Here is a 64843-nt window from a genome sequence, read left to right as displayed (position 1 = left end):
CAGCAGGAAGACATTTGTAGAATCTGTTATATTCTTCTCTTGATATTTGCCTTTTAGCAGGTCATCACATTGCAGATTAATCACTCCCAGCTGGAGATTAGGTGGAAACTCCTGGGTCGCACAGTTAAATGGATTTTGAAATAATGGAAATTTCCTTTGCATTTGCATCAGAGTCTGAAAAATTATGCTGGAACTGCAGTTTGAGCTTGGAAAATATACCTGCTGCAAATCTGTGTGGGAACAGAGATCTGGATTCTTGTTTTAACATTTGACAGCATGGGAAGCATATAAGCAACTTGGCTTTACTTGTGACTCAAACATTGTTAACTGTCATCGAATTGATTTCACTGTATCATAAATTTTGCATGTAAGTGCTGTTTCAGTTTGTAATTTTAAGTTGAAATCATTAAGAAACATTATCAAGTCTATAGCAAGTATTATTTCTCAAAAGTGGCAGAGGTCAGAAGGTTGTCATCTCGTATAGAGGACAAATTGGGTGAAGTAATGGCAATGGCAAAGCATAAGACTCTCAGAAAGAGTACGACCTCCAGGTCCACGACTTAAGGCCCCACGCACTTCCCTCGTACCCCTAGGGGACTCGCAGTGCACGCTGGGACTTGTAGTTCCGGCATGCGAGGTCTTGCGCACGCAGCCCCCACCGCGGGCGACTTCCTCTCTACGCCGCGCGCCGCCGTTCCCGGAAGTTGTGCGGGTTAAAGTTTCAAAGCTTCCTTTCCCCGCCTCTTAGTCCCGCAGATTGCCAATCCAAGTAGCCAATAGATGGCCGGACTGGTGCTTCCTTTTACTTGATTGGCTTAGGTTTTTGCAGCCGCACAGACAAACTTGCCGGGGATTGGTCGAGCCTTCAGTTTTGAAAATCGTAGGTTTGGCCCGCGCTGCACCGCCCCGTTGCTTCCTTGCAGCCGCGAGCTTTGGAGGCCGGGAGCGGTGAGACTTGGGCGGGCTGAGGTTTGTGCTGGGAAGGTCGTCGGACTTGGATCGGAGCAGCACTTAGGAGACGCGGTGCAGTCGAGTGAGTGCGCGCGGGCGGCCGGCGGGGGTGGGGGGTAGTTAGCGATTTGTTACCCCTTCCTCCAGCCCCGGACCGGGGGCGTGACCCTCTACCCTCCGTTGCGGCCTGGCAGTGGATGGGTCACCTCTTCCAAGTGACGAGGTGACCTGCCTTGGTCCTGTGGCCAGAGATGACCCCCACCCTCCATCCTAGAGAATAACCCCGTCCCTTCCCCCTCCCGGTGCCTGGCACCTTCTTTTGTGCCTAGGAGGCCCTTTGTTGATCTGGACGCGCAGGAAGCGCACACCGACCGGGTTGTGTGACGGAATTATGCCAGATGGCATTTCTGTACAGTTAACTGTCGCTCAACACCTCCCCCATCGGCCGAGCAACATTTTAAAGTGACCATTTCTGGAGTCCACTGCTACCCCTGATCTTGTCATTCCCCAAGCACGTTCACTGACAGTGGCCTTCTCTGGGGCGCCCAGAGCCAGAACTTAGCGCCTGCCTTCCCGAGGTTGAAATGGAGTAGGCGGCAAAGCTTGTGGTTAAGAGCACAATTTACATCGAGGCCTTGCTCTTGACTTAACTTCTCTTTGCCTCAATTTGCTCACCTGCACAAGGGTCTCCTTGAGGTTGTGGCGAGAATTAAATGAGATGATGCTCCATCCAAGCACGGAGTAGGAGTCTTTAAAGAAAGCAACTGTTGTGACCCTTCTTTGCTGAGGCGAGGTCACAGTTAGGCGGCCGTCTTCCTGCACCCTCAAAAGAACAGGCATTGTGAAGGAGGGCCGTGGGGCTCTAGGCTGGTGTATGATGTGAGAGAAGTATTGGGAGAGGAAAATGAACAAGCACCCTTCGCCCTTGGTGGGATGTAGGGTGCTCTGGGTTTGTGCCCAGATTCTTGCAGGGGCTGAAGAGATTTTTGCTGCTTTTCCCAGGATGCTCATTCTTACACTGATCCCTCCTTTCACAGGGTCACCTCTGATCTAATGACAGTGACCCTTTTTAAATACCCAGGCTGAGGCTGCTGAAAACAGACTTCCTTATGGAAGAAGCCCAAACACCTTTTTGCACTTTGTGAAAGAAGCTTTCGCCCATTTTGCCATTCTGAACGAATACTTTAAAAAAAAAAAAAGAGCAAGTTGTTGCTTTCCATAGCAACAAAGTGTTTTGTCTTCCTTTAACATTTTTCTCTTTCCTAGCCTCATACTGGGTTCCTGCCCTTAGCCAGGGCTGAGCTCTGGGACAGAGGGACTGGGGGGATCCAGAAGGATGGCAGCCGAGAGGCTGTGTCGGTGACCGGCTGGCTGCAGAGCTGTCTCTGCCCAAAGCCTCTGCAATCCTGCCCAATTGGCCCTGCCCCGATGAATGCTGCCTTTGGCATCTAGGAGTAGGCCTTTGGATGAGTAAGGCATGCCCTAACCTGTGTAGAATGACCTCATTTGGTGTCCCTGCACATGTGTATGTGCTGGGGTGGGAGTTCCTGTAGAATGTTTATTTCTAGGTATAGAGTTGATAGATGGATGAATTCATTTAACAGGTATCCCTTTTGTGCCAGGCACTGTGCCATACTCTGGGCTTTCAAAGCTGCGAGCAAGACAGGCAAAGGGAACAAATGCTTAGTGGTCAGAGACAGGCAGCAAGCAAACAGATACAGTCACCCAAGTGCCATGCGGAGAATTGAAATTGATGGATAGGATGGTAGCTGGTGGTCAGGTCCTCCCTGAGTTGCTGAGAGCCAAGTGCTGAGGAATGAGCTGCACAAAATAGGAGACAGAAGGTTCCAGACAGAGGGCAGAGCTTGCTCAAGGAACAAAGGCTCGTGTGCCCTGGGAATCAGCCCCCAGGAAGTCCTGTGAGGCTGCAACAGGACCTGGCATTAAGCTCTGTAAGGGGTCAGTGACTTAGCCCCTCCTTCCAGGAGTTCCCATCTTAGGTGGGAGGCTGAGCTATGCGTGGTTCTTGGTTTTGAAGCTGTAGGTCAGGGTGGTGGGTTACTGCCGCGGCATGAGACATGCAGTCTGTTATTGTGGCTAACGACTGTCACGCATTCATTTGTTCTCTCATTCGTTCTACCAGTCGGGACATTCTTTGAGCCCCTGCTATGGCCGGAATAGAACGCTTCTTCCTTGCCTGGGGCTTTGGTGATGATTTTATAACTGAGTTTTGAGGAGAATATCTGAGTTGCCAGTTGTTCTTTTGCTTTTGTTTGTTTATTTGTTTGCTTTTTTGAGTCCCTAGCTTTTTAAGAAATTAAGTGAAGACATAGAACAAATATAGTTACCAAGGGGGAAGAGGGAGAAGGGATAAATTAGGAGTTTGGGATTAAGATATACACACTGCTACATATAAAATAGATAACCTACTGTATAGCACAGGGAATTGTGCTCGATATCTTGTAATAACCTATAATAAAAAAGAATCTTAAAAACAATAAATATATATATATATGTGTGTGTGTATAACTGAATCACTGTGCTGTATACCTGAAACTAACACAACGTGGTAAATCAGCCATACTTCAATAAAAATTTTTTAAAGGAAATTAAAACTAATTTTGTATTTCCCACTGCCTGATATTTCTAGACAAGTTTTCTTAAAAACAAGACATTGCTTATCCGCTCCCCTCGTGCTCCCTCATGCGTTTCAAGGGCATTTCAGCTCAAGGAAGAGGGTTGTAGGGGCCCCTTAGAGAAGAGCCTGTCTGTAGATCCCCGCTTTCTTACCCACTCCTTTGGGACGCAGAGCCCCTTCCATCCACCGGCCTCCCAAAGAGGCAGTTGGATTTGATGTTCTTTGGCCTGTTGCCTGGGGTCAGCTCGTGGGTCACTCACCCTCCGACAGTAGGAGAGGAGCCCTTAGGAGGGTGAGAGCAGGCCTTTGGGCAGGTCAAGGGGTCCTACCTGGTGGGACCACAGTTTCTCCTGATCCAGGAAGGCAGTTGGCCGTGCCCTGTCATTTTAAGCCCCAGAGAAGGCCGTTTGTAAGGAGGTCCATTGACACCACAATTGGCTGGTCATTGTGGGCTTCTGGGGACAACGTGCTGTGTGAGGTGGAGATGGGGCGGCGTTGAAGAGTGTGACGATTCCAGCCCAGGGCCCTCATGCCTCTTATCTCTGCTTTCTCCAGACAGAGCCATCATGGGGACGACAGCCGCAGGGCCCATTCACCTGCTGGAGCTCTGTGACCAGAAGCTCATGGAGTTTGTCTGCAACGTGGACAATAAGGACATGGTGTGGCTGGAGGAGATTGAGGACGAGGCCGAGCGCATGTTCACCAGGTGCGGGAGGGACGCACCCGGGGCTGCCTGAGGCCCCAGCGGGGGCCACTTCCCCACCTGACAGGCAGGACAGACAGGCTGCCAGCGGTCCCTGCTGAGTGCGCAGGATGCTCAGGCCTAGGGTGATGGGAAGCCGGTGGGGGGGGAGAGGTGTGGGGCTGCCTGGCAACCTTGCTCCCCTGCCATGTCTCGGGGGTGGGGGGCGGAGCCCTGAGTGCCTGCGGTGACTCACTTGCAGCCTTAGAGAGCTCGCTTGGTGCTGGTCACCCCAGCTTGACCAGGCACTGCCAGGAAGGGGACAGGGGTCGGGCTGGGTGGGGAAGGGGGACCCATGGTTTCCAAGCAGCCTCGAACATCACCCTCTTTGTACCAAACAGAGAATTCAGCAAGGAGCCCGAGCTGATGCCCAAAACACCTTCTCAGAAGAACCGACGGAAAAAGAGACGGATTTCTTATGTTCAGGATGAAAACAGAGACCCCATCCGGAGAAGGTAGGAGGGGCCAGAGGCTTGGGGCCCACGTGGAGAGCTTGTTTCGCAGGTGTTAACTGACATGAGGAGCCGCCGAGGGGAAACGAAGCGTGACCTGAGGCCGTGGAGTCCAGAGCTTGTGTGTGTTGGAGGTGGGGATGGTGTTTGATCTGGGCCTCTCCTTCCAGAGGTAGGAGAAGCAAGAGAACCTGACCTTCTGCTTGTGGGAGAGTGACCAGAGGTGTAGACCGGGCGCTGTTCCTAACCCCCTGTCGCTGTGCTGGTTATAACTGCCCTGGTAACAACCATGGGCTGCAAAGTACCAGGGGAAAGAGGCTGGGTCTTGAGGGTCAGGTGGTCTTGGGTGTACACCCCAGCTCTGCCCCTTAGCAACTGTATGTCCTTGGGTTAATTTTCCACGTCTCTAAGCCTCAAGTTTCTGGAATCTAAAGTGAGGATAATGGTCCCTGCCTCTCAGGGCTGTCTGGTGGTTTAGGTGACAGCATGAGTAATGCCTCCAGCAGGGTGTTTGGCCCAGTGTGACCCCGGTCAGTGGGAGGTTTAGGGGAATTTAATCTTCCCAGTGGTTCTGAGAGGACAGGCATTATTCCAATTTACAAATAGGGAGACTGAGGCCCAGAGAGGGGCAGCCAGGGTGTCATGGCTGGAGGCAGCAGAGCCTGGACCAGAGCCCCAGTCTTCTGCCTCCTAGCCCTCCGCTTCAGACTCCACTCGGGCTGGCGGCTCCTGGGGAGGCCGGTGCCTGCAGCTGGAATTTTGGGGAGCCTCCCCGCCCTGCTGGGTCATCTCAGCTTCTGCTCCACCTCCTCCAGCAGGTTGTCCCGCAGAAAGACGCGGAGCAGCCATCAGAGCTCCCGGCACCTCCGCAGCAAGGACAAGGTGGAGAGGCTGGCCACAGTGGTGGGGGAGAACGGCTCCGTCCTGCGGCGGGTGACCCGTGCTGCGGCCGCAGCTGCAGCGACCTCCGCAGCGGCCACGCCTTCGCCCACCCCTGAGTCTCCCACGGTGCTGACCGAGAAGCCCAAGGAGAGCCTGGCCCAGTGCCAGCTGGTACCCATGGTGGAGATTGGCATCAGCGAGCGCCGGAGCGCTGAACAGCACCTCAGCCAGCTCCAGTCTGCCCAGGCTCCACCCCCCACCCTGGCTCCGGCCGCTGCTCTGGCCTCCCAGATCACCTTGACCTCGGAGGAGGACTCTACACCCCAGAAGCCAGAGGCCGGGAGACTGGAGTCTGTCACCGTGAGCTCCCTGATGACTACACCCCAGGACCCCAAGGGCCGAGGGGTTGGAGCAGGAAGGTCCGCCTCCAAGCTCAGAATTGCTGCGACCTCCCCAGGCCTGCAGGACTCGCCCAGCTCTCCGGCCTCCCCGTGGCGGGAGCGGGTGCTGGCTCCCATCCTGCCGGATAACTTCTCCACGCCCACGGGCTCCCGTGTGGACCGCAGGTCGGTGCGGCGCAGCCTGATCGCCCCGTCCTTCCCGGGTCCCCAGGTCTCGCTGGCCCAGAATTACTCCCTGGTTTCCAAAGAGGAGAGCACCGTCCGAAGATCAAGCAGAAGGATTGCCAGGAAGGCCACCAAAGAGCCGGCCGCCTCCGCCCGCATCATCTGTGAGTCTGGGGCTCAGCTCTGGGCAAGGCTGCGGAGGGTGGTCCTTCATGCCTGGCTCAGCCAAAGGGGCTCTGGGGACCATTTAGCAAGGAGCTGTCCACAGAACTTTCTGCAGTGGTGCAAGTGTTCCAGATCTGTGCCGTCCCATCCTGTAGCCACTAGCTAGCCACGAATGGCTGTTGAGCCTCAGAACGTGGCTCGTTTGACCGAGGAGCTGAATCTCTAGTTTTATTACATTTTACATAGTTCAGATTTAAGTTGCCACACGTACCCAGTGGCTACCACGTTGGACAGGGCAGATCTGGTCCAACGCTCTTGTTTTACAAATGAGGAAACTGAGGTCCGGGGCCGTTGGCCACAGTGTCCCTGTGGTTAATGCCATGCTGAGCTTGAACCTGGGCCTCTTCCCCAGGGCCCGCGTGTTCCCCTTCCTTCCTGCGGAGGCTCACTTAGATTCACCATGTTTGTGGGCCACCTCCTGTTAACGTAACTGTTTGGTCTGAGCCCAGCAGTACATTTAAACTGAGGCTTAAGGAGGCTACCAAGTCTGTAAATTGGGAAGAGCCCCACATGTTTCGTCCCTTCTGGGATGGTGGCCGCTTGCTGAGGAGGCCAGGTGGAAAGCCACAGGGTGGGCTTGTCAGGCAGGTGAGGGCACCTCCCTGGGCCCAGTTTCTTCCCTGCCTGGGGAAGGGTTTGCTCCAGGGCCTGGGGCTCAGGGACACACAATCGGGGGCCTGTGCAGACATGTGATCTGGCACACTGTCCATTTTTGGATTCTCAGAAGGGCCCAAGTGATTCTGACCTGCCTTGGAGATTTCTTCAGGTGTGAATCTGATCCTGGGCAGGGGCCCAAGGGGGCAGGCAAGCCTGGAACTCTAGAGGGAGGTTTGGGGAGAGACCCTAGAGGCCCTCCCCATGCTTCTGGATCAGACATCCAGAAGCTCTTAAGCCAGTCTGTTTGCTCGGCCCCCTGCCCTGCACATGGGTGGGCTTCTGATTTGATTTGCCTTTGACCCAGTCCTGTGGAAGGAAGACAGTCAAACACAGTGGTTAAGCCTTGGAGTCACACAGAGCCTGGGGGGCCTGGGGCACACCCTTCTCCGAACCTCAGTTTCCCCATGTAAGAACACCTGCCTTGAATGTGGGTAGAGGACCCATCTTAGTGCTTGGATATGGTACAGCTCAGTCCATCTAAATCAAAACAAAACTGGATGGTAAAACTGCAGACAGCCTGGGTCCCTGAAGCTCAGTGGAGGTGTGGCCTGGGTGACCCTCCGGGGCGCTCAAGGGTGTGGAGCAGGGAGGGGAGAGGGGGCTTCCTAGAGGCCTTCCTGATGCCCAGGCCCTGGGGCTTGGCTGGGCGGGCAACTCAGAGGTTGGATTTTAGTTTGGGTTACCCCAGAAGCAGCCCTTGCTATCAGGATTTGAATGTAACTTGTTACTGTGGGAGGGGAAGGACGCACCTGGAGCAGGGGAGCGGGGAGGCGAGCCGGGGAGAGAGGACCGCCAGTAACTCCCATAACAGGCCTGGGGCCTCGGGGGAGCCTCTGGAGCCAGCGTGGTGCCCCTCGACCCCCTTCCAGGCCTTCTCCCTGCCCCCAGACCTGTTCTGAAGCCTGAATGGCATGCAGGTGGCACTTAACATTCCAGAGCAGTCTTTGCGCTGGTGGAATAGTTGTGCGGTCACATGGGTGTCTTCTTACCCTTCTGCCCCCTCATCAGCGAGCCCTGAGCTGGGATGGGAGGCAGTGGATGTGAGCTGTCTCCTGGCCACAGACCCCTCAGGTGGGAGCTGGCCCTGTTCTGCTCCCTCCCACACCTCCAGGCCTACCTGCCTCACCCCAGGAAGGTCCCTGCTTCCGGCCTCGGCTCCCTCAGCCTTAACCTCTGGCCACGCACCTGTGGCCCAGATGCTCCAGCCAAGCCAGGCTTCTTCTGTGCCCAGCAAAGCCTGCTCTTTCCTGCCTCATGGCCTTTGCAGATGCTGTTCCATCTGCCTAGACTGGCACTGCTCAACTTTTGGCCTCAGCCTCTGCTTCCAGACTTCAAAATTATTGAGGACCCCAAAGAGCTTTTGATTATGAGGGTGCTATCTATTGACAGTTACTGTATTAGAAATTAACTTGAAGGATTAAAAAATTCTTAATATTCATTAATATTTTATTTTTTATATTAATATTACTTACTGTTTTGATATTAAAAGTATTTTATACTTTAATATAAAAGTAACAAGCCAATACCTGTTAAGGTTAGTTGGATTTATCTTTGTTTTTTTTTTTTAAGAAAAAATAACTGTTTTCCAAACAAAAATGTGATGAGGAGACTGGTGTTATTCTGCAGTTTGCATATCCCATTCATGTGTGGCTTAAAAGAAGACAGCTGGGTTCTGCATTTACTCTGTTGCATTGTGTTGTTTGGGTTCAGGTATATGAAGAAAATCTGGCCTTACACAGATACGTAGTTGGAAAAGGGAAGAGTACTTTAAAAGCCTTTTCAGATAATGGTGCATATTCTTTTTTTTTTTTCCAGATAATTTGTGCATACTCACAAATATGTGGCGTCATGTACATCATCCAGATGTCGACACACTTCATTATGTATTTTTTTAAAGGAGCACATTTGCTTTCTGGTCTCATCAGAAACATCTTTAGGTATTGGGAAGCTATGAAGTTCATGGTGGTGGATACAAGTTCCAAAATTCTATTTTTGGCTTTTTTGTGGGCTCAGTTTTGTATTCTTGGCAACAAATACTGTTCGTTTTATTTGAAGGGACAGACTCCCTTTGTTATTTTTTATTCTTATTTTTTTGTGGTACGCGGGCCTCTCACTGTTGTGGCCTCTCCCGTTGTGGAGCACAGGCTCCGGATGCTGCAGGCTCAGCGGCCATGGCTCATGGGCCCGGCCGCTCCTCAGCATGTGGGATCTTCCCGGACCGGGGCACGAACCCGTGTCCCCTGCATCGGCAGGCGGACTCTCAACCACTGCACCACCAGGGAAGCCCCCTTTGTTCATTTTTAAGAAAATGTTTCCCAAATACCCAAGCTTGATTAGCCGTAGTTTTTCAGTTGTTCTTTGACTTAAAAACAGCATTCCATTAAAAAAGGGGCCAGTTCAGCTAAGACCTCAGACCCCCGTGCTTTTCAGAGACTTGGCTATGCAGCCCAAGGGCGTTTTTGCATACTACCTTACTTTATCACATAGTGTATTAGAAAGATATGTACTTAAGTTTAGATTTAATAAAATTAATAGTTTTCATTCCTTCACCAAGGACATTCTTAAGTGAAACCAGACGTTTCCGTCCCGAGTGTGGGGTGCAGTTTGGTACCCAGGCTTCGTACTTTACCTCCATTGCTTTCACTCTCTCAGGGCAAATCTCAACACATGAAAAGGGAAGATAACATTTTGGTGTTATGGTGGAAATAGTTAGGACCTCGTGGGTCCCCCAAAAGGGTCCCCTTGGGCACTCGACTTCCAGAACCCCAGAGTACACTTTGAGAACCCGCTGTCCAGGACATCCTCCTCCCTCCCCTTCCTCCTTTGCGACCTTCTTACCTTCTTATCCTTTGCGTCCCAGCCTCCAGACCAGCTCGGCTTCCCATCATAGGCTTTTCAAGTCCTCTGCTCGTTTCTGTCACGGCACATGTCACATGTCGGTTACAGGATTATCTGATGATTATCTAGACCAGGTCGTGGCCCAGTCTGGTTTGCTCTCCATTGGGTGCCCAGGGCCTGTGCATGGTATAGACCCTCGACGTATGTCTGATGAATGAATCAGCTGCTTTGTGTTGGCCTGTGCCGGGAGTTCGGAGGCTCAGAGCTGGACATCGTCCCTCTTCCCGGGATACTCCCAACCCAGTGAAGGAGACAAGACGTGCCCTCAGATGGGCATGTTACCCTCTAGGGGGTAGCAGGAGACATCAAGCCAGCCGCTCTCTTGAGGGTGTTAGGAGTCGAGGGAGTGCTGACGGCAGGGATCTGCACCCAGGGAAGGGGGAGAGGTCTCCGGGGTCGGGAGGGTCTACGTCTAGTGAAAGGAGGGGTCTGCAGGTGGAGAGGGTCTGGCTGCAGATGAGAAGTGGTGGAGCCCCCATCAGAGCCTGGTTCCCTGGACCTCTTGGAGGGGCACCTGGCTGATTCTGAGGGCATCTCTTGTTCCTTTGTTTTCCTGTCAGGCCACAGTTACCTGGAGAGGCTCCTGAATGTCGAGGTGCCTCAGAAAGTGAGGTGAGTTCAGTTCCAGGGCTTGGGGACCTTCCCAGGGCTGGGCAGGGCACACGGGGGTGCCTTTCTAGGTGAGCCCCACAGGTGGAGGCGTTTCCTGTGCTCAAGCCTTCCCTCATCACAGGGACTGCCCCTGGGCTGCCCACCGCTGCCCCCTGCCCCTGCCCCAGTCTTACTAGGCAGTGCCACCCGGGTGTCAGGTCTTCCCGAATTGCTTGTCAACATCGCTTGTCAGTCCTGGCCTGGCCTTGACCCCTCCAAGCCTTACCCTGGGGCCTGGGCTCCATTGATTTGTCAAATCCAGAGGCCTGTGGATGAGCCAGTGCAGCCGTGAGGAGCCAGTTCAGACTGGGGTGGGTGGCATGGGGGTTGGTGGGGTGCTTCCTGCTCCAGGCTTACACCCCAGCACTGCTTTGAGCCAGCGCTCCTTTTCCTGGAGGCCATGTCCCGCCATCACTAAAACTATTCCACCACCACCACGACTCCCTGCTCTGGAGCAGAGGGGCAGCTCTTGGGACGGGGAGACCGGTGACTTTGCCGGCCCCACGGTGAATGGAGAACGGGCCTCAAAAGAGACGTGGATTCAGGCCAAAAGGGTCAAGACGGAGCTGGGAAAGGGCCGACCTCCCGAATCAAGGCCCTGATGGAATATAAGTGAAGCCAAATTCAGAAGCTGGCACCCCTTGTCTGCCCAGGCCGCAGACTTAAACCATGGAGCCACTGGCTCTGGCTGCCCATCCTCCCGTCCCTCCTAGGTCGCTACCCCAGGGCATAGGGGAGGGGCTCCTGCAGGGAGGCTTGGGCTGGGCGGGTCCCACAGTGCCCCCTGCTCTGCTTCCAGCCCCACGCCGGAGGAGCACAGCCAGGAAGCTGAGCCAGAGGAGGCAGCTGAGCCGGAGGTGAGACGGGCAGGCCAGGGAGGGGCAGGCCTGCAAGTCCCATGTGCAGACCCCTAAAGCCATGGCTCTTCCCTTAGGTCCCCAAGCTTTGCGCAGTGGCAATATCGTAGCCAATGAGGTTTATCCGAGGCGCGATTATTGCTAATTGAAAACTTTTCCCTTAGGTCCCCAAGAACAGTGGCAGCGCCTTGCGGCTCCGCAGTGCCACCAAGATCGCCATTAGCACGCCTGGCTCGCAGCCTGCAGCCAGTGGCCAGGCAACGCCCTCTGAAGGGCGGCCGGGTGAGTCTCCTGACCTACAGACCCTCAGGGCCATGCAGGCCGTGGTAGCCTCGGCCTGACTTTCTCTTGGAGGAGAGGCAAGCCCGGTTTTCTGGGCTGATAGGCCGAGGGAAAATGAGACCCAGGGTGCAGCGATCTGCTTCGAGTCTGCACGTTTCGTCTCCCACCTTTTGGCTGGAGCCGCTGCCGAGTGCCACTGGGTGGCCATGGCTGGTTGGTGCAGGAAGCTGGGGGTAGGACCTGAATTGGGGTGTTAACTGTGAACGTGCCAGGTCACGGCCTGGAGCCTCACTCCTGGGGGGGCAGGAGGAACTGTGTCCTGGGGTGTGAGCACCTTGCCTCGTGTTCTGTCTCTGTCGCTGGCTCACTTCTCTCCTCTGTGGGTCTCCTGGCTAAATGGCGTGAGAGCTGTGGGCTTTGGGGCCTGGCCTGCATCTCCCTGGTGGGAGGAGCACCGTAGTCGTGAGATCTTGAACACGGCTCCCCCAGCTGCTGGACGGGGTTAGGACAATGGCCATGCCAGCCCCATAGGCCCCAGGGGGCTGCCGGGACCCTTTGGAGTAAAGAGTGTCGAAGAGCCGGGGGAGAGATCGCGCTTCCTCCTGGCGGCGAAATGAAACGTACAGACCCGCACCCCACATGCTGGCCCTGCTCAGGAGGCCCCCGCCCCCGTGCCAGCCCCAGCTGAAAGGGCCGGGAGGAGTGGGATCTTGAAGCCACTCAAGGGGCCTGTTAGAGCTTGCAGCTTCCATAGGTTTCTGCCCCCGGCTCTCAGTGTTAGAGGTGGGTGGGATGTGGTTAGGGCCACCTCGATGGGACTGTCCTGCTGTTCTCGCCCCAGAGGCCAGGCCTGGGGGCGAGGGATCTGCGGGCTGCGGGCACCGTGCCAGCTCTACGCGTCCGTCCACAGAGGGGTCATGGCCGGGCGGTGCTCAGCCTGATGCTTCTGCTCCTGGCTACCCTGGGGTCTGCCGGGAAGAGAGCCTCACCCCTGCCACGGCTGCTGCCGGTGGGCGCATTCCCCTGACCCCTCCGTGCTCTCCCGATCGCCCCCCTAAAACCGCTCTCTCCATAGAGGCCAAGACTGACCAAGCAGATGGCCCCAAGGAGCCGCCTCCGAGTGTCAGGTTTGCATGCGGGAAGGCATGTGCAGGCGACCATTTTGAGGGGCCCAGAGGGGCATGAACCTTGAGTCCTCCCTTGGGAAGGGTGGGCGTGTGGTCAGGGGCCTCCGTGTCTTCTCAGCAGGGGTGGGGACTGGTGCTCTCACTTAATAACAGAGGTGGCTTCAGGCTGTGGGAGGAGCCTGACCTGGGGGCGGGCCACGGGATCCCAGACCCCCATCCTCCTGTGTCCTCCTGGCCGTGTGACCTTGGACTGGTCACTCCCCTTCCTCTGACTGGGCGGCAGAGGGTCGGTCAGGGAGACCCCACCTCTGCAGTGCCTTTCAGTCTGGAGTCCCGGGGGCTGGGCCCAGTTCCATTCGCAAGGGGGACCTTTTCTGGGGTGTGGCGGGGCACGCTGGGGGGGATGCGAGGGCGGGCCGTGACGCTGCTGCGCCCGCACGCCGGCAGGAGGAAGCGCAGCTACAAGCAGGCCGTGAGTGAGCTGGATGAAGAGCAGCAGCTGGAGGATGAAGAGCTGCAGCCCCCCAGGAGCAAGACCCCTTCCCCGCCCTGTCCTGCCAGCAAGGTGAGTGTGCGTCTGCCCTCCCTCCGCCCCCTGCCCCGCCCACGGGCTCTGAACCTGGTCCCTCTGCAGGTGGTGCGGCCCCTCCGGACCTTCCTGCACACTGTGCAGAGGAACCAGACGCTCATGACCCCGACCTCGACCCCTCACAGCAGCAGCGTGAAATCCTTCATGAAGCGCAACACTCCCCTGCGCGTGGACCCCAAGGTGAGGACGGCCTGGCTGAAGGCTGCAGCGTGTCCCCAGGCTGCTGGGAGCAGTGGGGGCCTGGGCCAAGGCGGGTGTGACCTGGCACTGGTCAAGGACCAGCTTGAGCCTCTGCGGCCCTGGGCTGCCTCGACATCTGGGGACTGTCCTGATTCCTTGGGCTCTGCACTGCAGCCTAGAGGCCGGCTCAGGGTGACCTCCCGGGTCTGGGATCCGGGGCTGGGAAGTGGCAGAATTGGCCTGGCTGGCCATCGCCGTGGCCATCCATCCCCAGGCACCGCCCCCGTTCCCTCCAGGCGGCCTGAGTAGTTAAGGTGAGGGACTCACGTGGACGCTGACTAGGGGATGAGGGCTGGGTGACGTGAGAGGAGGTGGTGGCGCTGGCAAAGGGCGCAGGCCCCAAGCAGACTCACTGGCGTCTTCAGGAGGGCGGCTTGCTTTCCAGGATGCCCTCCACCTGGCATTAACTCTTGGCTTTTTCCTTGTCTCCTCCACAGTGCAGCTTTGTTGTAAGTAAAGCCTTTCCCTGTCCTGTAACCTAGCTCCACCCAGCACTTACCCGCCGTAGCCCTGTCCCTGCAAAACTGACACTTGTAGAGGCACTAACATCATCGATGGGAGCGCTAAGGGGGCCGGGAGGTGGGAGGTGAGCTGGAGTTGCTGGCTGGCTGGCCCGCCGGCCCTGCAGTTCTGGAGCCGATGTCCTCCCTCTGCAGAGCCTGCCCAGGAGGATGAGAGGGGGTGTGGTCCCCAGGCAGGAGGAAGCAGAGGGCGTGTGACCTGCGATGGGTCACCAGGGCCACGTCTTGCAGTGTTCCCCCCCAGCCACGTCCCTCCCACCTCCCCGGTGCCAGGCTTGCCCTCAGGGTCTGGGGCTGCAAAGAGAATAGACAAGGCATCTCTGATCCCAGGCCACCGACATTTACAGGATCGCAGACCTAAGCTGCTGCCTTGAGGGGTGGGGCAGTGGGGAAAGGAGATCTGGGTCTGCTGGGTAACGGTGGAACTGTCAGTGCCATCCTCCAGAAAGAAGGCCACAGAAGCTGTTCTCTTCTCAGCTACCCCAGAGCTGAGCTGGACCACCGGCTGCGTGCAAGGAGCAACGGGGGCCTGGGACCTGCTCAGCCCACAGTCCCAGCTCCCAGGGTCTCCCGAGCAGCTGCAAGGTTGCATCCCTCTGAGTCCTTTAGTGTCCACTGGCGCTTTGAAGGGCCACCTACCTGGAGGGCTTCTGCCTCCAGCCAGGGGTCTTAGGGCCTCAGCAGCACTGCCGTGGAGCTTGGCAAATCAAGAGGCTGCCCAGCAGCTGGACAGGCAGGTCCTGAACTGGCCTCTCCTGCAAGAAGGCTGGTCCCATCTGGGTGGACAGGGTCATGGCGTGTCATCCAACATGCCAGCAAGCAGGCTGTGTGGTCCTTATGTACCTGTCTTTGTGCCAGGGCCTACTAGGCACCTGGGCCCACAGCAGTGAACCAGCCTTGGACTTTTTCCTCCTACGAGGAACTACCTGTGCCCCACCCAGACTGATCGGGGCCTTGCAGGAATGACCAAGAGGTTCAGGAAGCTGCCCTTTCCTGCTTTGGGGAGCCCAGGTCCCTGCATGCGACATCTGCGTGGGTGGGACAGTCCTCAGGAGGCCAGGGGACCTACCTAGGTAGGTCGCTGTGGCATTGGACTGGTTTCCTAACCTTTGGGCCTAAATTTCCTTGGCTAGTGTGGAGACAGAGGTTCATTCAGGGAGATAGGATGAACCAGGGAGTAGTAGCGAGTAGTAGCTATCCACCCAGCAGGTGGATTGTCATGAAGTGGTTGTTTGATGGATGGCAGAGAGGCTGCTCATTTGAGACCCCTGGAGGCAGAAGGGGCTGCACAAGCTTTTGGATCCCTCCCACCCTCTGCTTTGGGCTTGATGGTTGTCCCTGGGGAGCAGCCCACCTTCCAAGGTTGGGGCAGAGAGGAAGCACGGATTCTACGACCTAAGAAACTCTTGTTTTCTATAAAATTCGCAGTGCAACAGGATAAATTCTCTGACCTGGGCTGGGAAATCCTAATAGTCAAGCTTCAGGACTAAAGCCTGTTTCGCTGAGCCCTGCTGAGAGCAGGAGTCTGGGGGCAGGAAGAGAGGGTGGTGAGCGCTCTGGGTGCCACGTGGCCTTTGTTTCCCAGGTGCTTTCCTCATAGGCCAGCAGGCGGTGTGGCCTCTTGCTGGGTTTCCCTGGGTCCGTGTGGTTGGAGAGCACAAGGCCACCTGCTCCCTCCCTGAGGGGTCCTCCCAAAGGCCAGCATCCTCCTCCAGCCTGGCTTCCTACCCAACTCATGATCATCTCTCTTTCCATTTCTCTTTCCATCTTTAAAAAAAGAATTTTTATATTAAAAAATATTTTACAGTAAAATTTATGTTAAAAATTATCATATGGTGAAATCTATACTTTGTGAAAGCATAGGTTTATGTAACCACTACCACAGTTGGGGTGCAGAGCGGCCCCATCACCCCACAAGACTCCCTCCCCCACCCCTCCTGCGTGTTCTTCATCACTATAGTTTTGTCTTTTTGAGAATGTCACATGAGTGTAATCATACAACAGGTGACCTCTTGAGATTGGCTTCTGTCACTCAGCGTAATGCTTCTGAACTCAGTCATTACATTTGAAGTCAGTTTCTTGTAGACAGCATATAGTTGAGTCAGGGTGGTTGTTTTGTTTCTTGTTAAAATCTAACAGTGTCTTATGTGATATATTTAGTGGTATGTTTCAATTTATGTCTACTGTTTTATTATTGTTGGCTGTTACCTTTGTTTTTTTCTTCTGTTTCCCCTTTCTTGCCTTTTTTGGGGTCCCTTGACGTTTTTTAGTATTCCATTTTAATTTGTCTCTTGCGATTTGGACTATATCATTTTGAGGGCTTTTAATGGTTGTTCTGAGGCATTACATACTTAACTTTCACAATCACTTTAGCATCAGTATCTTTTTTTTTTTTTTGCGGGACGCGGGCCTCTCACTGGTGTGGACTCTCCCGTTGCGGAGCACAGGCTCCAGACGCGCAGGCTCAGCGGCCATGGCTCACGGGCCTAGCCGCTCTGCGGCATGTGGGATCTTCCCGGACCGGGGCACAACCCTGTGTCCCCTGCATCGGCAGGCGGACTCTCAACCACTGCGCCACCAGGGAAGCCCAAGCATCAGTATCTTATCAGTTGAATTGGAATGTAGAAACCTTACCACCTATAGATGCTTTGACTTCCCACTGTGTGTGATCCTTGTCTTACATATTCCATCTCCATACATCGATGACTCCAGCAGAATAATTTTTGCTTTCAACTGTCAAACATTTTAAAGAAAATCAAGAGGAAAAGAAACCTTGATATTTACCCAGATATTTGTCATTTCTGTTCTTCATTCTTGATGCTTCACCTTTCCTTCTGGTATTATTTTTCTTCTGTCTGGAAAACTTCCTTTAGCAATTCTTTGAGAAGAAGTCTACTGGCAACAAATTCTTTAGTTTTCCTTTATTTGAGAAAGTTTATTTCCCTTCATTTCTGAAGGATATTTTCACTGAATATAGGTAGAGTTCTGGATTAACAATTCTTTCCTTTTAGCAATCTTAAAATGTGCTCCTTCCGTCTGGCCTCCAAACTTTCTGATGAGAAATCCCCAGTCATTCAGATCATTGCTCCCTGATAGTTAATGTGTCTTTTTTCTTCTGGTGCCTGTTTTTTAGAAATTTTTTCCTTTGTTTTAATACTAAGTTCTTAGCAGTTTGATTCTTTTGTGGCTGGACATGGGTTTCCTTGGGTTTATCCTGTTTGGGTTTTGATGACCTTCTTGAATCTGTAGATTTATATCTTTCAGCAAATCTGGACATCTTCAGCCATTATTTCTTCAAGGTTTTGGGGGGTTTTTTTTCAGTATTTCATAGACTTTTTTTTTTTTTTTTTTTTTTTGCCACACCGCACAGCTTGTGGGATCTTCCCCAACCAGGGATTAAACCCAGGCCACCGCAGTGAAAGCCCAGAATGCTAACCACTAGGCCACCAGCGAAGTCCTCATAGAACCTTTGTTGTCATCTCACAGTTCCCTCGGGCTCTGTTAATTTTTCTTCTGTATATTTTCTCTCTGTGTTTAGATTGGATAAATTTTATTGATTTATCTTCATGTTTTCTCCATTCTGCTCTTGGATCTGTCCACTGAATTTTTTTTTTCAGTTATTGTATTTTTAGTTCCAAAATCGCCATTTGCTTCTTCTTTAGATCTTCTAGTTGCTGAGATTTTCTGTTTTTCCAGTTGTCTTGAGAGTGCTGTGATTATTTGTTGGGGCATTTTTGTCAGAGAATTCCAACCGGACATCTTGGCATTGGTGTCTGTTGATTGCCTTTTCCCGTGGGAGGTGAGATTTTCCTGGTCCTTGTATGCTTAGTAATTCCGGATTGCAGCCTGCACATTTTGAATATGATGTTAGGAGACTCTGGGTCTTGTTTAAATCTTATGGAGACTGTTGATAGTTTGCTTTAGCAGTAACCCATTGCTTCTGGCTGTGGTTCCAACCTGCTTTCTGTGGCCTGTGGTTCCAATGTCCGTTCAGATTTCAAAGCCTTTACAGTGCTCTTTGGATCTGTCGTGGGTGTGCCAGTCAGCAGTCTGTCTGGGATCTGGCAGGTGGCCTGTGAGTTTAGTTCTCAAAGTTTCAGGTGTGATAGTTCGGGTCAAATCCAAACACCTCCAGTTTGGTGCTGCGCCCGGGAGTTCATAAAAACCTTATGGTATTACTTTCTCAATCTATTCAGTACTTTCCTCTTCTCTGGGGCTCCCCCTTTCTGCCCTCCAGCCAGGAAGCTGGGGCTTTAGTTACTCTGCTCTGCTGTGTGCTCCCCTAACCACATGGAGGGCCTCCGCTGGGAGACAGAAAGAAAGGCAACAGTGTTTCCCAGTGTTTTGGGATCACAGCTCCATAGTGTGGCATGGAAGGTTCTCGTCCTTGAGTTTTGACTCTGCAGGTTCCAGTAACTGCTGCTGTCCCTGTTGCCACAGGATTGCTTGTGGGCCAGACCATGAGAGAAGGGAGAAAAGAGGAAAAAAACCACAGTGTTTTTGAGTCAAAACCAGAGGGTTCTTCCCGGAGTTCTGTCAGCACCTCGGTGATCTCTTGGGGGTCTCAGGCTTCACTGAGTTAGTGCTGGAGGGAAAAAAAAACATTCAGCTCATTGCTGGTTTGGTGATGCTTCAAAGTTTGGTCTCCTTCCCCAGTCTGCCTGTGGCTATTTACCTTGCAGAGGCCTCAAATAACTGCTCCGTACATTCTGTTAGGTTATACAGCCACATGTAGTGGGAGAGACAGATGGGAGTGTCTACTCCATCTCACCCATAACCGGAGCCCTTCTCTCCATCTTTAGGATGGTATTACCTTGGGGCCAGATTTCTAGGTGGGAAATCTGCAGTCAAGGTCAGTGGCCAAGGAGAAATGGACAGTAAGGCCGATGGGTGGCTTAGCCCAGAGGTGGTGTCTAACGGGAGCCAGGTTGGGGTGAGGGGTGGGCCTCTAGTCCAGGTCCCAGCCTCTACCCTTATCCCCTGACCGTTACTGGTAAAGCACCAGTCTCATCCTTGGCCAGGGAGGGCTTGGAGGCCCCGCCTATCCTGCTGGTTGCCTACTGCTATGGCCATGCCCCTGGGGCTTTCTGGGCCTCTAGAGGAGGAAGGTACCAGCATCCATCTGCTGAAGCAACTATAGGACTTTTAAAAAGTTGTTTTTGAAATTGGTATGTAGCCGTATCACAAGAAGTTTGGAAAATGAAGGGGCAAAAATGCCATCCCTAATCAATGTCACCAGCCTATATAGTAACCTCTGTTAGCATTTGACAGTGTTTTCTTTTTTTTTCAACTGTTAGGAAAGAGTCGATACACTGTGTGTGTGTGTGTGTGTGTATACACTCATAAAAGTTATAAAGCATAATAATAAAAAATTAACACATGTGTACCCATCCACCCCCTTAAATAGAACATTAACCATAACTTTCAAAGATGCCTTTCTGTCCCTTCCCAATCTGGTTCTTTTTTTATTATTATTACGACTTTTGGCTGCATTGGGTCTTTGTTGTTGCACGCGGGCTTTTTCTAGTTGTGGCGAGCGGGGGCTACCCTTCCTTGCAGTGCATGGGCTTCTCATTGTGATGGCTCCTCTTGTTGCAGAGCACAGGCTTTAGGCACACGGGGTCAGTAGTTGTGGCGAGCGGGCTCTAGAGCGCAGGCTCGGTAGTTGTGGCGAGCGGGCCCAGCCGCTCCGCGGCGTGTGGGATCTTCCCGGACCGGGGCTTGAACCCGTGTCCCCTGCATTGGCAGGCGGATTCTCAGCCACTACACCACCAGGGAACTCTTTTTTCAAATATAACTTTTTATATAGTTATAACCTCTGCTAACAGAGGTTACTATAGGCTGGTGAGGTAGATTAGGGATGGCATTTTTTTCCTTTATTTTCCAAACTTCTTGTGATGTGGCTACATAATAATTTCAAAAACAACTTTTTAAAAGTACTCGTTGGGTCAGCAGATCAATCTGAATCATCCAGTCTTGAGCCTGACTTTTGTGTCGCCCACACCTTGGCAGGGCTCAGGTGAGGGCACCCATGACTCAGGCCCTAGGGAGGCCTTTGGGGTCGTCCTGGCCCAGTGGTTGGTTCAGCAGATCAATCTGAATCATCCAGTCTTGAGCCTGACTTTTGTGTCGCCCACACCTTGGCAGGGCTCAGGTGAGGGCACCCATGACTCAGGCCCTAGGGAGGCCTTTGGGGTCGTCCTGGCCCAGCGCGGGGCTGCCCTCACTCCCCCACCGCCACCCCCCCAGGAGAAGGAGCGGCAGCGCCTGGAGAACCTGCGGCGGAAGGAGGAGGCCGAGCTGCTCCGCAGGCAGAAGGTGGAGGAGGACAAGCGGCGCCGGCTGGAGGAAGTGAAGCTGTAAGCGCCCGCCCCCGACCCCTCCGGCTCCCCCGGCCTGGCTGGGCCCCCGTGACCACCCTGTGCCCGCAGGAAGCGTGAGGAGCGCCTCCGCAAGGTGCTGCAGGCCCGGGAGCGGGTGGAGCAGATGAAGGAGGAGAAAAAGAAGCAGATGGAGCAGAAGTTTGCTCAGATCGACGAGAAGGCGGAGAAGGTGCGGCGGGCTTCGGGCTGTGCGCAGCGGCTTCCACGGGCTGTGCCCTGGCGGGGCCCGGGCCCGGCACACGGGGTGGCCCGAGGGCTAGGGCTGGACCCGTCGGGAAGTTATGGGTTTAACGCCCTGTATCCCTCTCCTGGCCGTCTGTGGGGCCTGTGCTGAGCCACGTGGAGGGTGGAAGGTCTGCCCGGGACCGAGCACAGCCCTGCGCTCCTGGCAGGACTGGCGCCCGGGTGCCCCCTCCCCAGGGCTGTGGGGAGCCAGCCGGGGCCCCAGGGACCTGGAGTATCTGCCCTGCCGCGTGCTGGACCCCACCCTGTACGGCTGAGCGGCGGGGGCTGCTCCATTGGGCGTCTGTGGGTGGGCTCCGCAGGCCAAGGAGGAGCGGCTGGCCGAGGAGAAGGCCAAGAAGAAGGCGGCGGCCAAGAAGATGGAGGAGGTGGAGGCGCGCAGGAGGCAGGAGGACGAGGCGCGGAGGCTCAGGTGGCTGCAACAGGTTCGTGCGCCGGGCTCGCGCGGCAGGAGGACGGCACTGCCTCCGTGCCCCTGGACCGCTGGGCACACCCCTCTCTGTCGGGTTGATCTTGGTGGGTCTTGCTGCCTTGAGCTCACAAGGAGGTTGAACAAAGGCCATGGAGGTGGGGACGGGGACGGTGACCCGCCTTGTGTTTTCTGTAGAGGCAGCAGTTTGAGGGTTAAGTGCGTGGACTCTGGAGCCAGACTTCCAGTCTCAGTTCTGCCATCTATTAGCTGTGTGACCTGGGTGGGTTATTTGACCTCGCTGTGCTTTGGTTCCTTCAGGTAGCATTGATATCTACTCGATGGGGTTGTGGCAGGGATTAAACGTTCTGCCTCTAAGATTACGGGCCCACCTCTTCCTGGGAACTGTCGGTCTCATGACTCTAGGGAACACAAATCTGGCATTAGGGGGTTATAAGACTAATGGCTAAATTTTATGGAGTATTTACATTGTGCCAGGCACTGTTCTAAGTGTGTCATGTGTATAAACTCAGCAGTCGTAGGAGGCATGGGCGTGACTGTTGTCCCCATTTTATCAATGAGGGTAAAACCGAGGCCAGAAGGCTTCTGTGACTCGTCTCGTGTCACCCAGCTCATGAGTTTGGCTCCGTCTAGTCTGTACCCTTAACTACTAAATCTGCTGCTTCAGCAAAAGAAGTTGTCGCAAGACGCTCCTCAAGCCGGTTGCAGTGGTCCTTGTGGATGGAGCCTCGTACGGGGTGTCCCTGGGCTCAGCCCCTGCTGTTCCTTTTTTAAATTTATTTATTTCTTTAAATTTTTGGCTGCATTGGGTCTTCTTGCTGTGCGGGCTTTCTCTAGTTGCAGCGAGCGGGGGCTACTCTTTGTTGTGGTGCACGGGCTTCTCATTGCGGTGGCTTCTCTTGTTGCAGAGCACGGGGTCTAGGTGCACGGGCTTCAGTAGTTGTGGCACACGGGCTCAGTAGTTGTGGCTCGCGGGCTCTAGAGCGCAGGCTCAGTAGTTGTGGCGCACGGGCTTAGTTGCTCCGCGGCATGTGGGATCTTCCCGGACCAGGGCTCGAACCTGTGTCCCCTGCATTGGCAGACGGATTCTCAACCACTGTGCCACCAGGGAAGTCGGCCCCCGCTGTTCTTGACGCGAGAGGAGCTGCTGGGAAGAACAGGCCCTCCGGCCAGCCGCTCCTCCCCCCACCCCCCATTCCTCCCTCCCAGACCCGCTCTTGCCTCTCCAGCCCGGGCTGGCCTGCGGACCCTGACCTTGCTCTCTGGTCACAGGAGGAGGAGGAGAGGCGCCACCAGGAGCTGCTGCAGAGGAGGAGGGAGGAAGAGCAGGAGCGGCTGCGGAAGGCGGCCGAGGCCAAGAGGCTGGCGGAGCAGCGCGAGCTGGAGCGGCTCCAGGCCGAGAGGTGAGGCGTCGCGGAGGCGCGGCGCCCAGGTGACTTTGTGGCGCCTCGCCGTCACATCAGCCGTCCTCCTGTGCACGTGTGTGGCTGACACACAGATGTAGCCGTCACCCAGAGGCAGCTCCCGCCTTCACTCGGGAGTTTGGAAATGAAGGACAGGCTTTCTTCCTGGCTCCAGACAAGGCGAACCCCCCAGATGTGGTGTGTTGGCTGCTGGAGATTCAAGGAGTAACGGGCAGGGTCACTCGGGATTGTGTCTCTGTTCTGCTTCCAACCGGATGAGCTGAGTCCTTTGGTTCGTTCTTTTCTCAGCTGACATAAGGGGGTGGGTGGGCCGCAGGACGAGCCAGCATTTCTCAGCAGCCACTAAGGGCCTTTGGGTGGCAGAGTCAGGCCACCACGTGCTGTGATTCATTGCAGGGCCTTCGGCATCCCTGGCTCGTGCCCACCGCGTGTGCTCCTCTGGGGCTGGTGATGACTCAGGCTACCCCCCACCAACATTTCCCGACTGTCCCGCCTCCCCCCGACTGGGGACCATGGCAGATGAGCCCTCGCAGAGGCAGTGGTCTCTGCGATAGGCAAGAATTCCACGTTTAGTTCCACAAGCGTTTATCCAAGGCCAGTCCCTGTGCCGGGTTGTGCTGGGTCCTGGGGATGCCGAGTAGGATAAGCCTCCGTCACCACTGGCCAGGAGATATGTGGGATCCTATGCCTGGGTGCAGACGCAGACTGCCCGTGTGTGTGTAGACTCTCGGGAGGGCCCAGGCCCAGGCCTGGCCTCTCTCCTGCTTCCACCCTGCTTCCACCCCCAGGCAGCACTTTTTTCCGTGTCCGTCTTTGTGGGTGGCTACAGGCCCAGTGGAGAAGGAGGTGGGTCACAACCAGAGGGCTGACTGCGTCAGGGCCATCGTGTTGTTTGGCACAAAGGGGTCCCTGGTCCTGTGGGCAGGATCAGAGACAGGAGTCTGGGAGGGGGACAGAGGGCGGCAGCTGATGTGGCTTTAGAATTGGATGTGTGTCGGGCAGCGCCAGGGGCTTCAGGGGGTGGCGACGGTCATAACGTTTGGCAGCTTGGGCGGGTACCAAGCCACACGCTTTCCACACATTTCCTTGTTTAATCCTCACCTGAAGACACCTGCAGCGTGGGTACCAGCTGCTCCACTTCCCGGAGGGGGACACAGGTCCAGAGAGGTTCCATGACTTGTTCAGTGTCATGAGAGAGTAAGTGCAGGTGGCTCTGAGCCCATGAACGGCCCCTCCCTGCTTCGTGTCAGGCCTGGGGCCGGGTGTTGGCCTGTGGGTCAGGACGAGTGGCCGTAGCTCAGATGACCTCATTTTGTTCTCGTGGTAGCTCTGGAGGAAAGGTGTTATGCTCCCCATTGTACAGCAGACAAGACTGAGGCACGGAGGTCTAAATGGTGTGGAGGCGCGGGGCCCAGTTTGGTGGGCCTCGGGGCTGAGTGCTCCCGGACCCTCGGCTGAGCGCTCCTAGCCCCTTGGGCGCGAGCACAGCTGCTGGCTCTTAGCTGGCGTGCCCGTCCTGCCATTCCCTCTTCTGCGGCATGTGCCAGGGCCCTGGCTTCCCTGGCAAGGGTGGAACGGGGCCGGGCCTCAGCTTCCTACCCTGACAGGCTCTTGCTCGGTCCTCAGGGAGCAGCAGGAGAGGGAGAAGGCCCTGCGGCTCCAGAAGGAGCGGCTGCAGAGGGAGCTGGAGGAGACGAAGAAAAAGGTAAAGGGGAGCCAGGCCTGTGGCTCCCACGGGGTCTGCCCTGAGCTTCGGGCTGGGAGGCCTGGTCCAGGGGCCCTGGTGCAGGAGCCGCCCTGCCTGCCTCGCTGCGCGGCGTTGGTGGGGGGGGAGGGGAGAACGCACACGTGGTCTGTGACATCCCGCCGTCCGCCGGGTCCCAGGAAGAACAGCAGCGCCTGGCTGAGCAGCGGCTGCAGGAGGAGCAGGAGAAGAAAGCCAGGGAGGCCGCAGCGGCCAGCAAAAGCCTGAACGTGACCGTGGACGTGCAGGTGAGGCCCGGGCATCAAGGTGGAGAGAGCCCCCTCGCTCTCATTATTCTCTTCCCGGTAGCCGGAGGCACAGGCTGTATGTATTAGGACCATAAGAAAGTGGAAGGATACAGTTCGCCCAGTTGTTTTTTTACTACTTTTGAAATATATCTTCTTCCTTATTCTGAAAGTAGAATTTGTTGTAAAAAAAAAAAAAAGAAGAAAAGAAAAGAAACTAAACTTTATAAAAGAATATAAAGAAAAGGAAAGGTACCCCCAGAGGGAAAGTCTAAGTCTGCTGTATATCTTTCTATATTTTACGTATAAATACATTTTATACACACACTTTCTCTCACACACACATATACATAGTTTTAAATGGGCACAGACTATCCATACTGTCTTAGTCTGTTCGTGCTGCTACAACAAATTACCCTAGACTGGGTGGCTTAAACGACAGACATGCTGGGAAGTCCAGGGTCAAGGCGCTGGCAGATCCAGTGTCTGATGAGAGCCCTCCTCTGGTTCACAGACGGCCGTCTTCTCGCTGTGTCCTCACATGGCCAAAGGGGAGAGGGAGCTCTCTTTCCTAAGGGAACTAATCCCATTTTTGAGGGCTCTACCCTCATGACCTGAGTGCCTCCCGAAGGCCCCACCTCCAAATACCATCACATCGTGGGTTAGGATTTAACATGGGAATTTGGGGGGGAATACAGACGTTTAGTCCACAGCACATACCATTTGGCAGTTTGATTTTTTTCTCCTTTTTTTCCTTTCATTTAATGTATCCTAGACATCTGTCTGTTTCACCGCTTGTAAATCTCTTACTTTTGACCGCTGTGTTCCAGTTAGTGGTACCAGAAGGTCTTTAACCAGTCCCTAATGATTAGGCTATTAATGCTGTTACAAACAAAATGTAATATAAGGTTTTCATTGCAACACCGTTTAAGATGTTGAAAACTTGGAAGTTAGCTGAACCAAATCGTGGGGTTCCCAGTGAAGTGCCCTGCTGCGGGTCACAGGACACACACTGACACACTAACCTAGAAGGATGTTTACAACATACTTTCACATGAAAAAGGAAAACATGGAGTCATGTATACGGTGTGATTTTTTTTTTTTTTTTTTTTTAAATTAAAAAGCGACCCCTGAGCCTTTTTCTTTTTTCCCGTGAAATGAGGGGAGGTGGCCAGAGCCCCACGCTCCTCAGCGGCGGGAGGTGCCGGCCCACAGGGCAGGCAGCTGAAGCCCTTGTTCATTTTTCCAGTCTCCAGCTTGTACCTCGTATCAAATGACTCCACAGGGACACAGGGCGCCCCCCAAGATCAACCCGGATAACTACGGGATGGATCTGAACAGCGACGACTCCACCGATGACGAGGCCCATCCCCGGAAACCCATCCCCAACTGGGCCAGAGGTGAGCAGGGCCCGGAGCTCCCGAGGAGAGCCGGGTCCCCACTTGTGACTTCGAGCCCTGGAGGGTGTGGCTCAGCGGCTGTGGGGGTCAGGAGCCCATTTGTACCCATGGGCTGGCAGCTTGAGTCGTTGGCCGACAAGTCTGCATTGGGCCTCGGGATGCGGCTGGGGAAGGGTTGGTGCCCTGTGGCCAGCGGACTCATCTGAGGACCAGACCTGCAACGTTGGGCGCATCCATTCTCAACAGAGACATTAGATTTCAGCTGGCTGCTGGCAGGCGTGGTGCTGGGTGTTCCACCTCAGACTCTATCTGGCTGCCCCTTTGGAGTCCCACCCAGCAGGCCACAGGGACCCAAATATGCTGCCTGGGGGTGGGAATAGAGCTAAGAGTAGCGGGGTTTCAGCAGCGCACAGAGCTGGAGCAAGGGGTTCCAGCCAGCTAGGGGAGGAGTTGGAGATGGGGCTGGAGGTACTTGAGGCTCAGCAGGATGGGACACTGAGTTTACAGGCCTCTAAACAGGAGTGTGGGTAAGTGTGAAGGTGCCACCTCAGGCCTGGGTGCAAGGCCTGCGGGGAGTGAGCAGGGCCAGTGCATGCAGCAGCTGCCTTACAGAGTTGGCCGAGCTGGGGTCGGGGCGGGCTGCAGTCTCACTCCCCGGAGGAAGGGCCAGAACCCTGGAGGGGATCAGTGCTGTACAGAAGAGAGCTTGCTTTGTGAGTTTCACCTCATCTGAACCCCACAGTGACTGGAATCTGACTTCGTCTCCTTAACATCCAGTCATTCCGGAGGTGGCAGCGGTCAGGGGTCAGCGTGGCCAGGGAGCCCTTGACCTTTACCAGCCTACTTAAACTCTCACTCAAGTTTTCCCATCTGTGGAATGGGGGTGCTTAGAGCACCCAGCTGAGAAGGGCTATCGAGGATGAAGTGAGTTAGCATAGGAAGGCCTGGTGCAGGGCAAGTACCGGGCACACGTTCTGCTTCCCGACCCCCAGGGGTCCTCCTCAGCCTCGCTGGCCGGGCTCTGAGCCACCGGCAGTGTCAGCCTACACCAGGCATCGTGGGGCTGTGGTGCTGATGAGATGAGTAGCCAACCAAGGCAGTCAAGGATGGCATCAGATGCTTTGGTTCTGGAGCTGGACTTGTCTTCAAATCCCGGCTCTGCCAGTCTCTAGCTGTGTGCCTCTGGGCAGATCTCACCCTTGTAAACCGGGGTGGGTAGAGGGCCTGCCTCTGAGGTGGCTGTGGGGATGAGGGGGTCATGCAGTGACCTCAGCCGAGCATCTGGCTCACGAGAGTCGCTGGAGAGCAGCGCGCAGTGAGAGGTTATCAGTGTTTGGTGGCGGGGGGGGGGGGGGGGGCGATAAATATCTGAGGCATTTAAGATTGGCTCCCTGAAGCAATGTGTGGCCTGTGTGGAGGCTGGGGGTGGCGGTGTGGGAGGGCGCTGCAGGTGTTAGGGTGGGTGAGAGGGGATGGGGGCTGGCCTGGTTTGGGGGGGGGGGGGGGGGCGGCTGGAGGAGGGCCCTGAGAGGAGCTGATTTGACAGGAGGTGAAGGAATGCTGAGGTGGAGAGGGCGCCGAGGGCTCTTTGTGGGGGGCAGGGGGAGCCCCAGGGCAGTGACCTAGCCCTTGGTGTCCTCCTGCAGGCACCCAGCTTAGCCAGGCCATCATCCACCAGTACTACCACCCCCCGAACCTTCTGGAGCTCTTCGGAACCATTCTGCCACTGGACTTGGAGGACATCTTCAAGAAGAGCAAGCCCCGCTACCATAAGCGCACCAGCTCCGCCGTGTGGAACTCGCCGCCCCTGCAGGGCACCAGGGTCCCTGGCAGCCTGGCCTACAGCCTGAACAAGCACTGAGCCAGGCCCTCGGGCCTGCTCGGCGGTCTCAGCCTTCGTCTGTGTCTATATGTCTGTATCTCTGTTGGTCTGGTGCCATCCTGCCTGGTGTCCTGTCGCTGAGGGTTCAGTCAAGTGTATATAAACGTCCTCTGTGGGCTACAGGGGGAAAGCGGCTCGGGCCTGTTGGGAGGCTGAGCTTGATGGGTGTTCGGGGAAGACCCAGGGCCAGCCTTGCCTGGTCTGCTGACAGCACTCTGTAAATAGATTGTTAGAGTTCAACTGAATTTTAGCCTCTAGTGTTTGAGAGCTAGATTAATAAAGTCTGTTCCTTCATGCCTGCTGTGAGTATCATGAAGACTGCGCTTCTCTGCAGAAAGCCCCAGACCCTGGCCCTGTCTCGGGCTGCTGGATGGGCTGGAGGAATAGGACCTGCTTCTTCTCCTGGGATGTGCGTCAAGGCCACCTGGGTCCCACCCCCAGAGATGCCGATGGAGTGTGTGATTCTGATGCCACCCTGGACAGCCCTGAGAAACACTCAGTTACTTTCATGTTGGGGCAGGTGACGGTACTTCCTGTTTTTCTGGGGAGCGCCCTGCCTGTAGAGGGGGGCTCATTCAGTGGGTAAGACCTGGAGTTGAGCTCAGGGGAACTGGGCTCTTGACACAGCTCTGCCGCTTAAGAGAGGCCCTCAGCCCCTCCACGCCTCAGGCTCCACCCACCCTTGCTGCACGGATGGTGAAAGGACTTGAGAACGTGGACGTGCTGCTGAAGCAGGAGATCTGGGTTAGGAAGGGGCCGTCTCTTGAAACTACCTCGGGACCAGTAGGTGCAAGTAATTGAGATGTTTCTCCAACAAATCCAGGCAGCTGCTAATTAAATGCTTAGTGTCCTTGGAAGCTGGCCCTGCCCCGTCGCTACCAACCATGTTCTAAATATGCCACAGCTTCATCATCTCCTACTCCAGCCCCTGGAATGGGGGTTGGTGAATTTGGGCCTATGGGCCAAATCACGTTGCAGTCCATTTTTGTAACGTTTCATTGGAACCCGCCCAGTAGAAATGAATGCCTGTTGTCTCCGGCTACTCTGCTGTGGACAAAGTTAAGCAGTTACAACAGAGGACTTATGGTTCGCAAAGCTGAGAATATTTACTGTGAACCTTTACAGAAGATGTTTGCTGACGCTGCCTTAGGACAAAATCAAGGCTGAATATAAGAGAGCTTTTTAAAATGAGTAAAGAGTGAATGCACACAACAGAATGAAATCTAGAAGATTCCACCACGCAAAGAAAAACATGTTACAGTTCATTCAAATACGGTGTGAATTTAAATTTGTTCCATATGGTCTCTGATGAGAAACTGTTGTGTTGAGTCAACTGGTGAGTGTGTCTTTGCCTGAAACCACAATGTCAAAATATTACCTCTTATAAAAGCATATTTACGTAGTGTGTTTGAGAAAAAAATTTGTTATTCAGCAAAAAGGTAGTTACAGGTTGCACTGCATCTTCACTAGTACTTGATATTGTCAGTGCTTCTTAATTTAGCCATTCTAATAGACGCGTAGTGAATTCTCATCGTGGTTTTAATTTGCATTTCCGTAATAGCTGGTGATGGTGAATATCTGCTCACGTGCTTACTTGCCATCTGTGTATCTTCTTTGGCAAAGTGTTTGTTCAACTCATTTGTTCTTTTTTTTTTTTTTTTTTGGTTCCTTTTTTATTGGGCCACGATTTCTTTCTTCATGTGCCTTGTGGGTTTTGTTTTGTTTTGTTTTTTGCCATGCCACATGGCATGTGAGATTTTAGTTCCCCAACCAGGGGACCAGGTTTCAAACCCATGTCCCGCTGCAGTGGAAGCATGGAGTCTTAACCACTGGGTCACCAGGGAAGTCCCTCATTTGTTCATTTTTAAATTGAGTTGTTAGTTTTCTTACTGTTGTGTTTAGAATCTCTACGTATTATGGGTACAAATCTGATGTCAGATACATGCTTTGCAGTATTTCCTCCTAGTCTGCAACTTGTCTTTTCATTCACTTAACAGTATTTTTCATAGAGCAAAAATTTTAATTTTGATGAAATCCAATTTATCAACTTTTTTTCCTTTTTATGGATTGTGCTTTTTTGGCTTTATGTCTAAGAAATCTTTGTCTAGTCCCAGTTCTCAAAGATTTTCTCCTATATTTTCTTCTAAATAGTTTATAGATTTATATATTACATTTAGGCTTATGATCTGTTTTGAGTTAATTTTTTTTTAATGTGAGGTTTATGTTTTTTGTTTTGGGGAGCATATAGATGGATGTCCAGTTGTTCTAGAACCATTTGTTTAAAAGACTATTTTTTTCACTGAATTTCTTTTGTATCTTTGTCAAGATCAATCAGCCATATTTGTATGGGTCTATTTCCAGACTTTGTATTCTCTTTCGTTGATCTATGGGTCTGTCCTTTTACCAATACCACATGGTCAGGATTACTGTAGCTTGTATAAGTCTTAAAAATCTGGTAGTGTGATTTCTCCATCTTTATTCTTTGCAAAATTATTTTGGCTTTTCTATCAATTTTGCCTTTATAAATTTTAGAATCAGCTTATCTATACAAAAACACTGCTGGGATTTTGATTGAAATTACATTAAATCTATATATCATAAGTTTGGGGAGAATTCACATGTTTATGCTAGTGAGTCTACTAAGCCATGAACATGATATATCTCTTCATTTATTTACATCTTTGGTTTCTTTTATCAGCATTTTGTAGTTTCAGCATGCAGATCCTGTATAAGTTTTGTTAGATTTAAAGCTAAGTATTTATTTTCTTGGAGCTGTTATAAATGGTATTGTCTTTCTAATTTTGGTTTCTACTTGTTCATTGCTGGTATATAGAAATGCACTTTCTATACTTTGATGTATTGACCTTGTATCTTGTGATGCAACTAAAGCAGTACTTAGAGGGAAATTTATAGCACTAAAATGCCTATGTTAGAAAAACAGTGTCAAATCAATGACCCTAGCTTCCGCTTTAAGAAACTAGAAAAAGAAGAGCAAACAAAAATATAAGCAGAATAAGGGAAATAACAAAGGTAGAGCAGAAGTCAGTGACATTGGAAAGAGAAAAATGATAGAGAAAATTTTATTAAACCAAAAGCTGGTTCTTTAAGAAGCTCAAAAAAAAAAAAAAAAAAAAAGTAAACCTCTGTTGAGACTGGTAAGGAGAAAAAGAGTAAACAAATGACCTATGTCAGGAATGAGAGGAAACACCACTACAGATTCTACAGATACTAAAACTAAAAGAGAATATTATGAACAACTTATGGTAATTTGACAGTTTAGATGACATGGACACAAATTCCTTGGAAGATAAAAATTATCTCAGTTCACTCAAGAAAAAATATAAAATCTAGGGTCTTCCCTGGTGGCGCAGTGGTTGAGAGTCCGCCTGCTGATGCAGGGGACACGGGTTCGTGACCCGGTCCGGGAAGATCCCACATGCCGCAGAGCACCTGGGCCCGTGAGCCATGGCCTCTGGGCCTGCGCGTCCGGAGCCTGTGCTCCTCAACGGGAGAGGCCACAACAGTGAGAGGCCTGCGTACCACAAAAAAAAAATAAAATAATAAAATAAAATCTAAACAGCCCTATCTATGACAGAAGTTTAATTTGTAGTTTAAAATCTCCCAAAAAGGGTCTTCTCTGGTGGTACAGTGGTTAAGAATCCACCTGCCAACTCAGGGGACATGGGTTTGATCCCCGGTCCAGGAAGATCCCACATGCCGTGGAGCAACTAAGCCCGTGCGCCACAACTACTGAGCCCATGTGCCACAACTGCTGAGCCCGTGCACCACAACTACTGAAGCCCGTGTGCCTAGAGCCCGTGCTCTGCAACAAGAGACACCACCGCAATGAGGAGCCCTCGCACCGCAACGAAGAGTAGACCCCGCTCGCCGCAACTAGAGAAGGCCCGCGCACAGCAACAAAGACCCAACGCAGACAAAAATAAATAAATTTTTAAAATAAATAAATAAAATTTCACAAAGATCCCTCTAGGCTTAGATCACTTTAGCGGTAAATGTTCAAGGAAGAACTAACACCAATTCTACACAACCTCTCCCAAGAAATCAAAGAGGAAAAAATATTTTCCTGCTCCATCTATGGGGCCAACATTGCTCTGATCCCCAAACCAGACAAAAGATGTTGCGAGAAGGGAAAGCTAGAAGATTACCTGCCATGAACATCAAGGTTCTTTGAGTTTTAGCAAATGAAATTCAACAAATGACTCATATAAAGAGCATAATATATCTTAACCAAATAGGGTTTATCCCAGCATTGCAAAGTAGGTTTAACATTTGAAAGTCAATTAATGTAATTCACCGTATTAATACAGGGGGAAAATCATGTGATTAAATTGATAGATACAGAAAGTGAGCTGGACAGTTTAACACTGATTCATGATAAAAGCTTTAAGCAAGTAAGAGTTTTAAGGGAATTTCCCCAGTTTGAAAAAGCCCTTCTACCAAAAAATCTTCAGCAAGTATGGTGAATGTCTGGATGCATTCCTCCTACTAACAGGTCCAATGCAAGGATGTCCACTGTCATTACTTCTGAACATTTTACGGGAGGTTCTAGCCAGTGCAAGAGGGTAGTAAAGAAAATTACGAGAAAGAAGGAATTAAAATTATTCAGAGATGACTTGTAGAAAATCTGACAGTGTCTACAAAAGGATTAATAAATGAGTTTAGCATGGATGCAGGGTACAAGATTAATATATGAAAACCGATTGTATTTCTATACACCTACCTTGCACAATCAGAAGTTGAAATTAAAAAACAATGCAATGGATAATGTCCAAAATTATCAAAATCTTAGTAAATTTGACAAAAGATGTGAAAGACCTGTATAGTTAAAAAAAAAAAAAAAATTACTGAGAGAAACTAATGAAGACCTAAAAGGGATATGTATAAGACAATGTTCATGAATTGGAAACTCAGTGTTCTTAAGATGTCAATAAGAACAAATTTGAGGGGGCTACACTGCATAACTTCGAGACTATTACAAAGCTGCAGTAATCAGGATAGTATTAGTGTAAAGATGGACAAATAGATCCATGGAATAGATCCGCGGAACTATATAGAGTCCAGAAATAGAACTACATATGTATAGTCACTTGGTTTTTGACAAAGGTGGAAAGGCAGTTCAGTGTGGGAAGGATAATGTTTTTCAAAAAATTGTCTTGGAACAATTGCATATATTTAAAAATCTCCCACCCTTCTCATACCATCTATCAGGTTAATTCATGATGGATCATAGGCCTAAATGTAAAAACTAAAAATATAAAACTAGAAAAAAAATGGGACAAAATCTTACCATCTTTGTATTTGGCAGATTTCTTACACGACACAAAAAGTATGAACTATTAAAAAAAAAGTCAAAATTTCAAACTTTTTGCCCTTTAAAAGTCACTGCTGCTAACCATTCCCCTGCCCCCATGCGTGAGGTGGTGCGAATAGCCTATCCTACCATATTCCCAGGAACAGAGCTGGGAAAGGTCTTCAACACCTAGTCAGAGTAAAGATGAACAGAACAGGTTTATCTAGGCTCTCTCTTGCTTCCGTAGGACCCATCCATGCATGCCAATCACACCGCTCATTGTAACCCTCCATCTCACCTCCCCATGTGGTTACCTGCCCTGTGAGACTTTCCCCATCTCCCTCAGGTGGACTAAGGCACAGCTGCTTTCTGGCTCCATCCAGGATGGTGATGCCACGGGTGCTCCTGCAGCTCAGTCTGCCGAGCAGCAGTGAACGCTGGGTAAACTCTGCTTGAGGAGGAGCCACAGCAGCCTCCGCTCCCTCTGGGCTTCCCCCAGAAGCTTCAGGAAAGAAGGAAGAGCAGGCATCAGAAGGGAAACTGGCCATAGCCTGTGTTCCAAAGGTTTGCAAACTCGATCTCAGGTTACTGTCCTGTCTGTCCTTTTGGAGCTCAATTCTGAGGTTCTAGTGGATACGTATAGAGCAGGCAGCAGCAGCCAGAACTAGAGAAGCTGAGTTACTCGAGGCCTGAGGCACCTGCTTTGTATCCTTACTGAGGAATGCAACCTTGGTTGTCCCCAACCAGCAAAGCAGAAAATAAGTTCCATGGCCCACCCGAACCAAAGCTCCACTCCTGCCAATAACTTTGAACTTTCTCGACCAAAGCGATCTGTCCTGCATGCTGCAAAGAGGAAGTGAACTCATTTTCTTATAATGGGGAGCTTTGAAAACCGTCACACCTTCGTTTGTTACTTGCCTTGATTGCAATTTATTAAGCCTAGAAGAGGGGACATGAAGGTCCAACACTTTCATTCAGATTTAGTTGCCTAAATCCACAAGCCTTTTATCTTATTTGCCCACAGATACACACACACACACACACACACCACACACACACACAAACTGCCTACATTACTTTCCTCTTTAAACATTCCCCATTCCTCTGCTATTAAGATATAGGAAAGCTGATCCTATCAGATTAATTTCAAGATAACGAGTCTAGGGTTACATGTCAAGGGAGAGGAGACAATAACCCATGAGGGCTGCAACATTTCTTTGTGTCTCTGTTGTCCCTGCCACCCCTGCCTCTGGCCTGGAGGGATTGATGTGGGATGGGGACCCATCCCACAGAATCAGAGCAGGAGAATTTGAGGGGTATATTTGTGTCTTTGAATTGTGATTTGAGAATAACAGAGGTAGGGGCCCCTGGGATTCTGTAACAAAACAAGTACAGGGGCTTCCCTGGTGGCGCAGTGGTTGAGAGTCCACCTGCCGATGCAAGGCACGCGGGTTCGTGCCCCGGTCCGGGAAGATCCCACGTGCCGCGGAGCGGCTGGGCCCGTGAGCCATGGCCTCTGAGCCTGCGCGTCCGGAGCCTGTGCTCCGCAACAGGAGAGGCCACAGCAGTGAGAGGCCCGCATACCGCAAAAAAAAAAAAAAAAAAAAAACAAGTACAGGATCACCTCCTGTAAGGGATTGCTTGTACTCAGAAACCTCATGGGGGTGCTGGGAGCAGCAGGAAGGGCTTGGGAGGGTGCAGTCAGCACTGCAGGAATGGCAGGGAAACACGCCAGCCTAGAAGATTCCTGCCCCAGGTATCTTGGTCATGATGTTATTAGAATGTTTGTGATCCCACTGAACTAAATTGATTGAGAGCAGACACAATGGCAGAGAGAGAGAGAGAGATTTGAGACGATGCGTGGAACATATAAGCTCAGGGCAGAGATGGTAGTTCTGTGTGGTCAGCGTTTCATCAGAGATCCCTTCAGGGCTGAAAAGGACCTGACAGTAGCCACTTGAGAATCCCTGGTTTAATCTAGGTGACCATCACGCTTCCTGGATGGACGCCTTTTGTGGCCCCCAAACCTGTCCCTCTTACCCCGGTGCCCCTTACCCCTGGCTGCCATGCCACCCTCTTCCACCCCCAGCACCCTGCCCTTGCTGAGTCTGCCTCTGCAGCATCCGCCCCACCTCTGCAGGAGACCCCAGCAGGGAGGACCCTCACCATGAAGGCAGTTGCAGTGATTTTATTGAGAGGGGCCAAGACGAGGTGGCAGCGCCAGGACGGGGGAGGGTCCAGATACAGATGGTTACACTCCTGGGAGCAGGAACCTGTCCCCTCTCTGGCCCAGCCCAACGGGCTGCAATGGGAAGAGAGCATTGTCTCTGGCGCTGCCGTCCTCAGGACCACGTGCTGCTGGCCCTTTGGCAGTTGTGTCTTGTGTTTTGCTGAAACAGATCAAGAAGACTGACTCAGGCAGATTACACAACATGGCAGTATACTCTTACTGTGTCAGGGTCAAGGGATGTGGGGTTTGTATCCAGCCCCAGATAACTGCTCCCCAGGGAACTAGTTGGAAATAGGGATAATAACTGTCAATTACAGATCACCTACTGTGTGCGAGGCACCGTGCAAGGTCTCTGCCTTGGCTGTGCTTCTCAATCACACCGGCTCTCTGTGCCAGGGGAGTGGGTGCTGATGGTGTTATTTTCATCTTCGTTTTAAGATTATGGAAAGTGAGACTCAAAGTCATTACCCAAGGTCATGTAGGGTGTGCAGTTAGGTCGGAATCTCTGACTCAGAAGGTGTTGCTCTAGGTCAGCTCTGCTGCACCGCTGTCCAGACATGAGGAAGGAAGGTAAGGGGAGGCCCCCCCATTGCCTCTAGTTGGCACCCAGACTTTTCTGATGCCGCTGCCAACCGCCAAGTCCTCGCCCAGCAGTGTTGGGCCCTGGCCCCAGGCTACTGTGGCTCACCCAGACTTCCTGACGCCCGCTGGCAGCAGGGCATGGTATCTGGTATCACCCACAGGGCTGGCAGATGACATAGCCTGGAAGTGCGGGGAAGACTTCCTGGGGTGGATTTTTTTTACTTTTCATTTTATATTGGAGTATAGCTGATTAACAATGTTGTGGTAGTTTCAGGTGCACAGCAAAGGGTCTCAGCCATACATATGCATGTATCCATTCTCCCCGCAAACTCCCCTCCCATCCAGGCTGCCACATAACATTGAGTAGAGTTCCCTGTGCTATACAGTAAGTCCTTGTTGGTTATCCATTTTAAATATAGCAGTGTGTACATGTCCACCCACTGGAGTATAGTTGTTTTACAATATTGTGTTAGTTTATACTGTACAGCAAAGTGAATCAGCCATATGTATACATATATCCCCTCTGTTTTGGATTTCCGTCCCATTTAGGCCACCACAGAGAACTGAGTAGAGTTCCCTGAGCTATACAGTAGGTTCTCATTAGTTATCTATTTTATACATAGTATCAATAGTGTATACATGTCAATCCCAATCTCCCAGTTCATCCCACCCACCTCCCTTTCCCCCTTGGTATCCATACATTTGTTCTCTGTGTCTCTATTTCTGCTTTGTAAATAAGATCGTCTATACCAATTTTTTCAGATTCCACATATATGCTTTAATATACAATACTTGTTTTTCTCTTTCTGGCTTACTTCACTCTGTATGACAGTCTCTAGGTCCATCCATGTCTCTACAAATGACCCAATTTCGTTCCTTTTTATGGCTGAGTGATATTCTATTGTATATATGTGCCACATCTTCTTTATCCGTTCCTCTGTTGATGGACATTTAAGTTGCTTCCATGTCCTGGCTATTGTAAATAGTGCTGTGGGGCTTCCCTGGTGGCGCAGTGGTTAAGAATCTGCCAGCCAATGCAGGGGACATGGGTTCGAGCCCTGGTCCGGGAAGATCCCATGTGCCTCGTGGGATTGAGCCCACATGCCACAATTACTGAAGCCCCCACGCCTAGAGCCCGTGCTCCGCAACAAGAGAAGCCACCGCAATGAGAAGTCTGCACACCGCAAGGGAGAGTAACCCCCGCTTGCCGCAACTAGAGAAAGCCGCGGGCAGCAATGAAGACCCAACACAGCCAAAAATAAACAAATTAACTTATTAAAAAATAGTTTTTCAAAAAGTGGCAATGTAGCAAAAAGCCATTATAGCAAGAAACCTTTATAGTAAAAAATCATTAACGAGACAGTGCTTTGTGAGGCAAGTCTATTTTCCTAGGACCATATCCCTGTACTGAGGCAGATGAGGATTTTGTGTGGTTTCCAAGCCTTCTAGACGGAAGTCACAGATATTTTCCCGATGGCCATTGGCCCCTGGGCCTGTGACATCCGGAAACTGGTGGTCACTCCTCCCTCCTGTGTGGGAGTCTGGCTGGGAGGAAAGGGGCTGTGCTGGGGGAGCGTGGTCAGGTGGGGAAGCCTGATGCAGATCCGAGGCTCAGAGCAGAGCTCATCCACGCAGACATGTGTCCACTGCGTGTGGAGATTCCAGTGGTCAGAGGGCCCGTCCTGCCTCAACCTGGCCGTCAACTTGCAAGATGACATTTCCCTCTTTGACCCCGGGTTCTTCATCTGCTATGTTGCTGTGAGCACACTGTCCTGCCAACCTTATGGGAGCACTGTGCCAGATGCTGTGTGCTAGAGGTTACCAAACTCTGCTGCCCAGTGGCACCCCGGGCATTCTGATGTTATCAGTATGGGATACCACTGGAGCATAGGAGCTTTAAAAGTTCCCGAGGGGATTCTAGTTAGGAACCACCGATGTACATAGAGGCAAACATATTTTAATTATAAAGCATGACAGGACTCTTTCCAAGATGGCGGAGGAGTAAGACGCAGAGATCACCTTCCTCCCCACAGATACACCAGAAATACATCTACACGTGGAGCAACTCCTACAGAACACCTACTGAACGCTGGCAGGAGACCTCAGACCTCCCAAAAGGCAAGAAACTCCCCACGTACCTGGGTAGGGCAAGAGAAAAAAGAATAAACAGAGACAAAAGGATAAGGACGGTACCTGCACCAGTGGGAGGGAGCCGTGAAGGAGGAAAGGTCTCCACACACTAGGAGCCCCTTCGCGGGCAGAGATTGCGGGAGGCGGAGCGGGGAGCTTCGGAGCCGCGGAGGACAGCACAGCAACAGGGGCGCGGAGGGCAAAGCGGAGAGATTCCCGCACAGAGGATCGGCGCCGACCGGCGCTCACCAGCCCGAGAGGCTCGTGTGCTCACCCGCCGGGGGCGGGCGGGGCTGCGAGCTGAGGCTCGGTTTCGGTTTCGGTCGGAGCGCAGGGAGAGGACTGGGGTTGGCGGCTTGAACACAGCCCGAAGGGGTTAGTGCGCCACGGATAGCCGGGAGGGAGTCCGGGGGAAAGTCTGGACCTACCCAAGAGGCAAGAGACCTTTTCTTGCCTCTGTGTTTCCTGGGGCGCGAGGAGAGGGGTTTTAAAAGCGCTGCCTAAAGGAGCTCCAGAAACGGGCGGGAGCCGCGGCTAAAAGCTCGGAAACCAGAGACGGGCGGGAGACGCTAAGGCTGCTGCTGCCGCCACCAAGGGGCCTGTGTGCGAGCACAGGTCACTGCCCCCACCCCTCTTCCGGGGAGCCTGTGCAGCCCGCCACTGCCAGGTTCCCGGGATCCAGGGACAATTTCTCAGGGAGAACACACGGCGGGCCTCAGGCTGGGGCAACGTCACGCCGACTTCTGCCGCCGCAGGACCGCTCCGCACTCCGTGCCCCTCCCTGCCCCCGGCCTGAGAGCGCCAGAGCCCCCGAGTCAGCGGCTCCTTTAACGCCGTCCTGTCTGAGCAAAAAGCAGACGCCCTCCAGCGACCTACACGCAGAGGCAGGGCCAAGTCGAAAGCTGAGCCCCTGTGAGCTGTGAGAACAAAGAAGAAAAAGGGAAATCTCTCCCAGCAGCCTCAGAAACAGCGGATTAAAGCTACACAATCAATTTGATGTACCCTGCCTCTGTGGAATACATGAATAGACAGCGAATCATCCCAAATTGAGGAGGCGGACTTCTAGAGCAAGATCTATGATTTTTTCCCCTTTTCCTCTTTTTGTGAATGTGTATGTGTATGCTTCTGTGTGAGATCTTGTCTGTATAGGTTTGCTTCCACCATTTGTCCCAGCGTTCTATCCGACCATTTTTTTTTTTAATTTTTTTCTTAATAATTAATTTTAATTTAAAGAACTCTGTTATACTTTACCTTCTTTCTATCTTTCCTTCCTTCCTTCCCTTTTTGAGACAACGAATCGTCCCAAATTGAGGAGGTGGACTTGGAGAGCAAGTTTTATGATTTTTTCCACTTTACCTCTTTTTGTGAGGGTATATGTGTATGCTTCTATGTAAGATTTTGTCTCTATAACTTTGCTTCCACCATTTGTCCTAAGGTTCTATCCTTCCCTTTTTTTTTTCCTCTAAATAATTATTTTTTTAATTCAATAACTTTATTATACTTTATTTTATTTTACTGTATCTTCTTTCTTTCTGTATTTTTTCCTTCCTTCCCTCATTCCTTCCTTCCTTCCCTCCTCCCTCCCTCCCTCCTTTCTTTCCTTCTTGCCTTCTTCCTTTCTTTTCTTCTTTCTTTCTTTCTTCCTTCCCTCCTTCCTTCCTTCCCTCCTCTCTTTCTTTCTTTCTTTCTTTCTTTCCTATTTCCTCCTACTTATACTAATTCTCTCTACTTTCTCTCCCTTTTATTCTGAGCCGAGTGGATGAAAGGCTCTTGCTGCTCCAGCCAGGAGTCAGGACTCTGCCTCTGAGGTGGGAGAGCCAACTTCAGAACACTCGTCAAGAAGAGACCTCCCAGCCCCACATAATATCAAACGGCGAAAATCTCCCAGAGATCTCCATCTCAACACCAGCACCCAGCTTCGCTCAACGACCAGCAAGCTACAGTGCTGGACAACCTATGCCAACCATATAGCAAAACAGGAACACAACCCCACCCACTAGCAGAGAGGCTGCCTAAAATCATAATAAGTCCACAGACACCCCAAAACACACCACCAGACGTGGACCTGCCCACTAGAGAGACAAGATCTAGCCTCATACACCACAACACAGCCACTAGTCCCCTCCACCAGGAAGCCTACACAACGCACTGAACCAACCTTAGCCACTGGAGACAGACATCAAAAACAACGGGAGCTACGAACTTGCAGCCTGCAAAAAGGTGAACCCAATCACAGTAAGATAAGCAAAATGAGAAGACAGAAAAACACACAGCAGATGAAGGAGCAGGATAAAAACCCACCAGACCTAACAAATGAAGAGGAAATAGGCAGTCTACCTGAAAAAGAGTTCAGAATAATGATAGTAAAGATGATCCAAAATCTTGGAAATAGAATGGACAAAATGCAAGAAGCAGTTAACAAGGACCTAGAAGAAATAAAGATGAAACAGACAATGATGAACAACACAATAAATGAAATGAAAAATACTCTAGATGGGATCAATAGCAGAATAAATGAGGCAGAAGAACGGATAAGTGACCTGGAAGATAAAATAGTGGAAATAACTACTGCAGAGCAGAATAAAGAAAAAAGAATGAAAAGAACTGAGGACAGTCTCAGAGACCTCTGGGACAACATTAAACGCACCAACATTCGAATTATAGGGGTTCCAGAAGAAGAAGAGAAAAAGAAAGGGACTGAGAAAATATTTGAAGAGATTATAGTTGAAAACTTCCCTAATATGGGAAAGGAAATCGTTAATCAAGTCCAGGAAGCACAGAGAGTCCCATACAGGATAAATTCAAGGAGAAATACGCCAAGACACATATTAATCAAACTGTCAAAAACTAAATACAAAGAAAGCATATTAAAAGCAGCAAGGGAAAAACAACAAATAACACACAAGGGAATCCCCATAAGGTTAACAGCTGATCTCTCAGCAGAAACTCTACAAGCCAGAAGGGAGTGGCAGGACATACTGAAAGTGATGAAGGAGAAAAACCTGCAACCAAGATTACTCTACCCAGCAAGGATCTCATTCAGATTTGATGGAGAAATTAAAACCTTTACAGACAAGCAAAAGCTGAGAGAGTTCAGCACCACCAAACCAGCTTTACAACAAATGCTAAAGGAACTTCTCTAGACAAAAACACAAGAGAAGGAAAAGTCCTATAATAACGAACCCAAAACAATTTAGAAAATGGGAATAGGAACATACATATCGATAATTACCTTAAATGTAAATGGACTAAATGCTCCCACCAAAAGACACAGATTGGCTGAATGGATACAAAAACAAGACCCATATATATGCTGTCTACAAGAGACCCACTTCAGACCTAGAGACACATACAGACTGAAAGTAAGGGGATGGAAAAAGATATTCCATGCAAATGGAAACCAAAAGAAAGCTGGAGTAGCAATTCTCATATCAGACAAAATAGACTTTAAAATAAGGACTATCAGAAGAGACAAAGAAGGACACTACATAATGATTAAGGGATCGATCCAAGAAGAAGATATAACAATTGTAAATATTTATGCACCCAACATAGGAGCACCTCAATACATAAGGCAAAAACTAGCAGCCATAAAAGGGGAAATCGACAGTAACACATTCATAGTAGGGGACTTCAACACCCCACTTTCACCAATGGACAGATCATCCAAAATGAAAATAAATAAGGAAACACAAGCTTTAAATGATACATTAAACAGGATGGACTTAATTGATATTTATAGGACACTCCATCCAAAAACAACAGAATACACATTTTTCTCAAGTGCTCATGGAACATTCTCCAGGATAGATCATATCTTGGGTCACAAATCAAGCCTTGGTAAATTTAAGAAAATTGAAATTATATCAAGTATCTTTTCCGACCACAACGCCATGAGATTAGATATCAATTATAGGAAAAGAGCAGTAAAAAATACAAACACATGGAGGCTAAACAATACACTACTTAGTAACGAAGTGATCACTGAAGAAATCAAAGAGGAAATTAAAAAATACCTAGAAACAAATGACAATGGAGATACAACGACCCAAAACCTATGGGATGCAGCAAAAGCAGTTCTAAGAGGGAAGTTTATAGCAATACAAGCCCACCTTAAGAAGCAGGAAACATCTCGAATAAACAACCTAACCTTGCACCTCAAGCAATTAGAGAAAGAAGAACAAAAAAACCCCAGAGTTAGCAGAAGGAAAGAAATCATAAAAATCAGATCAGAAATAAATGAAAAAGAAATGAAGGAAACAATAGCAAAGATCAATAAAACTAAAAGCTGGTTCTTTGAGAAGATTAACAAAATTGATAAACCATTAGCCAGACTCATCAAGAAAATAAGGGAGAAGACTCAAATCAATAGAATCAGAAATGAAAAAGGAGAAGTAACAACTGACACTGCAGAAATACAAAAAATCATGAGGGATTACTACAAGCAACTCTATGCCAATAAAATGGACAATCTGGAAGAAATGGACAAATTCTTAGAAATGCACAAACTGCCAAGACTGAATCAGGAAGAAATAGAAAATATGAACAGACCAATCACAAACACTGAAATTGAAACTGTGATTAAAAATCTTCCAACAAACAAAAGCCCAGGACCAGATGGCTTCACAGGCGAATTCTATCAAACATTTAGAGAAGAGCTAACACCTATTCTTCTCAAACTCTTCCAAAATATAGCAGAGGGAGGAACACTCCCAAACTCATTCTACGAGGCCACCATCACCTTGATACCAAAACCAGACAAGGATGTCACAAAGAAAGAAAACTACAGGCCAATATCACTGATGAACATAGATGCAAAAATCCTCAACAAAATACTAGCAAACAGAATCCAACAGCACATTAAAAGGATCATACACCATGATCAAGTGGGGTTTATTCCAGGAATGCAAGGATTCTTCAATATACGCAAATCTATCAATGTGATTAACCATATTAACAAATTGAAGGAGAAAAACCATATGATCATCTCAATAGATGCAGAGAAAGCTTTTGACAAAATTCAACACCCATTTATGATAAAAACCCTGCAGAAAGTAGGTGTAGAGGGAACTTTCCTCAATATAATAAAGGCCGTATATGACAAGCCCACAGCCAACATCATCCTCAATGGCGAAAAACTGAAAGCATTTCCACTAAGGTCAGGAACAAGACAAGGTTGCCCACTCTCACCACTCTTATTCAACATAGTTTTGGAAGTTTTAGCCACAGCAATCAGAGAAGAAAAGGAAATAAAAGGAATCCAAATCGGAAAAGAAGAAGTAAAGCTGTCACTGTTTGCAGATGACATGATACTCTACATAGAGAATCCTAAAGATGCTACCAGAAAACTACTAGAGCTAATCAATGAATTTGGTAAAGTAGCAGGATACAAAATTAATGCACAGAAATCTCTGGCATTCCTATATACTAATGATGAAAAATCTGAAAGTGAAATCAAGAAAACACTCCCATTTACCATTGCAACAAAAAGAATAAAATATCTAGGAATAAACCTACCTAAGGAGACAAAAGACCTGTATGCAGAAAATTATAAGACACTGATGAAAGAAATTAAAGATGATACAAACAGATGGAGAGATATACCATGTTCTTGGATTGGAAGAATCAACATTGTGAAAATGACTCTACTTCCCAAAGCAATCTATAGATTCAATGCAATCCCTATCAAACTACCACTGGCATTTTTCACAGAACTAGAACAAAAAATTTCACAATTTGTATGGAAACACAAAAGACCCCGAATAGCCAAAGCAATCTTGAGAACAAAAAATGGAGCTGGAGGAATCAGGCTGCCTGACTTCAGACTATACTACAAAGCTACAGTAATCAAGACAGTATGGTACTGGCACAAAAACAGAAAGATAGATCAATGGAATAGGATAGAAAGCCCAGAGATAAACCCATGCACATATGGTCACCTTATCTTTGATAAAGGTGGCAGGAATATACAGTGGAGAAAGGACAGCCTCTTCAATAAGTGGTGCTGGGAAAATTGGATAGGTACATGTAAAAGTATGAGATTAGATCACTCCCTAACACCATACACAAAAATAAGCTCAAAATGGATTAAAGACCTAAATGTAAGGCCAGAAACTATCAAACTCTTAGAGGAAAACATAGGCAGAACACTCTATGACATAAATCACAGCAAGATCCTTCTTGACCCATCTCCTAGAGTAATGGAGATAAAAACAAAAATAAACAAATGGGACCTAATGAAACTTCAAAGCTTTTGCACAGCAAAGGAAACCATAAACAAGACCAAAAGACAGCCCTCAGAATGGGAGAAAATATTTGCAAATGAATCAACTGACAAAGGATTAATCTCTAAAATTTACAGGCAGCTCATGCAGCTCAATAACAAAAAAATAAACAACCCAATCCAAAAATGGGCAGAAGACCTAAATAGACATTTCTCCAAAGAAGATATACAGACTGCCAACAAACACATGAAAGAATGCTCAACATCATTAATCATTAGAGAAATGCAAATCAAAACTACAATGAGATATCATCTCACACCAGTCAGAATGGCCATCATCAAAAAATCTAGAAACAATAAATGCTGGAGAGGGTGTGGAGAAAAGGGAACACTCTTGCACTGCTGGTGGGAATGTGAATTGGTTCAGCCACTATGGAGAACAGTATGGAGGTTCCTTAAAAAACTACAAATAGAACTACCATATGACCCAGCAATCCCACTACTAGGTATATACCCTGAGGAAACCAGAATTCAGAAAGAGTCATGTACCAAAATGTTCATTGCAGCTCTATTTACAATAGCCCGGAGATGGAAACAACCTAAGTGCCCGTCGTCGGATGAATGGATAAAGAAGATGTGGCACATATATACAATGGAATATTACTCAGCCATAAAAAGAAACGAAATTGAGCTATTTGTAATGAGGTGGATAGATCTAGAGTCTGTCATACGGAGTGAAGTAAGTCAGAAAGAGAAGGACAAATACCGTATGCTAACACATATATATGGAATTTAGGAAAAAAAAAAATGTTATGAAGAACCTAGGGGTAAAACAGGAATAAAGACAGAGACCTACTGGAGAACAGACTTGAGGATATGGGGAGGGGGAAGGGTGAGGTGTGTTAGGGCGAGAGAGAGACATGGACATATATATACTAACAAACGTAAGGTAGATAGCCAGTGGGAAGCAGCCGCATGGCACAGGGAAACCGGCTCGGTTCTTTGTGGCTGTCTGGAGGGGTGGGATAGGGAGGGTGGGAGGGAGGGAGACAAAGAGGGAAGAGATATGGGAACATATATATATGTATAACTGACTCATTCTGTTATAAAGCAGAAACTAACACACCATTGTAAAGCAATTATACCCCAATAAAGATGTTAAAAAAAAAAAAAAGCATGACAAAAGTCATCCAGAACGTTGTCATTAGGAACTCCGTGTACTAAAAGCTTAGTATGTGCCTGGAATTATGATGAGCACTTTACTTGCATTATCCACACTCACTCTCTCAAAGCCCTGCAGGGCAGTCATGCCCTTTTTACAGAGTAGCAAACAGGTTTAGGGACAAAAATCACACAGGGAGTAGACGGTGTAGTCACATCCCAGTTCCTGTCTCTGTCCCCATAGCCCAGGCACACGGTTACTATTTGGTCTCCCATCTCCTTCCAAATCCATATGGGGATTTCTTTTGTGTAATAAAGGAAGGTCCCTTGGTGATGCCCCCAGAATTTGTTCAGGAGCTCAAATGGAGCCAAGAAGGTCAATGTGACCCATGTTCTGGTGGCAGGAGACATCTGACCTGGAGGACACACAGCAGGGTGGAGTCCCAGTGTGAGGATCAGAAAAACCAAGGTCACATCCATGGCTGGGCCGGCAGTGGACAGTGTTTAAAGGCCAGAACGGAGAGTCTGTGGCGTCCACTGCTTATATCCCTGCACCTGCGTCCACCTGCCACAGCAATCCCGGGGCTCCTGCTGGTGGCGTGGTCACACGTTGGGGATAGGAGGGCATGGAGGCCAGTCGAGGGTGCCAGGGGATGGGGAGTCTGGAGGGCACTCCTTCCTGCGCAGGCTTCAGTGGGGTACAAAGGTGGGGCTGGACAGCCCTGCCCTCTGTGTCCTACCTCCACCTCAACCTGCTTAAGTAGGTCAAAGCAGGCTTTGGGAGGCTACTTGAGTGCAGCTTGAAGGATGCATAGGAGTTCATCAGGGAGGTGGGGGTGGGAGCAGCACGTGTGTGCACAGGGGCTCCAACCCCTGCAGCGAGTCGGAGGGGCAGCTGCTAAACTTCTTTAGGTAAAGGGTAAGGAATAATTCTTTGCCCCCTCGGCAACCTCTGTGGGATTTATCTGTAGAATGGGGATAAGAATAGAGGCCCCACCAGGAGAATCCATTGAAATCCCAAGTCACCCACTTTGTACAGAGCTCAGCATGGAGGCTTTTGCTGGTTAAATGCTCATGGATCTGTAACTGTGATGATCTTCTTACCGACCGGTGTTCCTGGCCTCCTTAATCAATAGAAATTGATCAGAGGCCAGACAAGAAATTCAGGCAAGGCTTTACTGGGGCGCTCGCTGCAGCAGAGGGGGGACGGGAACAAGTAACAGGTTCCCTTGCTTGCCCACTTGCTCCCCAAGGGGGGCAAGCTGGTTCCTTTTATGGGGTGAGGGTAGGGGTGTGTCCAGGGGTCGGGCCGGAGGGGTGGCTTAGGTGGCTTGCCCACCCCTTTGGTGGCGTTGTGTGCAGGGGACATGAGCAGTACCCTGCTTTTCTCCCGACCCCCTGCTTTTGCTCCCGGTTCTTCAGAAGTGGCATTTGGGCTTTTGGTCTTTTTGTACCTTGTTGTCCATAACTTGCCCCAACTGCATGGAGTTATTTTTAGTCCCTTATAGTTTCTTTGTATTTTGTTGCTCGAGGAGACATTTATCCAGGTGCAAACGTTGCAGCAAAGTGTCCCAGGTCCCAGCCTGTCTCAATCTGAGGAGCCAGGGCTTGGGCTTGCTGGGACTGGAGCATCTCCAGGTTCTCAGAAGAGCTGTCCATGTGTCATGGACCATTGTCCCTTTTTGGCTGCTCAGCATCTGGACCCTTCCTATTTGATGGGAATCTGAAGGCAAGTGGGAGACAGGACCCCACCTCACACTGTGAGGCTGAGAGCGGACAGAGTCACATTTCCAGCTCTCCGGCGCAGAGAGCTTGGATGTGCGGCAGGCGGCCCAGGTTGACCAAAGGTGTGTTCATATCCAAGACTTTCAATTTTGAGGGAATGACAAGAATGTTCCAGAGCAATCATGATGAATCATGGCAGCCGGGTTGAACATGGGAATCCAGTGCCCACAGACTCCACTGGTGTGGCCACCAGCATCTGATGGTGCCAGCCCCAGGGGCACATCTTAAGGAGATGGTTCCTGTGGCTGGATCCCAGTTCTGCCCTGACTCGCTTGTTCTGGCATGTTAAACCTAGTCCTCCCTCCTCTTCATGAGTTCCCTTTTTCTTTCTTTTTAAACAGCTTATTTGGGGGAAGATACAAATCACACACTCTACAATTAACCCATCAAAATTGTGCAATTCAGCAGCTTTTAGTACATTTATTACAATGTTGTGCAACCATCGCCACTCTCTAGTTTCAAAACATTTTCATCATCCCAAAAAGAAACCTCATACCCATTAAGCAGTCACTCTCCATTTCCCTCTCCCCTCAAGCTCTGGTAACCACTAATTTGCTTTCTGTCTCTATGAATTTGCCTGTTCTGGACATCAGTGCAATCACACAATATGTGGCCTCTTGTGTCCAACTTCTTTCACCTATGTAATGTTTTCAAGATTCATCCATGTGATAGCCTGTATCAATATTCCATTGTATGGACATACCATATTTTTATTCTATTCATCAGTTGGTGGACAATTGGGTTGTTTCCAGTTTGGGGCTATTATGAGTAACGCTGCTATGGACATTCCTGTACAGGTTTTAGTGTAGAATAGTGGTAGAAGGTAGAATAGCGGTTTCCAGGGGTTGGATGTTGAGGAAAATGGGAGTTATTTAACAGGTACAGAGTTTCTTTTTTGCAAGATCAAGACAGTCTGGAGATTGGTTGCACTGACTGCAGAGTGAATATGGTGTTAGGCATATTTAAAATGGTGAAAATGGTCAATTAGATGTTATATGTATTTACTAAATTTTTTTTTAAATTTACTGAATAATCCTTACAATTAAGGATGATGGGGTTTTTTTCTTTAAAAACGTAGCTCAGACAAATCATTCTTAGTGCACAGCCTCAAGATTTTGTAGGCCACAAAGTCAAAGGTAAAAGGCAGCAGGCTACTTTCTATATTTCTGACAGTAAGGCCATACAGGAACTCAAAAATGTCATGGAGCTGAGACTTTCACAATTCTGTGTGGAAAAATGATAATACATGCATCAGAGCTATGGGTAAGTTATTTCAAGGAACAAGAAATGTGCAGAAAAAAACTTACTCAAGGGATCCCTGGCGGAGAAAACATCTGGAAATACCAGAACTTCTTTGACGTTAATAAATGTCTCCTGAATGATCAAATAAATGATGAGATCATTCTGGTTTTACTCCCAGCACTGATTCTCTTGGATGACAGATGTGTGTGGACAGATTCAGGAAAACAATAAGAAATGTTTATTTTGCAAGATTTTACTTTACAAGAAAGAGTTGAAAATCTAAGTGATGTTTATTTTTGTTTTCCAGGAAATCATATATAATAGTATTTTCTGTGAACCATTTTAACTTTCCATAAGATCTTTGACTCAGAAGACGTCGACTGGTGATGAGTATAAACCACAAGCTGTCTTTCTTTGTGTGTGTGTGTGTGTGTGTGTTTTGTCTTTCTTGTCTTTTGATCTACACACTGCAAGACAATTGTTGAAACCTCAAATACATTTTCATTTCAATAATCTGCAAACCTGCAGTTCTTTTTTGTTATCTGATTAAAATAGAGGCTTTAGAGAGCTTCATACTTCTCTCTCTCTCTCACACACACACACACACACACACACACAATTATTCATTAAAGAACTCATGGGAAGCTAGTGGGAAGCAGCCACATAGCGCAGGGAGATCAGCTCGGTGCTTTGTGACCACCTAGAGGGGTGGGATAGGGAGGGTGGGAGGGAGGGAGACGCAAGAGGGAGGGGATATGGGGATATATGCATACGTATAGCTGATTCACTTTGTGATACAGCAGAAACTAACACACCATTGTAAAGCAATTATACTCCAGTAAAGATGTTAAAAAAAAAATTAATCCCTTGTCTGGAAAACTGGTTTTCCTCCCCTCCCCACCCACCCCCATCTTCCCAGGAACCAGAGGGGAGGTTCTAGCAGTTGGGTCCCGCCCCAATTCCCTGATCCGCCACAGTCTTCATCTTCTTTCTGACCCCTGGTGGCCACGGCCGGGCACTATTCTCAGCTCTCTCTGTCTCTGCCCCAAAAGTGTGCAGGGCTGGGAACAGAGCCAGTGAGAGAGGTGACTCAGGCAAAAGCCAGGGTGAATCCTGTCTTGATTTTAAAATTTGATATATGGCACTGATCTTGACTTTTAAAAATAGTTCACAAAAATATTATTTATCCCACTTCCTGAGATGTTTGGTGCCCCCTTCAATTGTGTGAATCTCCCTAGTCGTGTCCCTCGAGTGGCAACGTGGTCCATCCGCTCATTCACACAATGACCTACGAAGTCAGGAAGGTCAAGGGAAAAGTGTGCACGACATCAGAATAAAGCAAAGCAAGAGATTCTTTTAAAATATTTATTTATTTATTTAGGCTGCGCCGGGTCTTTGTTGCGGCATGTGGACTTCTTAGTTGCCACATGCACACAGGATCTAGTTCCCTGACCGGGGCTCGAATCTGGGCCCCCTGCATTGGGAGCGTAGAGTCTTACCCACTGGACCACCAGGGAAGTCCCAAAGCAAGAGATTTTTAAATCAAACCTTAGCTCCCCTTACTTTTACCAGTCCCCACAATCCTGTAACCAGGGATAAGTTATGGCCACTTCTGCTCACACCTCCGAGGGCCCCTCTTCCTTCCTGGGCCATCCCCTCCACCAGGTAGACCTCTGGCCCTTTCTCGGGACAATTCAGCTCCCACCAGGTTCAACTCTTCTGTCAGGTATAACATGTACAGGAAAGAAGCACAAGAGAAGGTCCTGCGCTGCGGCGCCAGAAGGCCAAATGGGACTGTAGTCAGTGAAATTCCCATCTCCCAGTCAGACTGGTCACCGGCTTGGAAGGGAGGAGGTCTCAGGATTCCAAGCAATGGCAGCTCCCAGGAGGTACCCTCCTAGGACTGCAGAACCTGATGTCAGCCTCTAGACAGGGCAGGCCCAGAAAGTCCCTTCCTAGCCCCAGTCTCAGCACTTGGACAGCTTGGGCCTCCATCTACCTCAGGACATCACAGAGCTGCCCCAGTGGAGTGAGGGTACCCATTCTCCATGGGCACGTGTTTGCCAGGCGCACCACCTGGCCAATGATATAGCCGAAGAGTGTCTGTTCAAGGGACTTGTGCCTGGAAATCCACGCGGAGTTCAAGAGAAAGACGGTGGACCGTGCTGACAGCGCCAGCAACTGCCAGATGTCCAGCAGATGGGAGTGTTGCAGGAACACTGGAGATGGGAGCAAAGGATGTCCATGCCAACACGTCATTCAACTAACCTTGACAATGGCAAAATAAGTGAAATCATACAAAGTATGTTCTCTGACCATCGTGGAATCAAACTGAAAATCAAGAAAAGAATGATCATAGGAAAATCTCCAATCACTCGGTAAAAATACACCACGCTCCTAGAAAATATAAATCAATGAATTGTCAAATACTTACCCAATATATTTTTTTTAGGTGTCTTTCTCCAGCACTGGGCTGTCGCCCTGTGGAGTGGAAAAGGCTTCAACCTGGGGTCCTCATTACCTAATAAGTAGCTTCAGCACTCAGGGGATAGGGAACGGAGAGCAGACGGTAGGTACGTGAGGGCTACATGCCCTGCGGAAAATGCACTGGTAACAAACTCGGGTGGAAAGAAACAGGAATCACAGACCAGGGAGGAGGCAAGAATCCTTATTGTCGTGTTAGAAGTTTATGGCGAAATGAGGATGAAGAAAAAGACCTCGTGGAAACATTGCTCGTAGTTTTCCTTCTAAGTACACTCTGTAGGACTCTTATTACTTGAAGCCGGAGACAGGATAGTAACATCTGTCCAGGCAGAAATGCATCGTTCTAGCTGTACTTCTAACATGTGTCTTGGACTAAAGCAAATACTGCGTCTCCTGGAAGTAAACACTCGAGTTAAAACACTTCTCACAGGGCTTCCCTGGTGGCGCAGTGGTTGAGAGTCCGCCTGCTGATGTAGGGGACGCGGGTTCATGCCCCAGTCCGGGAAGATCCCACATGCCGCGGAGTGGCTGGGCCCCTGAGCCATGGCCGCTGAGCCTGCGCATCCAGAGCCTGTGCTCCACAACGGGAGAGGCCACAACAGTGAGAGGCCCGCGTACCGAAAAAAACCAACAACAACAAAAAAAAACACTTCTCACAAAATACATGAACAGAATGGAAAATAATCTGAAAAAAAAATGTATATATAACTGAATCACTTTGCTGTACACCTGAAACTAACACAATATTGTAAATCAACTATATTTCAGTAAAAAAGAAAAAAGAAAAAAAGAACAGGATGGCAATTGCCTGGGGATGGTAGTAAAGATAAATGTGTTTTATCAGTTTCTGACTAAAAGGGTTCAGTGAGGGCTAAGATAGATGAGTGAAAAAGACTGATGTCTGAATAAATCCTAGTTTCCGTGAACTTTCAGAAAATCAAAGTTGAAAAGAAAAATCTAAACTTTCCCCACAAAATAACTAGAATTCACAGCAGACTTTTCATCAGCAACATTAAAAGAGAATGGAGACAGAAAGTAGGTTACTTATTGCCTAAGACTGAGGGGGTTATTGGGAATGGGGAATGTCTGCTGTCTGGGGGGTTCTTTTGGGGGGTGATGAAAAATGTTCTACAGTGGATTGTGGGAATGATTGCACAACCCTGAATATATTGAAAACCACTGAAGTGTACCTTTTAAATGCATGCATTCTATGATATGTGAATTATATCTCAATAAAGCTGTTGAAAAAATGTGTTTTGTCTGTAGATCTTGCTGAGGGTGACAGGATTAGAAATGAAATATTGGGACCTCCCTGGCGGTCCAGTGGTTAAGACTTCGTGCTTCCAATGCAGGGGGCACAGGTTCCATCCCTGGTCGGGGAACTAAGATCCCACATGCTGCGCAACAGGGCCAAAAAATAAAATACGTAAGAATAAATTTTAAAAAATATATTTTTAAAAAAAGAATTTAAGGAAAAGAAATGAAATATAGTGTTTGCCTACCAAGATCAACAGTTTACAAAATAGTTTATGCTCTAGACAGTAAGGATATTAAAAACAGATATCAGCCCGGCCGTCGCTCGCTCACTTCTCGCTCCCTGCTCCTCGTGGCCCTGAGGGAGTGCGGGCCGCGGTCGGCCCCCAAGAGTAGGAGGTGCAGGGAGAACAGGTAAGGGACCCGGAGGGGGCTCCCCAGAGATGGCGTGGGCGAGCGGACACGGCCTGTGGACCCCTCCCCAGGGATCCCGGGGCAGAGACGGCAGCCCCCATGCCCCCCGCGGCATGGCGTGCGGCCACAGAAAACGGTCTGTGAGTCGAAGTGTGGCGGCGACGCACATCAGCAAGAATCGGGAGAAGCAGGAGACAGCGAGGACAGGCCCAGGAGCAATGGCGTCCAAAGAGGAACAAGCAGTAAAACTCTCAACATGGAACATGCCAACCAGGAGAATGAAAACAAGAATGAAAAGGGGCAAGATGCTGATAAAGGAGAGCCCGTGGCCCTTTGGAAGCTGGTGAATATTGTGTACCTAGAGGAAATCGTAGGCGGTTCTGCATTAGGCAGCCCATCCTGCAGTGTAGATGGGACATGACTCAGAGTCTTAGAGAGCCACAGGTAAGGATGAGAGAAGAGAATATGGAAAGGATTGGGGAGGAGGTGAGGCAGCTGAGGGAAAAGCAGTGAGTCATAGTCTGCGGGCAGTTAGCCCTGACCCCCCTCACCATGACCATCATGATGAGTTTTGCCTTATGCCTTGAATCCTGATGTCTTCCCTGAAGTTAGTAGGGAGACACATGGTTTCCTAAACTTACGTTTGTGATGTCCCTTTGTTGTAAACCTTTTGGCGTTACTTGTTTCTTGTGGGTCTCTTATTACCAGCTTCTAAATGAATGTTGTGTTTCTGACCCAAATCTGTAAGTTTCTATCAGCAGGAGACTTTTACCTATTGCATGGAGAGATGTTCATTATATATTGTGAAGTCAATAAAGCAGTTTAAAAAGCAAAAAAAAAACAGATACTAGAGAGCTATTTACCAAGCCATTTTCCTCTGCCGCCAGGACACACAGCTGGCTTTGTTTCCCTGGGGTGTGGCCATGTCACTGAGTTCAGGTCAATGGAATGTGGGAGTCATGAGAAACATAACCTCCAGACCTGTCTCAGAAAGCCCCTTCCCTATTCCCTCATCTGCCACCTAACGCCAAGATCCAGTAGAGTCCTAAGGCCCTAAGAGATGCTTGAGGCCTTCATCAGGAAAGCCTGGGTGCCTGAGTGACCGCATGGAGTCGGGGGAGTATCGAGGACAGGGCTCTGGGAGTGGTCTGTTCCAGGGCAATGGAAGGTAGAATGAATATTAAAACGTATACTGATGTTTCTTTAGGGAGGTGTACTTTATCACTGATGTTATTTAGAAAAGTAGGTTCCGAGGATGCTTCACTTTCACTCATCACTTTCAAATGCTCCACAGGCACTACATCTCTTTATACCCACACCCAGTGCAAATACTCCCACCGCCCACTCTCAGCATCCACTGGGTTCTGAGGAGCACCCCCAGCTCCAGTCCCCCAACTTGGACTCATATGTAACAGTAATAACCATTTTTAGAGAAACCACTGAGATAATATAAAAATAAGTAGAAGGGGGCTTCGCTGGTGGTGCAGTGGTTGGGAGTCCGCCTGCCGATGAAGGGACACGGCTTCGTGCCCCGGTCCAGGAAGATCTCACATGCCGCAGAGCGGCTAGGCCCGTGAGCCATGCCGCTGGGCCTGCACATCCAGAGCCTATGCTCCACAACGGGAGAGGCCACGACAGTGAGAGGCCCACGTACCGCAAAAAAAAATAAATAAATAAGTAGAAGGATGAAGATATATATGTGTTTTGGAGGTAAAGAAAGAATATCAGAGACTGAAAGAATTATTGGATTCAGATCTATTGGGACTTTCCTGGTGGTCCAGTAGTTTAGACTTCACCTTCCAATGCGGGGGGTACGGGTTCCATCCCTGGTCAGGGAGCTAAGATCCCACGTGCCTCGCAGCAAGAAAAACAAAACAAAACATAAAACAGAAGCAATATTGTAACAAATTCAACAAAGACTTTAAAAAATGGTCCACATCCAAAAAAAAATCTTAAAAAATATCTATTAATTGCCCACTTAGTCCTGTCTCTGAGCAGCGTATTTGTCAAATATATACAATCTAACAACAGAATACTATTTTAAAATTTATTATTATTATTATTTGCCTGTGAACACATATAGGAATATGCAGTGCATACCAATCCTGTTTTAATCTCATTTCAATTTCTCTTGTTTCCTTGGTCTCTACTCAAATGTCTCCTTCTCAGTGAGATCTTCCTTAATCATCCTTTTGTCAACTTCCACTTCTTCTCAACCGTCCTTGTTATTGTTTTTATTAATTATTATTATTTTTTATTTATTTTTTTGGCTGCGTCAGGTCTTAGTTGTGGCACACGGGATCTTCACTGAGGCATGCAGGCTCTTCGTTGTGGCACGCAGGCTTCTCTCTAGTTGCAGAGTGCAGGTTTTCTCTTCTCTAGTTGTGGCGCGTGGGTTCCAGAGCACTTGGGCTCAGTAGTTTGCAGCACACAGGCTCTCTAGTTGAGGCGCAAGCTCAGTAGTTGTGGTGCGGGGGCTTATTTGCCCTGAGGCATGTGGGATCTTGAAAGGTGGATTCTTTACCATTGGACCACTAGGGAGGTCCCTCAACCTTCCTTGTTTTTATGAGTATTGATAAATAGGAGTGAAAATAGTAAGTAGGGTACTTAGTATTATTCAAATGATACGTATATAAAATGTACTTACATGTCTGTGGTTATATTATGTCAATGGTTCTAAGAAAAGGGAATCCATTATAACCGTAAAAACGATTAAGGATCACAAAAAAGAGCTTCTGTTTAAGTGGCTTATAAATATCTACATTTACACAGAGTTTAAAATGGAGACATTTATAAAATATGTATTTTTTATTTAATCATAAGAATAATAAATTCATATATTTTAATATATAGCATATCTTTATTTAAAAGTTTATATTTTCCAAAAGGACAAAAAAAATTACGTTGCATTGGGATTACCAATGTTTCAATTTTTGCAAGTCTCTTTAACATATGACTGATAGAAAACTGCTGAAATATATTTTCTTCTGCATTAAAACTGTTGCTGTGTCACATATCACATAGCCTCTGGAAAACTCCAAAGAACAATTGTAAGAGAATGAGAGTGACCTGAAAAATAATAACTTAGTATTATTATTAAAAGCGTTTGATCTCCCAGGACCCCTTGTAAGAATCTCAGAGTTCCACAGTGGCCCATGGACCATGCTTTGAGAACCACAGTATTATGTCAGTGTGTGTGTGTGTGTGTATAAAAGTTCTCCTCTGAAATCATTAAATATAGGCCAGAGGTGGCCTTGGATTAAAATGTGAAACATACACAGGGGATTCCAAAACCAAGGGTGCAGTTCAATATCATACACATTACCAATATCATCATCTCAACAACTGAAAAAAAGAAATCTCCCTATTCTATGACTAGATGAAGGTTATTTAATGAAACTCAATGACCATTCTTAATAAAAATTTAAAGTAAAATAAGTATAGAAGAAAACTATTTAGGTACAAAAAAATAGCTTACAAAGCCAAGAGCAAGTGCAGTTCTAAAATAATGGATGCAGGAATTCCCTGGCGGTCCAGTGGTTAGGACTTGGTGATGTCACTGCCGAGAGCCTGGGTTCCATCCCTGTTTGGGGAACTAAGATCCCACAAGCCGCGTGGCACGGCCAAAACAAAGAAAATCATTTTAAAAATTAAAATAAAATAAAATAATGGATGCTAATGACATTTCCATTAAAATCCAGGATAAACAAAAATATGCCTGTCACAGGCAGTCAGTCAACCTTGCTTTGTGTCAACCCCCCTAAGTAGCGACAAAAATAATAAAATGGATCAATCCTAAATATTTCCAAAGAAGAGAGAAAACACATTCATTTGCAGAGAGCATGATTGTTTTGCCAGGAAACATGAGACAGGCTCTTGAAATACAACAAGCAGTATTAAGATAGTAAGATGAGATACTTTGTAAGGTGGCTACAAGTATCAACAATATGTAAAAATACAGCAGCTTTTATATGCTCTCTGTGGTAGCTACTGGAAATTAGAGAACTAGGATATCCCAGAGTGAAATCAGCAAGATGGCGGAAGTCCCAGCCTTTATTCCCTCGCAGAAAGACTGATTTAACAATGATACATGGGGCTTCCCTAGTGGCACAGTGGTTAAGAATCCGCCTTCCAATGCAGGGGATATGGGTTCGATCCCTGGTCTGGGAAGATCCCACATGCCGCAGAGCAACTAAGCCCGTGTGCCACAACTACCGAGTCTGCGCTCTAGAGCCGTGAGAGCCACAATTACTGAGCCCAGGTGCCATAACTACTGAAGCCCGCACGCCTAGAGCCCGTGCTCCACAACAAGAGAAGCCACTGCAACGAAGAGTAGCCACCGCTCGCTGCAAATAGAGAAAGCCCGCGCACAGCAACGAAGACCCAATGCAGCCAAAGATAAATAAATAAATATTAAAAAAAAAAAAACAATGATACATGGACCAAAACACCTTTATGAGAAGTCCAGATTCCCGTTAAGAAGTTTCAATACACCAGATGAGCACAATATGGACTCTCATGTAAAGAAGAAAGTGTATCTCCATTTACTGGGACTTAAGATGAATTGGTTCTCTCAAGCTGATATAGTCCATTTAGCCCAGGGCTGGCAAGTCAGCGCCACACCTCAAATTCTTTATTTTATTGATTGGTTTCTCTACCTCTCTCTCTATTGATCGTGGGAAGGCATCAGGTCCCCAATTAGTGGTCTGCCACAGATAGACAAATTCTAAACTGGATTCTAGAAAGCTTTTCTCCCTTAAACAATACCGCAGCACATGACTTCTGCCCTCTTCCCACCTTCCTATCTTCATCAGTGCCTTCCGTTAGAGAAGCTAATGAGAAGGCAGCTGGCAAGAGTCTGAGATTGGGACTTCCCTCTGGCGCAGTGGTTAAGAATCCGCCTGCCAACGCAGGGGACATGGGTTCGATCCCTGGTCCGGGAAGACCCCATATGCCGTGGAGCAACCAAGCCCATGCTCCACAACTACTGAGCCTGAGCTCTAGAGCCCACGAACCACAACTACTGAGCCTGTGTGCCACAACTACTGAGCCTGCGCTCTAGAGCCTGCGAGCCACAACTACTGAGCCCGCGTGCTCTAGGGCCTGCGCACCACAACTGCTGAGCCAACTGCTTCTCCTGCAATAAGGAGCCCACGTGCCACAACGAAGAGTAGCCCCTGCTCACTGCAACTGGAGAAAGCCCGCACACAGCAAAGAAGACCCAACACAGCCAAAACAAACAAATAAATAAGTAAAAATTTTTTTTAAACCTTCATTTTCATTCAACGTGTCATGGACACCATAGGGTTACTCCTTTCTTCTCAAGGGGAAAGATGGTGAAAATCTGCTATTTCCATTATCATAATTGGCACTTGGGTTTGCAGAGGACTCAAACTCCCCTATTCAGGAAAGGACGAGTGAAGGGGTTGTGACTTGCTGTCCTCAGGGGTCTCCTGTACCTGTGTGGCTGCCCTACAACGAGAACGTGTATCTCAAGGATACGCCAGCTCACCTTACTGTGGGAGGGGCAGGAAGAGTTGTTAACACCTGGCTTCACTGCTGCGAGGCAGCTCTCCCTCGGAATTGCTTTCGGTAACATCTGTTCCCTAGGTAGAACAGATGTATTGGAACAGATCCTCACCTTGGTCTGGCAGTCTTGACTCCTGCAGAAAAGGACTTCGGATGGAGGGAGAGTCCTTGACATTCAAGTGTCTTCTGCATGGTAAGGGAAACCTCTGGAACACTGCCTGGAAATCAGGAGCCCACGACAGTTTCATTAATGCAGTGCTCCTCCAATCTTTCAAATGCAGCCTACACGTTCTTCTTGACATGGGAGGGTTCGCAACCACAAAAGATCTGCTTATTGTAGTTTCTTTAGTCCCTACATTGTCCCTGACTTTATGTATGGCCTTGCCACAGCTTTGGGGCCAGTGGAATATATGGGTATAATTTCATGTTAAAGGCTGTGCATGTCTGTTGGAATTTTTCTTCCATGTATTGAAATCTTTGGCCTGTGTCTTTGTGAGAAGAAGTCTCCAAAAGAACGTATATAAAGTAAATCAAGTAATGCATCAACAGTAAGTGCATCTGGTGAATATCTATATAATGGAATACTACTCAGCCATAGAAAAGAATGAAATTTTGCCATTTGCAACCCCATGTATGGACTTGGAGGGTATTATGCCCAGTGAAATAAGTCAGACAGAGAAAGACATATTGTATGGTATCACTTATATGTGGAATCTTAAAAATACGACAAATTAGTGAATATAACAAAAAACAGACAGACTCACAGGTATAGAGAAGAAACTAGCGGTTACCAGTGGGGAGAGGGAGGGTGGGAGGGGCAAGATAGGGGTAGGGAATTAAAACTATTATGTATAAGCTACAAAGGATATATTGTACAACACAGGGAATATATCCAATATTTTATAATAACTATAAATGATATAAAACCTTTAAAAATTGTGAATCTATTGTACACTTGCAACTTATAAAATATTGTACACCAACTACGCTTCAATTTAAAAAAGCAGTGCATCTGGGTAATGGCATGATGGTGTTCTACTATACATATCATTACAATGTTTCTGCGTGTTTGAAGTTAATTCTAAATACAAAGTTAAAAATTGTATTATTGAGGCAAAATGTATTACGATGAACACAGCTCTGCCTTCTCAGGAGAGGAGGCATTGGGCCATCCAAAGAGTGTACCTGATAGCACTGGCTCATGGGAGTACCCCACTGATGCCACACGGTGGATGAAGTCAATTTAGTTTGGTCCCCAAACTCTAGGTTGTGTCTCAACTGGTACCTGGGCTGGATCCCCAGCACTATGAACAGCACATGTAGCCCAGTGCACACAATGAGTAACTGTTATGGAGAATTCCGGAGCAAACCAAGCATTTCTGATATTTTCCTACCTCCTTCTGCCTAAGGTATGACACAGAAAAGAGATTTAAACATCACAGGGCCATCACTTCATGGCAAGAGTTGGTGAACAAGTTGAAGGCAACAACCTCTGATGCCCAGTGGATTTTTCCATGTTATATGCCTCCCTCTGCAGCTCACATCCTTGGCCCAAAGTCTGAGCTGCATTAGGTGTAGGAGGGGGCCTGGCAGGTGGTCTGTGGGAGTAGTAAGGAGTGGCTACGTCACTCACACGTTTCCCTGAGGAACCTCAGGGCATAAATCTCATAGGTTACACAATGCAGAAAGGCATGGGAAGAAGGGATAAAATGGCTTCAAAGAGTTTGTAAGATAAGGTGTATTGGTGATTTGGGCACCAGCAGAGATGCTTGCAACTTTGCATGAAGACCAGACATTTATTTCAATTGTTGATTCTTTTTAAACACATAATGTAAAATGTTATTGATAAATGTATCTCTTCATGAACTGAATGAGGACTCTTGATTTTACATATACATGGATACTGTGAATTATTGCTAAAATGAGGTACTTTTATTCATGCTTTTCATCTTCATGGATGTAAACTCTGAAAACACTTGTCACATGAATTTGCAGTTGCAGAATGAGTTTTGTGATAGCGATGCCATTCAATTTTTTCAATCATTCTGAGCCACAGGCTAAAAATGGCATCGTAATTTATCACTCGAAATGATTTTTAATAACTTATCAGTCAGCTAAATTAGGTCCTTTTTTGATTTTATTAGAGGAAAGAAGTAGAAATCACTTGATATAGAAAAATTTTTCTGTATCACCAAATAAGACTTTAAACTGTTTCTTTGAGGTCCAGGGATTTCTAAATGCAGAGTCAAGGCTCTGTGCTAAGATTCTGGTGGATGACGCAGAAACCTACTGCCTTTGGTAAATTGGAACAAGAGGGATTATGAAAGAGGAGGTGGGACATATGTTCATCAGTTGCAAGACCTACAGAATCTCTGGGATTTCCAACCTCAGCCAAAAGGACACGAGTGACCAGAGCATCCTGCGGAAAACATGAGTCCCCAGAGTCCCTGTGTGTCTTGGGATAAATAATATCTATCTCCACCCACCACCTTCCTATACCCTTGCTCCTATAGTCAGTACTAAGAATATTAAAACCACAATAACAGTCACTTAGAACTCGCCATAAAACAATAAAGTGATTGAAAAAGTAATGGTATCGGGCTTCCCTGGTGGCGCAGTGGTTGAGAGTCCGCCTGCCGATGCAGGGGGACGCAGGTTCGCGCCCCGGTCCGGGAAGATCCCACATGTCGCGGAGCGGCTGCCCCCGTGAGCCATGGCCGCTGAGCCTGCGCGTCCGGAGCCTGTGCTCCGTAACGGGAGAGGCCACAACAGTGAGAGGCCCACGTACCGCAAAAAAAAAAAAAAAAGTAATGGTCTCTTCTTAAGTGAGAGAAATCCCAATGGAACCAGAGTCAAATTCTGAAGCACAATTTGTTAGCATTTGGGATAAATAAACATTCCTCATAGGCAAAGTCAGGTAGATTCAGCCTGTTATTTGACTTTGGGAGAGAGGTGATTTACTTTGTCTGACTTAGTGCTTATATTCTTTTCCTTTTTGTTACTTAAGTGTCATAGCTACTTTTACTGCCAGATACTGTGCTGGACATTTTTTCCTGTATTAATTTATTTACCCTAAGACAAATCCCATGAAGTAGGCAGTATTATGTCACCTTATTTTACAGATGGGGAAACTGAGGCTGGGAGGGTGAGCACCTTGCTGGTGTCCCGACAAGTAGAAAGTGCCAGAGCTGGGCTTGAACCTGGGACCAAAGTCGGGCTCCTCCTCTCAACTCAATAAGTGAGTACGTGCTAATTTTGAGACATTCAAACAGCACTTTAGAACTTAAAATAAACCCACAACTACCATATTACGATTCTAATGGGGGCTGCATGGAATTTGTAATGTGAGGACAGTTGCCATCATTAAAAGCTTTCATATTTCCTTGAAAATAAGGTGGGTGCCTCCATTTATTTAGACCCCTTTTTTGGCTACAACTAGAAACAAAATTATGAAATGAGAAAGCTCACCAGTGAAGGCAACATACAATAAAGGTAGGAAACCATCCACACACAAAGCTAGTAGGGAGGTTAAAAGACAAAAGTAGTAAAATCATCTGTATCCACAATAAGCAGTTAAGGGATATGCAAAACAATTAGATGTAAAATATGGTATGAAAAACAGTAATTGTAATGGGAGGAGAGAACAGATGCAGGGTTTTTAAAAATCCATTTGAAATTAAGAGATCAGCAACTTAAAACAATCATATATATATATTGTGTGTGTGTGTGTGTGTGTGTGTGTGTGTGTGTGTGTGTGTGTGTGTATTTAGACTGCTATACAAAAACCTCATGGTAGACCCCCTTTTTTACCCAGGAGTAAAGTTCCATGATGTTACCCTTAAAGGTTTGTATATTTCTAATTAAATATATTTCAATATTTTTGTTGTTGCTATCGTTACCTTTGTCCATTTATCATTATTTCCATTAGGTTATGTACTGGTAACAGCTGGTTTATCGATTGTGCTTGATGTTTGTATGCTGACCTTGTATTCAGCTAACTTGATGAATTCTAATGAGTTCTAATAGTGTTTTCAATAGATTGCCTTTAATTCCCCAATAGTTGATCAGCTGTCAATAAGTGATGACTGATTCCTTGATTTTTCTTTCTCCATGGATTTTTTCCCCTTGTTTGAGGAGGATATTTTAACAACATATGTCCCTCCTTTTTTGAAAGTAGACTTTTATTTTTTACAGTAGTTTTAGGTCCACAGCAAAATTGAGCAGAAAGTTCCCATATAGTCCCTCCCCCACATGGGCACAGCCTTCCCAACTATCAATAGCTCTCATCAGATAGTTCATTTGTTCCATTGATGAACCTACATTTGTAACAGGGAAGAACAAATCTGACTCCATATTGGATCTGTTTCTTTTACTTTAACCTTTGTATTCTATTGCTTTTGCTGTAAGTTAATCACTAAAGAGATGTGCCTACAAGCTTAAATTACACACCATGGCCCATTCCTGGGAACACAGCCTCCCATGCAATGAGAATTAAGCTAAAATACCTTGGTTTAGCTCATAGGAAACCTCCTGACAAAGCCCACCTGTGAATGACTCCTGCAAGGAAGAAATTAACACATCCCCTCTGGAGTCTGACTGGAACCAGGAAATGTTTGACTTTACCCCCCACCACTTTTAGTATAAAAGAAGCCTGAGTTCTAACTCAGGGATGATGGTTCTTTGGGACACAAGTCCACCATCTTCTCGGTCTGCTGGCTTTCCTAATAAAGTTGTCATGCCTTGCCCCAGCAACCTGTCTCTCGATTTATTGGCTTACTGGGCAGCAAGCAGTATGAGCTTGGACTTGGTAACACACTGACACATCATTATCACCCCAAATCCATAGTTCAGTGTTCATTCTTGGTGTTGTGCGTTCTATGGGGTTCGACAGATGTATAATATTAATTATCCTCATTATGGTACCATGTGTAATAGTCTCACTGCCCTGAAAATCACCTGTGCCATGTGTACTCATCTCTTCCTCCTTCTTTTTTTTTTTTTTTTTGTGGTACGCGGGTCTCTCACTGTTGTGGCCTCTCCCGTTGCGGAGCACAGACTCCGGACGCGCAGGCTCAGCGGCCATGGCTCACGGGCCCAGCCGCTCCGTGGCATGTGGGATCTTCCCGGACCAAGGCACGAACCCGCGTCCCCTGCATCGGCAGGCGGACTCTCAACCACTGCGCCACCAGGGAAGCCCTCTTTTCCTCCTTCTTAACCTGTGGAAACCACTGATCTTTTTACTGTCTCCACAGTTTTACCTTTTACAGGATATCATATAGTGGGGATCATACAGCATGTATCCTTTTCCAGATGGGCTTCTTTTGCTTAGTGATATGCATTTAGATTCCTCCGTGTCTTTTCAAGGTTTGATAGCTCATTTCTTTTTAGTACTGAATAACAGTCCATTGTCTGATGTGCCGTGGTTTATTTATCAACTCACTTACTTAAAAATCTTGATTGCTTCCAAGTTGGGCAACTATGAATAAAGCAGGTACAAACATCCTTGTCTGGTTTTCATGTGGACATAGGTTGTCAACTCTTTGGGGTAAATAGCAGAGAGCATAATTGCTGGCTTATATGGTGAGAGTATGTTTAGTTTTTAAGAGACTAACAAAGTGCCTTCGAAGGTGGCTGTACTGTTTTGCATTCCCACTGAACGAGAATTTCTGGTGCTTACATCCATGTCGGTGTTTGCTGTTATTAATATATAATCTTGTCTAAAAAACAAAAGAAGGAAAAAAGAATTAAAGAGAGACAGATGAAGGAACTACAGTGAGGAGTCCTCGACTAGAAAAATTTATTTGATCAGAAACTGAGGTGCAAGGGGCAACTGAGATGGAAATTAACTTGCATCCACCTCCAGTCCATCTGACATGTCACCGCTACTAGACATCCAACCTGAAAGTACCACTTTCTTTACAATGCACAGATCATCAGTGCTTGAGGTAGACTTTCTGGCTTTGAAAATGTACAATTTTGAGCAAGTTTCTTGCTTTCTACACTCGGCTGCCTCAACTATACAATGGAAATTGTAATAGTTTATAGCTTATACATTTGTAGCAAGGATTAAATATAATAAATTGTGTTTCTACAGTGTCTGGCCATAGTTAGCAATCAAATGTTGCTACTCTATTACCGCCATTGTTATTAGCTGCAGATATTTTTGCAATCCAAGAGCATGTACGGAAGGTGACAACTGTATGTTTCCAGCAAAGAATGTCTGCTGTTCCTCTTCTCTGGGCCAGGCACTGTTCTAAGCAAGGAAGAGAAAACCACATATTGCCCCTGCAGTTATGGAGCTGAAGTCCAACAGGTCTCGCATCCATTAACTGAGTTTACTTTTGTAAACCACAACCTCGTCATTGCTGCCAAAGATGCGCATGGTACCAGCCCAGCCATAAAAGAGAACACTGACCAAGTCATTGGGAGTGAGGGACCAATTCCCCAAGGATGGGAAGGCTGAACTGAA

General features: G+C 48.6%; 1 protein-coding gene across 1 annotated transcript; it reads left to right on the top strand.

Moving 5' to 3' along the window:
- The first annotated feature begins 4155 nt into the window (after positions 1-4155).
- INCENP (inner centromere protein) lies at positions 4156-28008 on the top strand. Its single transcript, XM_007462212.1, has 20 exons — positions 4156-4295; positions 4673-4786; positions 5602-6395; positions 10572-10623; positions 11462-11519; positions 11684-11801; positions 12877-12928; positions 13376-13493; positions 13563-13697; positions 14195-14206; positions 20528-20637; positions 20710-20830; positions 21207-21329; positions 22607-22737; positions 22833-22962; positions 23547-23604; positions 24366-24463; positions 24643-24750; positions 25997-26147; positions 27794-28008. Exons 1-20 carry the CDS (start codon positions 4156-4158, stop codon positions 28006-28008), a joined length of 2838 nt encoding a protein of 945 aa, XP_007462274.1.
- The last annotated feature ends 36835 nt before the right edge of the window (positions 28009-64843 follow it).

This window comes from Lipotes vexillifer, unplaced genomic scaffold (assembly GCF_000442215.2).
Source record: "Lipotes vexillifer unplaced genomic scaffold, Lipotes_vexillifer_v1.1 scaffold1129, whole genome shotgun sequence".
Taxonomy (NCBI): Eukaryota; Metazoa; Chordata; class Mammalia; order Artiodactyla; family Lipotidae; genus Lipotes; species Lipotes vexillifer.
Note: the sequence above shows the minus strand (reverse complement) of the source record. Positions and strands in the feature narration are given on the sequence as shown.

Excerpts from the sequence above, each read along its gene's own strand:
- INCENP (XM_007462212.1), top strand. The coding sequence starts at position 4,156 with ATGGGGACGACAGCCGCAGGGCCCATTCACCTGCTGGAGCTCTGTGAC. Across the intron at positions 11,520-11,683 it reads AGGAGGCAGCTGAGCCGGAG|GTCCCCAAGAACAGTGGCAG; the intron begins GTGAGACGGGCA and ends CTTTTCCCTTAG. Across the intron at positions 11,802-12,876 it reads GCCCTCTGAAGGGCGGCCGG|AGGCCAAGACTGACCAAGCA; the intron begins GTGAGTCTCCTG and ends CTCTCTCCATAG.